This window comes from Cryptomeria japonica, chromosome 7 (assembly GCF_030272615.1).
Source record: "Cryptomeria japonica chromosome 7, Sugi_1.0, whole genome shotgun sequence".
Classification (NCBI taxonomy): domain Eukaryota; kingdom Viridiplantae; phylum Streptophyta; class Pinopsida; order Cupressales; family Cupressaceae; genus Cryptomeria; species Cryptomeria japonica.
Genome location: NC_081411.1, coordinates 460,892,841 through 460,964,929, shown reverse-complemented (window position 1 = coordinate 460,964,929; position 72,089 = coordinate 460,892,841). Strand labels below are relative to the sequence as shown.

General features: G+C 35.3%; 1 protein-coding gene across 1 annotated transcript; it reads right to left on the bottom strand.

Annotated features, from left to right (window-relative positions):
* Positions 1 to 13,847: 13,847 nt before the first annotated feature.
* On the bottom strand, positions 13,848 to 49,817 carry LOC131065715 (uncharacterized). Its single transcript, XM_058000312.2, has 5 exons — positions 48,949 to 49,817; positions 41,251 to 41,287; positions 40,877 to 41,113; positions 40,716 to 40,763; positions 13,848 to 14,815 (listed from the first exon to the last, which is right to left on the bottom strand). The coding sequence occupies exons 1-5, from the start codon at positions 49,248 to 49,250 to the stop codon at positions 14,285 to 14,287; spliced, it is 1,155 nt and encodes a 384-aa protein (XP_057856295.2). The 5' UTR covers positions 49,251 to 49,817; the 3' UTR covers positions 13,848 to 14,284.
* Between the last annotated feature and the right edge of the window lie 22,272 nt (positions 49,818 to 72,089).

The window sequence follows — 72,089 nt, the reverse complement described above, 5'->3', positions numbered from 1 at the left end:
GTGATTTGAGAGAGTTGACTAAGACTCAATCTAGTTTCAGGAATGATCTGTCCTCTATAAGACGTGATCTAAGTAACTTAGTTTGATTTATTTTGATAAGTAGTTGATTGAACTAGCTAAAAGATGATCAACAAAATCGTGCAACACAACGGCAGGGGTACACTATCAAGATTGTTTATGCACATAATTATGATGACCAGTTTTATGCTCATTGTAGACTAATTAGGTAAGTATGACTGTTCTAGAAAAGTGTGTACACAAACAAGTTTATGGACGAACAAAATTAGGAATTCGTACGACAAAGTTTTTAGAACTAGACGATGATTTATTAGTTCCCAGACGACACAGACAGTTTCTCATACAATTTGTTGCCTCAATTCGCATGATAGTTTAAAGATCTCCAGACGATAATTTGATGAGTATGATGATTATTCATACAATAGTAGACTAAAGGCCAGACGACAATTTTATAGTAACAGAGCGACAATTCTGTATACCCGGACGATAATTATCACAGGGCCAGACGATAAATTGACAGGATCGTACAACAATAGGTATATAGCCATATGATAATTCAGTAGACTCGTACGATACTGGACTAGACAGAGACGAGATTCTGACATGGACAGAGTTTTGGTGACTAATAGAGACCAGATTTTGACTAGGACAAAGTTTTTGATGACTGACAGAGACTAGTTTTTTACACGGACAGAATTTTGATCACTAAGTTGTTTATTGTTTTCTCCAGTTTCAGTTTCAAAGATGAAAACACAGTAAACACGCAAGATGTATAATGACTTCAAGCATAGCACGCTAACCCTATGGAAGTTGGCTTAGAGAAGAAAACCTTTGCTTGCAGACTCAGGTACACACCCAATAGCTAATTAGAATACGGTCGTTGAGTCTCACGCAATGGATTCTCAACATCGTATTAGCTGACTCCAAATGCTAATGGGGGCACCAAATGACAAGTATCTTGGGAGAGTTACTATCTCTCTTGCACAAAGATTATCCCCCTTTCGGAGGTGAATTGGGTAGCCTCTATCTTATAGTTCTTAGTCAAGAATTCCATTCAAAATTACCCCTTGAAGTCACGCAAGCATGATTGAGGCCTCCTGACAAGGTACAGAAACAAGTTGTAGTCACGTAAACATGATTGAGACTGTGAGGCCCTATAAAATGTTCGATATGAGAGATCTCAAAGAGAAAACTCAAATAATCTCGTCCTCTGAGACTTTAATCTCCAGAGGCCTATTTATTATAGTGAGTTGGAATGCTCAGGTCCAGCTGTACTCACTTGGGTCATTCTCACAGGGTGATTACTTTTTCCCACTGTGACAGTCCCGCTAAAGGTACACAAATCTCAAACTTAGAAAAAGCTTCGAGGGTCTGGATTTATGATTGTCTGTGCAGATAAGAGCATACTCTCCTATCTCTTAAATTTTTCTTAAAACACAAAGATAGATTTTTTCATTAACTAGATAGAAATTTAAGTGCCTAAAAATGAATTTAAAGAATACACGATGTTCACTTGAGTCTCCTCAAACAACCTACAAAAACAATGAATTAGTAGTCATATTGTTTTTATGCGATAGGCATGTTCTTCGACAAGCATTCTGCAAAAACTGATTAGGCTGTCAAAATCTCTCAGACAAACAAAAAACAAGCCAGGGTTAGCATTAGTACCATCAAAATTCAATACGAATAACCCCAAAATTATAATTTGTTTTAATACAAAAAACCAAAATACTGTACGAGTATTCTCATCGAGTCGTACGATAATTCGCGACGGACCGTACGATAGCCTTGCAGTTTGTCATTCGGGCCTCTATGAAAATTCGTACGATTTTTTGTAGAAACTCTACGAAAAATATCCAAAAAATAAATCTGAAAAATAGAAATAAGTGAATCTGCGAGGCTGAAAGATGTAGTCTTCCGCCTCACGGTGGGCGCCAAAAATGTGTATGTGAAAAGTGGAATAAGTATCTGTAAGTTGTAAGATACAACACTTCAATTAAGTCATTTCATGCACGGCTAGACATATATAATCATGAATATAAAAGCCATAACAAATCGACCTATTGCCTTCTAAAAAATGCGAGTATAGACTTGCTCTTAGATTTGTCTAAACAATACCAGTGACTAGACTACACCAAGATGAAGGATTTAATCTATATGAGCACAAGAATAAGCTAAATGGATGCAAGATTAACCTAGATGAATGAATAATAAGCTGTATGAATGAATATTAAGCTAGATGAATGCAAGCAATAACAATTAAACTAAGTATGCAAAAAGTTAAACTAAGATGCAATAATCTCAAAGCACAATATCTTCAATGACTCTAGAGCAAAAACTATATAATAACAATAAATCTCTAGGGTGTTTTGAATGAGAGATGAAGGTTGAATTTATAGAGACTCAAAAGAGAGACCAGCGGTCAAGATCCATTAGCAATGAGCGGTTGAGATTCCTCAATAAAAAACACAATTTAGGATTAATTGAAATAATTGAGAGATCAGATTCAGTTAACCTTGAGATAGATTCCAATTATAGCTTGATTGAATGCATTCAGATTATAAGTCTGAGTTTGCATTGGAGATAAATTTAGTTGATTCCATGCACTTGAGATAAAAATAGTTGATTCCATGCACTTTTCTTTAATTTTCTCAAGATTTTTATTTAGAAAAAGCCTTTTCAATATAGCTGAACCTCTTTCCTCAAGAAAAGCTTTTAAGTTTTATTTTTAGAGAAAATGATTAATTCAATTTAATTGCTTTTCTTATTTTTCAAGTTATCTCAATTTTAGTCAAAGAAATATTTTAAGTTTGATTTCTCAAATCACTTGGGTGTTTGTGCCACATTGGGATAGTGTGTGTAGGAGAATTTCCACCTTTTATGGTGTTGATCTTATCTTGTTGTTACATTCCACCTCATGTGGAATATTATATTATTTCTCCTACCTACCCACACCTATTTCCTACCTACCCTTGTTTCTTATTGAGCCACATGTCATGTTTGTGTGCTCACATATCCCTAGCCTTTCCTATATAAGCAGGTTCATCTACATTGTTTGTACGAACAATCATTGAACGATTGATGATCCAGTTGATCACATTTTGCATCTTGATATAATACAGTTTATTCCTATCATCTATTTTGTTCTCTCTTATTTGTGCTTTCCACTACCTCTAGATCTTGTCAAAATCTCATATGGTATCAGAGCAAGTAGAGTGTCATTGGTTTGCTAATTGAGAGAAATTTGATGTTATTTGGGGTTGTGTATTTTGGAGCTTTCTATTGCAGGTTATTATTGAAGCTTGATAGGTCAAATATGAGGTTACCATTGGATTGAGGAGGTCCATGAAAGTCAGTTTTGCCTTTTGTTTCATCCAAATCGAACTTCGGAGGCCAAATCTAGAGGCATTTGAAGTTTGAAGCTGCGACGGAAATTTTCTAGAAATTATAATTTTGCAGGCAATTTTCAAATAGTGATATCTCACTCATCCGGACTCCTTTTTTCGAGCAATTTTTTTTGTTTTCGGGTATAATTTCATGATCTGTACAGTGGTGTGGGATTTTTCTAATTTATGGATACAGGTTTTTCTGAAATCGTGAAATCCCGATTTTTACAACTTTGGAGGCTTCGTTTGGGCTCATATGGACTCCTTTTCAGGTGTTGTTTTTTTTAAAGTGCATACTTTTTTGTCTACTTTCATAATTTGGCATTTGTTTGCAGTGATTTTGAGTATAAATTGTAATTTCATTATTTGATCATTTTTTGGCCTATTTGGTACTTGTATTTTGCTTGGATCTCAGTTTAGATCACTAGCAATATTTGTTGAAGTCTCTTATATGTCATTTTGAGAAGTTATAAAATTTAAATCAGAAGTCCAGCTTGCCTTGTTTTGCAAGTGGTTCATTGTACACGCACTAAATATAAAGTGTCAAATCATAATTTGGGAGAGGGGGGGGGTTCTTGATTGAGTAATTTGGGGGGGTGTCTTGTGTGATTGTGCCTCTCTCTATCTTGTATTTTTTCCTTTTTGTTGCTATGGGTTTTCCTAAGTTTCCTCTCTTAACTCCTCATAATTATGCTACTTGGAAAATTGATGCATGGAGTCAACTTATGGAAAAAGGACTAACTCATTATATTGATGGAACAATTGTTACTCCCACCGATCCTAAGGTTGATCATGTTGGTCACTTGGATTGGCTCACTAAAAATATAATGGCATTGGTACCTTAAGAAAGTATGTATCAAAGGATCTCAATTTTCATATTGAGAAATGTACTTTAATCAAGAATGCTTGGCAAAAGTTTCAAGACTTGTATGGTAAAGTTGATGAGATTAGGGGATATCAAATTGATAGTGATCTCACCATGTTAGATCCCAAGAACTTTGATACTATACAAGATTATGTCACTAAGGCAAAAGAGTTGAGGGCACAACTCAAGGATTGTAGCATTGATAAGAAGGATACTCAATTTATCTTCAACTTGATGGGCAAGCTTCCACAAGAATATGCAGCATTTGTTTCTAGTTTCCAAACCCGTAGGATGACAATGGGTTCAAGCTACACAATGCCTACATTTGATGTTTTTGCTGAAATGTTGATGATGGAAAAAACTAAGTTGATAAGCATGGGCATTCTTAAGACTTCTAAGTCTCAAGCATTAGTGGCAATGAAAGCCTAAGGACAAAGCACCATCTTCTCCACAACAATGAGATTCATCCTCTTCCAAGAGGGACAATTCTCACATGTGACCCCATTCTTGAGCCTTGTGTTTCATCCCCTCCTATTGATATCACATCACCTATTGCACCTGATGATGCGAATAGTGCTATAGTTTTGCCTTCATGTGATTCAGTGCAGCAGGATATTCATTGTCTTCCAGCTTCATATTCATGGGATGAGTACTTGACAGACATTGCAAGTTCGTTTGTGGATTCCTACATTGTAGATTTGGGAGACATCATTGATCCTTCTTCGATTGTTGTGAGGGAACACTCTTACCCTCTTATTCATTCTCTACATGATCATTCTTTTGAGGTTGACATGATTGTGGATTCTTATGTACAACAATTGGAGGAGGTCTCTTTATGTTTAGAGGAGACATGTGAGTCTTTGGGACTTGTTCTACATTCATCTCCACTAGATCTTGGAGTGCCTTTTTCAGCAGTGTGGAGCAGTTTACCACCTTTGGAGGGGGTATCTTTCAGCATCGACATGGGGACACTTGAGCAGTTTTCAGAGACTTCATTTATCATGAGTTTTTTTCATACATCTTCCCTTCATGATTGGAGAGACTTCATGGATCCACCTTTGGTTTTGTTTCTTCCTAAGGGGAGGAATGTTGTTCGACGTTCTCGAAGCAGTTTCTTCATTCATTCTCGAGCTTCTATCATTGGTGCAGATTCTACATTGAGGGGGGGCTTCCTAGCTTCTCTTCTTCTCTCATATTGGGGGGGGACTTTTTCCTCACATGGGGTTTTGTTCCTCACATACTTCTATGAGAGTTCTTTGTATCTATTTTTCATCTCTTTTGGGGGAGGGTTTTTTCCCATTGGGTTTTTCTCTCTTTCCCCGCTTTGTGAGAGATTTCATTGCATTGGTTTGCTTTGCATTTGCATTTGTACATGGGTACCTAACATGGTCTTGTAGTCGGTGTTAATGCATTATTAGCTTCTGCAAGATAAGACTTCTCTAACGCGTCAATCTCCTTTATTTTGTTATGGTTTATTCATCTATGCTATTAGATTATCTGATTTATGCTTTCCGGACTGAATATGTTTATCAGATTGTAACATTGATCATGATTATGATATTGGCATTGGATAAAGATGGATTAGATCGACGACTTGCTTAACATAGTTAAGCGTCGATCTAAATGCTATCGGGCTAATAACCTGATAGCATATTAATGTCAATTCATTTATGAATCGGCATTAATATGCTATCGGGGTATTAACCCGATAGCATATGTAATGCTATTTGTTATCGGGTTTAGTTCATACCGATAAACATTTATAATCGAGCCATTAACAAAGCATCATAACTAACACTGTTTCAACCGAGTGTTTAAGTATTAAATATTAGTTACCAAACATAACCAAAATCGGGATGTGCAATATGGAAAGACATCGATCAATAGGTGCCTTGATCGGTCATGTCTAAAAGACATGACCGGTCAAGACATCTATTGACTGGTCTTCTAAAACATATAAAGCCCAACATGAATCATTTGGAGAATACATATAAAAAAATATTAATGATCTCTCTCCTTTAGCCTGCAACAAAACAATCAGATTATCAGACAATATAATCATATAAAATTCTCACATATATAATTTTTTCTTTTATTACAATTGAATAAAACTTTACATGGTATCAGAGCGAGGCTAATCAAATATGAGGCTATTCAATTTCTGAATAATTCAAGAACAAAATTATATATTACATCACATTTCCAAAATGGCCAACGCTATAAGATTCGAAGATAGACTCGGAGGTAGCGATGATTTCTCAGCTTGGAAGTTTAGAATCAAAATGATTTTGAGAGAAAATAAAGTTGATTCATATGTTCAAACTGAAAGTGTAGCACCCGAGAATGAACCCGACAAAACAGCATGGATTGAGGGAAATGAAAAGGCTATTAAAATAATAGTTGATGGGGTAAGAAACAACATAATGCCCATCATAAAGAAACAAGAGACGGCTTACAAAATGTTCAAAGCACTTGAAAGGACATTTGAGATATCAAATGCAAGTCGTACTCTGGCATTGAAACGAGAGATAAATCATATCACGATGAACAAAGGGGAGACATTCAACTCCTACTTCATGCGAATATCAAACCTAAGAGATGAACTTGCAACCCTTGATTATGAGATCCAGAGTAAAGAATTAACACCCATTGCTCTAGATGGGTTGCCCAGTGGATGGAATACATTTGTCCAAGGCATTAGTGCAAGATCCAAATATCCTAAGTTTGAAAGGTTAAGAGATGATTGTCTCCAAGAAGAGTCGAGATTGAACAAAATTGAAATAAAACAAAAGAACATAGACGAAGACCTTCAAGTCCTAAATACTAACGCAAATAAGAAAAGTAAGAAGAAGCAATTTAGGAAAAGAAAAAGTCATCAAGGCAAGAACACTCCAAAGAAAGACCTATCACATATTCAATGTTATAGGTGTGACAAATTTGGACACTATGTTGCAAAATGTCCAGAGAGAGCCAAACAAGCCACATTTGTCAAAGTAGGAAAATCAAAAAGGGAAGATGACTTTGAGAACTATGTCCTCTACTCAGCACTCACAAGCCATACAACAAATAAGTCTAACTCATGGGTGATCGACAGTGGTTCATCCAAACACATTACCGGTTTTAGAGGAGTGCTAGACTCCATGATAGAGGAGAATAATGAGGAAGTGACCATCGGAGATGATTCCTCGCATCTAGTCAGAGGAATTGGAACCTGCATCATCAAATTAAAGACAGGCATGTCATTGCAACTTGAAGGAGTACTATATGTCCCCGACATCAAAAGAAATCTAGTCTCCATATCAGCACTAGAGGATAATGGATACAGAGTGACCTTCATGGAAAACAAGGTGTTGGCTTGGCCGAGAAATTCTACCATCAAGAAAGCTAAAGTCATTGGACAAAGACAAGGCTATTTGTATGAGCTATGCACAGAGCCCAACTTAGCCTTAATTCATGAAGCCACAAATGCAAATGAGGTGTGGCATAGAAGACTAGGCCACCTGAATTATAGGGCTTTATCATCTATGGGAAATATTATCACATGTCTACCTAAGTTGAAGCAATATCATTCAGAGGCGTGCAAGGGATGTGCCCTAGGTAAAAATACCAAGGGTGCCTTCCAAAATAGTACTAGGAAGACAAGCAAAATATTAGAATTAGTTCATTCTAATGTATGTGGACCTATATTTGAACCCTCTCTAAGGGGATTTTTGTATTATGTAATATTTGTTGATGACTACTCTAGGAAAAATTGGATCTACTTTCAGAAATGTAAAGAATCAGAAGAGATCCTCAATAGGTTTAAATAATTCAAATCACTAACGGAGAACTACTCAGGAAATAAAATTAAGACCCTAAGAACTGACAATGGGGGGAATATACTTCAGAATTATTTAAAAATTTTTGTAAAAATTCAAGGATTAAGAGGGAGTTAACAATACCTTATAATCCTCAACAAAATGGAGTAGCTGAGAGGAAAAATAGAACTATTGTAGAAGCTGCCAAAGCCATGATCCTTGATCAAAATCTAAATATCAAACTTTGGGTAGAAGCAACTAGCACTACGGTATATATATACAAAACAGATGTCCTCACTCCCACCTTGAAGATAAAACTCCTGAGGAAGTCTTCACCAAAATAAAGTCAGATATCAACCACCTTAGGATATTTGGGTGTCTTGTCTATATAGATGTACCTAAAGAGAAAAGACTAAAACTAGAACCTTCTGGAAAAAGGGGAATACTTGTAGGATATAGTGAAACATCCAAGGCCTATAGAATTTATATACAAGGTCAAAGAAATATTGAACTTAGTAGGGATGTAATCTTTGAAGAAGACTTAGCCTTCAAAAGAGCCCAAAGTACAATAGAACCTTAAATCTATATCCCTACTCCTAACATAGAAGAAGATCCTACTCCTGAGCTTCAGAGGGAGAATCCCGAGGAGACTATAGGTGAAACTCAAAACCCACCTAGAGAAAAACTCAAGAAAAGACCACTATGGGCCACCAAGACTATAACAGAAGCTCAGAACTTTGCTGCTCCTTCAGGAACCTTCAAGGAAAGTAAAAGGCCTAATAAATTCACTAGCTATGTTGCCCTTATCAATGATCTCTCTAAAGTTGAACCAAACAATGTATCAGATGCACTTGAAGATCAAGTATGGAAGGATGCCATGTCTGAAGAGTATCAATCCATTATGAAGAATGATGTTTGGGAGATTGTTCCTAGGCCAACTAAGAAATTTGTTGTTTCATCTAAATGGCTTTTCAAGATCAAACATGCTGCAGATGGCAGTATTGAAAAACACAAGGTCAGATTTGTAGCTAGAGGGTTCTCACAAAGGGAAGGAATAGATTATGAAGAAACATTTGCACCTGTTGCCAGATATCGGTAAGAGTTGTACTAGCCATTGTAGCAGCAAAGGGATGGAAGGTACACCAGACGGATGTTAAGACAGCATTTTTAAATGGTGAGATCTCAGAAGAAGTCTACCTAGAGCAACTTGAAGGGTTTGAAATTCATAATGCAGAGTCTCATGTATGTAGACTTAAGAAAGCTCTCTATGGGCTCAAACAGGCTCCCAGGGCCTGGTATGAAAGAATTGACACCTATCTCTCAAAACTAGGTTTCACTAAAAATGATGTAGATCCTAATCTCTACTACAAAAGAAATAAAGGTGATATGCTAATATTGATTTTATATGTTGATGACCTATTAATCACAGGAGATGATCACCTTATAGATCAATGCAAGAAAGATCTATCCACAGAATTTGATATGAAGGACTTGGGACTACTTCATTACTTTCTAGGGTTAGAAGTATGGCAGAATTCCAATAATATTGTACTAAACCAAGGAAAGTACACCTTAGACATTTTGACGAGATTCGGAATGCTAAACTGTAGGCCCATGACCTCTCCTATGGAAACCAACTTACATAAACTTAAAGAAGCAGCAACAGAATCACAGTCCACTGATCCTACTCAATACAAGCAGATGATTGGGTCCCTAATGTATCTATTAAATACAAGGCCAAATATCTGTTATGTTGTTAATGCTCTAAGTCAGTTTATGTGTGAACCTAAGGAGATACACCTGGTGGCAGTAAAACATATTATGAGATACTTACAAGGTACCCTAAACCTTGGTCTTAAATATGAGAAAGTTGATATAGATTTACACGGATTTACAGATTCAGATTGGGCTGGCAGCGTGACTAAAAGAAAAAGCACTTCAGGGTGTTGTTTCAGTTTAGGTTCAGCCATGATATCTTGGATCAACAGAAAGCAGTCTTATGTAGCTCAAAGTTCCACCGAGGCTGAATATATTGCAGCTTCTATGGCTGCCCGAGAGGCAGTATGGCTTAGGAAGTTGCTTGTGGGATTGTTTGGAGAACCTATGAAACCTGCATAAAACTTTCAGTAAATCCAATATTCCATGATAGGTCCAAACATATTGAGATCCCATACCACTATGTACTAGATATGGTTGACAGGAATGTAATTCAATTAGAATATGTTTGTACAGGAGATCAAACTGCAGACATTCTGACCAAACCTCTTTCCAGGGTGAAGATTGATCACTTCAGAAAAGGTTTAGGTATGATAGAAAGGTAATCTGCTTTGTAAATAAGATGTTTAATGTGTAAACTTCTTTTGTCATGTTGGGACATTTTGGGCTTCACCCCCTGTGTTCATATCTAAGAGGTGACGATCTCTCAGATTATGAACACTTGTATGCAGACATCATAAGGTGACGATCTTATGATTCTCTAAACCAGTTATCATGTAGGATCTCTAGTATGTCATGGATGTGCCATGATGGTGTTATGGTAAAACAATTGTATAAAATGTTTGTGCACATATCACAACCTGGATAAGATGAGAATTTAACCATCCTCATGTGTTTATCCGTAGTATTGCGTGTTTAGGCAATACTGATATCACATGTTCAGGTGATATCTTGTCATAATAAAATGATGAATCTTCTATATCACATGGTTAGGTGATACTCTATGTCACATACTTAGAGTGATGTTTTATATTTGTATCTTGTGTCCTGATGGTACCTCATATCATATGTATAGATGATATATATTCTTGGAGACTGACATTATTTTGGTTATGAAAGAGAAATGTGATGCAGGTTACTTTATCTATCTTCCAAAGCTAAGAGGGAGTGTTAATGCATTAGTAGCTTCTGCAAGATAAGACTTCTCTAACCCGTTAATCTCCTTTATTCTATTATGGTTTATTCATCTATGCTATTAGATTATCTGATTTATGCTTTCTGAACTGAATATGTTTATCAGATTGTAACATTGATCATGATTATGATATTGGCATTGGATAAAGATGGATTAGATCGACGACTTGCTTAACATAGTTAAGCATCGATCTAAATGCTATCGGGCTAATAACCCGATAGCATATTAATGTCAATTCATTTTTGAATCGGCATTAATATGCTATCGGGGTATTAACCTGATAGCATATGTAATGCTATTTGTTATCGGGTTTAGTTCATACCGATAAACATTTATAATCGGGCCATTAACAAAGCATCATAACTAACACCATTTCAACCGAGTGTTTAAGTATTAAATGTTAGTTACCAAACATAACCGAAATCAGGATGTGCAATATGGAAAGACACCGATCAATAGGTGCCTTGATCGGTCATGTCTAAAAGACATGACCGGTCAAGACATCTATTGACCAGTCTTCTAAAACATATAAAGCCCGACATGAATCATTTGGAGAAGACATATAAAAAAATATTAATGATCTCTCTCCTTCAGCCTGCAACAAAACAATCAGATTATCAGACAATGTAATCATATAAAATTCTCACATATATAATTTGTTCTTTTATTGCAATTGAATAAAACTTTACAGTCGGGACCCATCTTCCATTGCTTAGTTGCATTGTACACTTAAGTGCATTCCTCTAAGTTGCACTTAAGGGAGGGTGTTGGTGTAAATAATTGTTCATCATGGATATTATTACACCTTACTTAAGTTTACTTAGGTACATGCATATCATAGTAGTTTGGGTATGAGACACTTGGGTGTTTGTGCCACATTGGGATAGCGTGTGTAGGAGAATTTCCACCGTTTATGGTGTTGATCTTATCTTGTTGTTACATTCCACCTCATGTGGAATATTATATTATTTCTCCTACCTGCCCACACCTATTTCCTACCTACCCTTGTTTCTTATTGAGCAACATGTCATGTTTGTGTGCTCACATATCCCTAGCCTTGCCTATATAAGCAGGCTCATCTACATTGTTTGTACAAACAATCATTGAACGATTGATGATCCAGTTGATCACATTTTGCATCTTGAAAGGAATACAGTTTATTCCTATTATCTATTTTGTTCTCTCTTATTTGTGTTTTCCACTGCCTCTAGATCTTGGCAAAATCTCACAATTAGCTATCTAGTCCAACTAGATGGTGATTTACTTGTGTGAAATGATTTGAAAAATAGAAAAACTAAGTGTTGAATCTATACTTCGCACTAAATTTTGTGTCTATTATATAGTATTAGCTATCTAGTCCAACTATAATATTCTCCTTGAATGGATAATAAGAAATGATTGTCTTTTGCACATTGTATTTTCCTAAAAATAATTGTGAAAAGAACAAATTTTTTGTTTCTATAAACTATTACTTGATGATTTTAACTTTTGATGGACTACCAAGAGCATATTGTTAGGAGAGTAATTTACTTGTGTGAAATTATTTGAAAATTAGAAAAAATAATGTACTTTCTATTAAATTTTGTGTCTATCAGTTACCTATCTAGTCCAATTATATTTTATTTTTCCATTGTTTTCTTTATCCCTTTTGTGAAATGATTTGAAATTGTGTTGAATTTATACTTTGCACTAGATTTTGTGTCCATTATATAATATTAGCTATCTAGTCCAACTAGATAGTGATTTCCTTGTGTGAAATGATTTGAAAAATAGAAAAACTAAATGTTGAATATATTCTTTGCACTAAATTTTGTCTATTATGTCTATTAGATAGGTGATTTACTTGTGTGAAATGATTTGAAAAATAGAAAAACAAAATGTTGAATATATTCTTTGCACTAAATTTTATGTCTATTAAATAGTATTACCTTTCTAGTCCAACTAAATTTTATTTTCCATTGTTTTCTCTATCATTTTCATGTTGCTTTTGTAGTTATAAAGTTGTTCCTCAGAACATCTAGAACGTCTAATACTCTTTTTTTGCCCTTTTTTCTTATCATTATTTTCCTTGTACTTATAATAAAAAACCCCCTTTTTTCTTATCACTATTTTCCTTGTACTTTTAATAAAAAACACACGAGTACAAAACCCGCTTTTTTCTTATCACTATTTTCCTTGTTCAAGGTAGCTGCCCTTAACTTATAAAAGAAGCCACATCATCCAGGTGATATTCCCATATCTATTGTGGAACTCAAAAGCGCGTATTGAAAAACAAATGCTATAATTATCCCAAAGAAAAATGTTGAAGCCCACACCCACCTAAAGAATATTGTCTTGTAAACTTCACCATTAGGACATTTCCATGGGAACGGAAGTAATATGAGACAACACCACGGCGACCATTGCATGTTCATTGTTCAGTCATGACAGACCATACATTATACACATCAAACATCAAGATTTTACTATGATAATCATTTCACAAATCAAAGTCAGACAAATATTTCTCTGATAGAAACCAGAACCAATGCCACTCAAATAGGATTTCCCATCTGTTGCACATATAAACGCAAGAATCAAGGGTCCAAAGCACATGATTAACATCCGGAAGTGACAAACACCAATTTCAACATAGTACTACAGAAGAACACAAATGAAAACAAGTTTCTTGATTCAGATTCTCTATAAAAATTATATGCTAAAGCTATATAGAAACTTGATTGAACTTAATTTCCAAAGAATCCCTTGATTTGGCTAAGAAACACTACATTTGATATTCGTGAACACTATTATCCATTCAAATGGCATTCTTTTAGGAGCCAGAGTTATAGCTTGTGCTTTGACACAAAATTCAACAAGATCAAGTCTGCTTAGGAGGAAACATTGAGAAATGCAATTCCCATATTAAATAGTTCTGATGTTTTTAAAATACAGCCAGTGGGACTACATTTCATATCCATAACGGTAAAGCAGTAGAAGAGATCAATATAGCTCCATAAATACAAAGTAGTTAATCACAGGTTGTACATGTCTTAAATCACACTAATAGCACCTTTAACTACTGGCACTGCAAATTGATTGCACAAGCAAAATTCTTCAAATGACCTATGCTAATCTGTCAGACTGGGGATGCACTTCTGATTGTTAACAGGCATTCTATATCTTTGCTGTGATGATCTCCCATCCTGTAACTTCCAGAAACAAACTAAAGAAATGATCTACACACATAAGTGCAATATTACCCATAGGAATCCAAGTCAATATTAGCAAAAAATTCAATCTTTACAAATTCCTGAGTTTTTCCACTCTAGCCTGTCCTAGTTCTTTCCAATTGATCAATACTAGTCCTCGCTTTCTCAAATTGATCTATGCTCTTTCTGGACTTGTCATAGCAGTCAACACTGTTTCGCGACTTTTCATGCCAATCAAGAAAGCTTCTTGACTTCTCTGGACGATCTGTGCTCTTCCTTGACCTTTCTGATCTATCTACACTTGTCCTTGACTTGTCCCGCCGATCAGTACTGCTCCTTGACTTCTCTGATCTGTCTGTGCTGTGTCTGGACTTCTCACGCCGGTCAGTGCTTCTTCTTGAAGGTTCAGACCGATCCGTGCTTCTCCTAGATGGTTCAGAATGATCAGTGCTTCTTCTCGAACCATTTCTCAGAAAAGGTGATTTTTCAACAGTTGAAATAAATTTTCTCAAATGTCTTATATACTCGGGATAGAGCTCCAAATTGCAATGACTGCCACCTTTCAGCCATAGTGGCTCATACTTTTCCTTGCACAGATCCCAGAGCTGCTTACCATGGGAGCAATCAACAACTTCATCTGATGTTCCCTATATTCCATGGGAATTCCAAGTTAGGAAAACCTTAAAATATCAGAACATAGAAGAAAGAACATTCTCCAAAAAGATGAAAAAATATAGTTAAGGGACGATCAAATATACCAAAGATATGAATTCTATCCATTTTTGCAAATATGTGGAGCATATTTTTGAAAAAAAACAATCATTTACACAAGCAAGTTGTTTCCTTTAAAATCATGCTTTGGAGGCTCAGATATTTTATAGTTCCGAAGACAATATTTTTCCAGTCAGTCATCAGTCCCAGTTGTTGCAGACATTTTTAATTTTTAGAGCATTTTGAAGACAAATCTTATAAGCACATATCTGGAAAAGTAAATCCCCTATTGGAGACAAATTTACACAGACTAACATTCACAGCAGCCAGATCTGTAGATTGCCTTAGAAATTTTTCATAAATGCTGATTCAAGCAAACGTTAATTTTATTTTTAGTGTGTAAGTAGACAAGGTTGTTATTCCTTCTTACAGTTGCTCCTCAAGGTATTGTTCCTTTTTCTTTCTTTTCCAGAATGGAAGATCAGATAGATGGAAGGAAAAAGCAAACCCATTGGCAAAATAAATTCGGGAACATAATTGGAATTTTGAAAGATTTTTTAATTATTGCAATAGCAGTCTAGAAACCTAAATTTCTTGCAGAGATGCAAATATATAAACAACAATAAAAAAGGAGATATTGTTATAATAGTGGGGCTTATTTTTAAAGATTTGATCACAAGTAACTATTCAAATATCGTTAAAGAAAAGCTGAAACTCAAAAAGTGTATATGACTATCCTATGACCACTATCTAGGAATTCCAGTGATGCCATTAAAATTGACAAAAAATAAAATCAAGTGAACTTATGCTGCAGAGCGAATTGAGAAATTTAAAATAAAAACTTGCAATCCTTGTTATACAATATACACCCGTGGATGTAGCACTCGAGCTGTTTTTGGAAATAGAATAATAGATCTTTGACAAGAAACATTGCAAGCTCGTTGGGGATTTCAATTCTTCTTTAAGCTATCAGACCCACAAAGGTATTGTTGAAGTCACATCATCAAGATTTCTGAACTCAGCAAAGATGATCATTGGCGTGCAGCCAAACAAATCTTCAAGTATACTGTATATCCAAACCTTAAGTTTCGCTAGCCTATGAGAAATTTTTGTTGAGTTGCTATACAATGCAAAATGGGCAGGCAGGTACATGGTTGACAAGATTTCTGGACTGATTTATTGGATCAACAAGAAATCAGTCTACACTAGCTTTATCATCCACCGAAGCAGAATATAAAGCAACCATGGATACCATAAATGCACTTTGGCTTCAGCAATTATTGGAGGTTATGAATTTTAAACATACTTTACCAACACCACAAGAAGTTGTATACATACTGTGTACCCAAAACTACAAACAATACATTCTTTCATGTGCATAAACAAACAGACAGAAGTGCGTCATCATTCTATCATGGTACAAATTCACAACAAAGATATCAAGTTGATTAATAAGAGAGAATGGAGTCATATAAAAAACATCCACAAAAAGAAAGAAGGTAGCAATAAGTTATATCAACAGTCCTGTATGACCAAAGAAAGTCCATGGAACTTGGAAGTAAAACAAATATCAATAGCATATTAAACCCCAAAAAACAGAGATCCAGACATATAAGTAACAGCTTTGCTATAGCATTTGCTGGGCCCCTGGCTGCATACTCTTTCGAAAATGCATTTTTCCAAACTATAGCTGAAAAAGGGAAGAAATCCCTTCTAAAGCAAATCATCTCAGATGCAGTAGCGAACCAGAAACCTGTGAAAGAGAGAAGACCTACAAATTGTCAACCAATGGGAAGAGGTTCCTACCATGGATATTCTTCAAAAACAGACCACAGAAATGCTCGTCAATCTTACGAATTTAGAAATTGCATTGTGTGAAAAAGGGCTTTTGAAGAGGAGAAGATGTGAGCTGTATTTGAATCAAGGAAGCATTAATCGTTTGGGGAATTAATGGGCAAACCAAAAGTATAAGATTTTTTGAAAAAATCGGGAAAAAATTGGATTTACAAAAAAAGTAAAAAATTGAAGAAAAACAATCAAAAATTACCTTTTTTGATATTTAAGGGCATTTCAATAGCATAGAGATATTGAGAGCAAAGAAAATATAGAGTTCAACCCATAAATTGTAGAAAATAGAGTTTCGTTATTTATATTCATATTGCCGATTATATTGCACAAAACATACCACAACATAAATAATAATAACTAGATTGTGACAATTGTCAAAATGCCAATTCCAATATAGCGTGTGACTAGCTCGTTCAACAAATTGGAGCTTGTGTTGCATAGACAATTTTTTTCGGTTGTACTAATGTTTGCCGAAGTCCTAATTTTAGATTATTATTCAATTTGTTTTTTATAAATTGATATGCCGAAGTGCTAATTTTAGATTATTATTCAATTTGTTTTTTATAAATTGATATTTGAGAGGTGGCTTTATGTATTTACTTTATTCATTTATACTACAAAATATTAAATATTGGGCGTGGTTTCAATATATAATTTTTCATATTTAGTTACTTTAAAAATAAATTTAATTACATATTTATAAGAAATAAGATTTAAATATTTAAAACGTTTATATATTTTAACTTTTATTCAAAAAAATTAAATTTAAATCGGTTTATATTCTAATATCTTTCAAAATTGTATAGCATTAAATTAGATTGTAGGGTTTAATAACGTAATTTAAAATTAAATAGAATTTTTATTTTTCTGCATTCAAAAATATATTTTAAATAATTTTCCTAAATAAATATTAATTTATAAATAAGTTATTAAATGAATAAATAAATTATCATCCGATAAAAATTTTCCATTCAAATAATTAATTTTTTTGAGACATTCTGCACCAGTCATGGAATACGTGAATGACAGAGAAACATCGATGCATAAAAAGTTCAGATTTGAGTTTTGTATAAAAATTTAGATTGTTGCGAATGATGGAAGCTCTCAAAAATCGTAACTGATCTCCTGGTTTTTGCGCCGCTGCTATGCCCTCAGAAATCATGAATAATGAAGAATACCTATTCTTCTACCACCAAAATGAGTTCTAACCCTCACGCGACCTGATCTACAACGTATTCGCAGCTTTTTTTTTCCGGATTTCGCAGGTTTTAGGGTTTTCGCGATAATTTTTTGAGTGTTGATTTTTGGCGTTTTTATGGACGATTAACCGCGCGATTTAACCGCTAAAAATCGTGGAAAATCGTTGACCGATTTTTCCACGATTTTTTTGGGGAAAAAAACGGCACCACTCACGATTGCCGATTAATCGCGATCAGTTCCGATTTTTTCACGACTATTGCTTCTTTGATTTGAATAACTAGTAACACTATCGAGGGTTCCAGTCTGGGTGGGATTCTCCTTTCTTCTGCTGCATTTGTGGCATGAAGATGCCCTAAAGCCAATAGGTAATGCTATTTGGACATAGATACATGGGCCAAACCCACATAAAAGAACTACTCAATAGCCCAAATCTATGAGCAAGTGGAACTTCTAAAAGAGCTTCACGAGGCCATTAACCTGAAAATAAATGAGATGCTATTCACCCCAAAGCTTGACTTTGAGCAAATACCTTTAAATGCTATCTTTGTAATGAACATAAGGATTTTTTTTTAAATTGCCACAAAGAGCCAAGAGAAAAGAAAAAGCAAGAGGGCAAAAATGAAGGGTTTCAACAGATCAGTGGGAGTAACAGGCACAATGTCAAGTCTGGTCCTTTTGTCAAACAACCTTGTTCTTCTAACCCCTTCAATGTCTGACCCAGGAGGAAGTTCCTGAGGGAAAAGAAGCTGCTAAGGAGACCAAAGAGTCTTTTACTTACCTAAAGAGGAAGCTGGAAATGACCAGGGTAAGCAAATCCTGCCTAGCCATTCTGAAGAAAGACAAATACCTGTCCCAGTTGATCAAAAAGAGGTGAAAGAGTAAGATATCCCAATTTCACTTGTCACTACTCAAAAAGCTTAAGGAAGGAAAAAGAATAAAAAGGTTAAATATAAAGAGGAATTCCAGAAGATTGAAGCAGGCAAACAAGGCATTGGAGTCAAACCTCAAAGCCAAAAGAATACCAGGTATGCAGTCAACGGTCTCTTGTGGAATACAAGAGATCTAGGTAACAAGGATAAGAAAATCTGCCTTAAAGATATCTTGATTAGTAAGAGACCTACTAATGTGTTCTAGTCTTCTCTGCTCTTGTTTACTGTTAGATTCTAGAACATAGCCTCTTAATGGCTGTAGATCCTTGAATCCTCAATTTACTTTAGCTTTTCTTTCTCTATGTTCAATGTGTTGGGTTTATACCAGTGTCAATTTCCTCCTGTTGTTCAATCACTGTTAAGGTTCAAATATAAACATAAGAACCAACACAGTTGAGTTCTCCAGATATTCTGTAGCCTTCAGAAAAACACTAACAACAAATCTCTTGGCGGCTGTGCTCACAAATGTATTTGCAGGCAGCAGAACAGCTATTAAAGTTTATGTTAGTCCAGTATAATGTGATAATACAGACAGAATGACTGTAAGTCATATGGTTTCCACTTTGGAAGTGTAAGTTTTCTCTGACATATTTCATCCAGTTTGTGTGCTGAATACGTATCTGCCCAATTTATCACAACATACTGGCAGGAAAAAGACAGATTCCAACTCAGTGCCTTCTATCACACAAGCAGGTCAGGTATGAGCACAGGGTGACAATAGGTTATGAAGAAGAGCCAGAGCATCTTGACTTGGATGCTACAACTGGCATACTCTCATTTCTCGGCATGGAGCAGCAAGAGAGTTCTTTGCAAGTACAATATAGTGCAGCTAATGGGAGTGCCACTGCTACTGCTTGTAGTTCTAAACAACTACATGATGGTGTTGATGCTCCCAGTGAAGTGATATGACAATTTATGTTGAGTTTATCTTTTCCATGTTGCTATGTAAATCCCACTAACTATTAATCTATTTAGATTCATAATGATATTTGACATTGAATCATCAACTATCAGTAACACTTTCAACTAGTATGTCAATACTTAACTTAATTTGTTTATTCTGTGCATGTCATATGGTTAATTTTTCTAATTTTGCCGTAAAAAGATATTAAAAAAAATTTGTACTGCTCACCTAGTTGAGCCAAATTAGAGGCAAAATTAACACTTTCAACTAGTATGTCAATACTTAACTTAATTTGTTTATTCTGTGCATGTCATATGGTTAATTTTTCTAATTTTGCCGTAAAAAGATATTAAAAAAAATTTGTACTGCTCACCTAGTTGAGCCAAATTAGAGGCAAAATTGTAATGTACAACAGTGGAATTTGTTTCCCTCACCAAGTACAAAAGGGGAGAACAATTAATCTAAATAGTGCAAGTTCATAGCTCCTTGATAAAAAAAGCATTCACCACAGCGAAAAAAAAAAAGTTCAAAGAACAAGAAACATTAGATTCCCATATAATTGATGAAATTTATCTTTCAGTGATATTATTTGCATGGGTATAAAAATGTTTTTCTTCTAGAATAATAAAATTCAAAGTTTAGTTCTCATGATATAGTTGAAAAGTTAGCATAGAAATACCAACTTCTTACATTAGATTCCCATATAATTGATGAAATTTATCTCAAAGTGATATTATTTGCATGGGTATAAAAATGTTTTTCTTCTAGATTAATAAAATTTAAAGTTTAGGTCTCATGATATAGTTGAAAAGTTAGCATAGAAATACCAACTTCTTCCACAAGTTCACTCTACCCGATAGATATGAAACAAATAGATTCCATCCAAGATGGAAAACATATTGTTAGGCATCAAGGAATCTGCTCTAATCTTAACAAATAGATGGTCTCATAAACAAAAATGTAGTCCAAAGGACACAACTTGATTACAATACCTATAGATATAACTACAGAGTAGAATACCATTTTCCATGTAATTATCTCAATTGAAATTAGAAATTGTATTTTGTATTTGTTTAAAGACAAATTCATCAATGCAGATGCCTTTCATGATAATTCCTTTGGGTGGCCTCAAGTTTCTATTGACAGAGGAAATTGTTAGTGGCATTCAACGTAATAAAACAGTTAACCATTCTTGTCTTGCACCTAAGGACAACAAAGTATCATTCGAGGTAATCAAACAGTTGAGCAAATCAGCCAGGAATTTAACCTTGCTTTACTTGCACCCAAGGACAACAGTGCTAAAATACCTGATATGAATATGCCAATTTATTTATGCTACTTTACTTTATTAAAATATTTCCAATTGAGACTCAAGTTCAATTCTCCATAATGACATTTAAAGTGGAAATCTAAGGTGTGACTCTTGGTCTTCCATAGTTGGCTTCTAATATGGAGGTGGTTTCTAAATAACAAGTGGATTTCTAAGTAGTGACTATTGCTCTTCCATAGGTGATTTCTCATACATTTGCTCATAAGGAGCTTGTATTGTTCTTATGTTGATGCTCATATGAGCAAGATATTTGTAATTGATATGCAATTCAAAAAATAAACTATTTCCAAGCTATGTTGTCGGGTACCTCTTAAGTTCTAAACCCCTACGTACTTAATTTCACCCTTAAATGATAAAATTGTGAAGATGGTGTATATCATGAAGGTTCACACACACATTGATAAAGAACGATATTGAACATCTAATGGCATTGATTAAAAATGATAAGGCAATATTTTTATGCATAAAAAATTTGTAAATAAACATGTAATGGAAAATGATGTCCTCATTGCCATATTCAGTTCTCACTTCACAGCGTTAGACCAAATTGTGTAACTCTTTAAATAGGGTGACTAATATTTTATAAAATGGAAAATGTTCAAATCTGCTCAAGACAGAACTAACAAGGAGCTAGGCATGAGGATATTACATAGATACTTGGTGTGACAAGGAAAAGATTTGAAATACAACATATTAATTTGTCTTAGACTCTTAATTGTTTTCGTATAGAGAGAGAGTATTAAGCATAGTTTCAGAAGACGACAGTGCCCAAAGTGAAACAAAAATAACAGTTAAAAACCATGACACAATATGACTAGAGAACATCAATATTCTACATTTAATGATCAAATAAAGACAAGGGATCACTGGAGCTACTACAGGAGGCAATAGTAGTTTCTTTCCTGAATATATATGCCTCCAATCAAAGGCAGGAAATTATAGCTAAGGAAGATGGATCCAATGCAAGGCATGGATACAATTTTAACATTGCCATTCATATTTTTTCAATACTGCCTTAGTGTCCCAAATGTAAATATTTTTGTGATAACATTGTATCATAATTTTTATCATCCACTCATAAGCTGTAAAATTTGATAATACTCTCATGCTTAAATGTCCTCAGAATAGAGGCATTCCAAATCACTTGAACTTTGTAAAACACCACATACTTTACTTTGGTATCAGTGTTATCATGTAGAATATTTGATAAGGCAATGCAGGCATCATGATTCATTTTCTATTTCCTGCTGACTTGTTTTTCCAACTTGGCTGCTATTATTTTTCGCATGTAGAAATGAACAGATATTAGATATGGAATCTTCAGTGTTCCTTTTGTTGTGCTAGAGCTAAGAGGGGTGTGGGGGCCCACAAACAACAAATAAAAATCTGTTTTTGTAACCTTTGGCTTTTTAAAAACAAACATGCTCCAGCCATAAGAAACAATTGGTCATCCCCTACCAGTCCCCTTCACATCTACCCATCCTCATGACCTTTTGGCCTTTTCTTTTCAATGATGGACAGCTATGAAATGTCCCTAAGTCGTCCCTACATTCTTCTCAGTTCAGGTATGCCTAGAAAAATCCAAGGGATGTGTCCCCAAGGAACATAGAAAATAAGTTGCCATGTACGCTCAGGTAGCCTCCTGCACCCACGCCAAATGGGTCCAAGACTAGGTCCAGAATGCATTTGTATATAAAACTTTGTCAACCAATTCAAAAGAAACTACATTACCAAGTATGCTAAGGTAGCCTCTTGTACCCACACCAAACAAATCCAAGCCAAAAAGTCCAGCACTAGGTACCCAAAGAGTTAGCTCAAGGCTCATCCCAAGTACCCCCAAGTGTCCCTAAAATCTTTAAAATAACTAAATATTCAAAAAAAAAAATAAACATCTCAAAATATAACACATTAAAACACATATATTACATAACTTAAATACAGATATATGTGTGTTACATATGTTAAAAAATAGAAAAATGCATACATCTATACTACTTACATGCATACATGTTGTGACATTTTCACATATCGCCCCATTGCAAATGGGGACCCACCCTTTTTGCTGAATAAACCAAGTCTTTTGTGGTCAGTGTCATCTCCCGACCCTAAGGAATGAGTTGTAAGGTCTTTAAGGTCTGGATTTTGATCTTTGAAAGTAATGAAATGACTAAGTAGGGAATGGATTCTTAAGGAATATACAGCCTAAACAAGATACGATCTTAATATTGTCATCAAGTCGAGAATTAGGGTTTTGATGTATTGAGAAATGCATTGTGCTTATTGCTTTATCCTACTAACTTTGCATTTTGCTAACTATGAACTTGATTGATACTTGTACTTCACGATGTTTCCTTGTCTTTTTTTTAGGTACAATGCGGGGAACAAGACTTTGGATGCTGAGAAGAGGACATCGTTGAGTGGATGATATCATCGTCCAAGGAAGAGATTGCAATGATAAAACAATGAATGCATAGGCACAGGAATGGAATGATGGATATGAAGAAATGAAAGAGAAACAGCCAAAATTTGGCTAAGTTTGTCATGACCCAAAATTTAGAATTAGTAATTTTAACCTTTTGATGATATTTGAAATGTTGACGACATTATGATGCTATTTTGATGTTATTGAAAAACAATATTTTAATGTGATGATGCGATTCATTACATTATTTTAATTATGTTGCGAATTTCTAAATATCATTTGACGATTTTTGTTGAGTGTGAAGTGGATGCAGGGTCGACCGTCGAAGGCGGACAAATAACCTTGGAGTCTCCTAGCTCGTCGGTAGTAACCTAGGGAATATGGCATGTGCATTCACACACACATGTAAAAATTGAATAAATTAATTAAATAATAAAGTCGATTTGGGGAGTTGATAATAGATAACATTATGATATAATTGAAGCATAAAATATTAAAATTTAATATTAAATAAAAGATTATAAATAAATGAATTTAAAATTTAAAATTAAACATGTAAGTTTTAATAGGAACAGAGTTGAACTAACTGTTTCTTCTTGTCAACTGCATGTATCTTCCTGTCAACTCCCAAATTTTCTCTTCCTGACAAGCTAATCAAGCCAGTCCAACTCTTGATCAATCTTTTTAACTGGTTAATCTAAATCCTCTTCTCCACTTCTAACTCTCCTACCACTCTTGTTCTGATTCAGATCCATGAATCATGGATCAAACCTCTGCCTGAGCAAGTTATATAACCCAGAGAGATATCGAACTGGGATCATGGATATTTTTCTTTTTACCTCTGCTTCCACATCGATTTGACTTTTCAGTTGTATCGCTTCCCCCTTTCTAGTTTTTCTTTTCCGTTGTCTTTGGTCTGCAATCAACTGTCTAGCAAGGTGTGGAAGGTGATTTTTGAAGGATAGAGCAGTCAGCAATAGCCACACCTACCCATTCTGTAGTGTGATCGGCAAGTGTAGGAGATCGAATTCTGCCTGTGGAGAGCTGCCTCTATCTCTTTTCCCTCCACGTAGCAGCAAGGTGACTTGGTTAAATTGTTTTATTGCCCTCTTATTTCTTTTTTGCAGATTGAATCTTATCTATTTGCTTGGACTGGTTTATGTTTGGTCTTGCAGGGTATACTCTTACTGGTATCACCCTCCCGCATCTTCCTTTGTTTCTACTGCATTTTGTTTGAATCAATTTAATCATGCCTTCTCCCTTCTCAATTTGCAAAGTACTATGAATCGATTTGGTTGTTCTGCTGATTCCATAGCTTAGTGGATTGACCTGCACTATTCATTACTGATAGTTTTTTTTAGTATTTCTTACTGTTATATTTTCTTTTGCAGAATAGTATCTATATTTTCTGATATTCACCCTCCTCTCTTCTTCATTTGAGGTTAAGAATTTGTTCCAGTGACTTGTGCAGGGTATATAGTTCTACCCACGTACCCTGTCTGTCCTCCTTCCCACGTGAAGTTACAGGCAATTTGAACTTATTCGCCCCTCATCCTCATACTCTGAAATAATCGACAGGGGTTGGTTTGTTTTTATGGTTACTTGCTGACTTGGACTATTCTTTTGCTAATCCTCCAGTCACTATTTGGGTATTTTATTTGTTTAGCCTTTGATTATTTTTAGTCAATACGACTAGTTTTCTAACAATAATCAATTGATCTAGAATATAAATTTATATAAATAAGTAGGTTGTGATTATTAAATTTCATTATTACCTTATTATTTTTCTAAGGAGTAGTATTAATCGGATCTATATATAGGATGTGTTTCCAATCTAAATTCCATAAATGGGTGTAATTAAGAGAGAAGTAAAAAACATGATACAATAAACCATTAATTGTAAATATAAAGAAAAATATATATATAGCCAAGAGGGGTAATTTTTATCTTTGTCTATGAGGGATGTATTATGGAAAGGGTGCTTGATTATGGGTCAAACAGGGAAGAGTGTTTTCACCTACCCCAATAGGGTTAATTGGAAAAAAAAATAATTCTCCCTGCCATAACACATGTAGCTAAGTTCAACAGTTTCGTTGTTAGATACTACATGCACGCACAGGTTCCATTCCCTAAAGTTGATGCCGGTTGCTAGGACACTCCGTCGTGAGGGATGGGAGTTTGTCATGAGCACCGGGAAGTGTAAGCCTGGGTTATTTGTCCGTCTTCCAGATCGCAGATGGAGGTGAGTCCGATGGCGAGGAAGACACTACATCCGAAGATAGAGAATTATGTATATCATTGTAAAATCTTATGTAATATTGTATGATATATTAATGATTTCTTGTAATAGACCAATGTGGTCTCATAATCAAGCTAAGTAAAGTATGTATGATCAAGTTGTGTAAAGGGGTCTAACCACTAACCCACTAACACATGTCCTACTTGTGCATGATTTGTCCTTCATGCTCGGTTTTCCTTCATTTCGTGAATGCTTGTTTAAGTTAATGCATACTTTAAGTTCACATTAATCGTATGCATGAACCATTACGTAAGCGTTCTCTTTGAATGCGAGATGCTCGGGTTAGATGTTAGTTTGTAAAAGTCGTATTCCATAGTTTTTCATATACTTGTGGTTATCTTTAATTTAACTCATTTGTATATTCACTAACTAATTGGCTAGATCATCTAAATTGTCCATTCTTCATAACATATGGGTCTTACTTTCTTTTTATTGAATGCACTCATATTAATGGCGATAGTTATTCATTTGTTTAAACACATTGCATTAATGTAAGTGGAAATTTACTTAGATTTAATTAGGAATTATGTTAGTTTTTCTAAGGTTAGGACTAGCAGGTCCTTACAATGTCTAGAAAAATTCCTCCCCAGGGGTGAAAATGTGCTCCAGATCAAGCAATTCAATTTTGATGAATTTTGGGTAAGTTTGGAAGCAAGTATTGTCTATTTTAGGATTTTTATCTTTCACACTTACAAAAGAAGTTAGTAATCTGGGGCATAGTGAAATTTGAGCTAAGTTGTAATGTCCCTACTTTGAAATATAATTCAATAATAATAATAAAATTATAATACAAAAGAATAAAAATAAAAAATAAAATTAAAATATAAAAGAATATAATTAAATATAATTAATTAAATTTGATTAAGTTGATGAATGGTCAAAAGACATGGAAGGAAAAGTTGTGACTCCTTCAATAATAAGATATAAAAGGGAGAAATAAGAAGTGATTGAAATAAGAAGTGCATATCTGATTATGAAAGGTTGTGTCCCTTTCAAATGGCAGAAATAATGAAGAGTTGCACTCTTTCAAAGGGTGCTAATGGTGAAAGGGTGTGTCTCTTGCCAAAGGGCATACATAATGAAGAGGTGTGACCTCTCCCTCACATTGAGAGATATAAAGGAAAGGAATCAAAAGGATCCAGGAGATCACCATGGATTAGATCAGATCAAATCAGATTAGAACTGTTTATAAGTTATAGGCAGTAACATCCTTGCTCTTGGTGGTATGCATGAGGATGTGCTTAATACGTTGCCTCATAATGTTCTTATGCAGAATTTAATAGTACTATTAATATAGACTGCAATATGTATGACAGTCATACTTGATTTTACATATATTCATAATACACGAGAAGTTAGCATACTTACAGTCTAAATCATGTTATTACTGTCAGTATTTAAGAAGATGGGAATGAAATGTTTCCAAGAGGAGCAGGGCAGTCTAAATCCATACAATAGGGTGATTCCCAAGAGAGGGTGGGGATCAGCATCCCAAGAAACTTGAGGGACAGGGTCCCAAGATAGGGTAAGGGCTTGGATCTGTAAACTTTGAGGGAACCTATTGTATTTGGTATCTAAGCGCTTGGGTAACATTCACATCCTCTTCTTCCTTAAAACTGAAGTAGAAACAAAGTTTGACACTTGCATTAAGAATTACGGATGTATGATAGATGAGAAAGATATTCCATTAATAAATTAATGGAATATCACTGATTTGATTCATATTAAGATAGAATTGTCTCCTAATCAATTTAGTTTAAGTCATAAGTACACTAGAATAGGTTAATTATGGTAAAAATAGGCCTAAACCTAGTAAGGGACATTACATAAGTATTGAAAAGGAAATATTTCAAGGAAGCTACCAATGAAATTTAAGCATTTTCTGAGAACTTACTATTTTTAGTAAATTTCACTACAGGCCCCAATTGGACTAATTTTTAGTTTGGACAAACTTACTATTTTAAGTTATGTTACCCCAAGTTTCCGGGACGAGTTTCCGAGACCGCAAATTTTTTTGCCAATTTTGGGGACGCCAGGGGGACGGCTATATAAAATATAGGAAAAAATTTAAATATATAGGGAAATTTTAAATGTTCATATGAAAAATAGATAAAGCATGTATATATACATTATATTCATATGAAAACATGGATAAAGCAAGCATATGTACATTATAGAACCTTAACATACCACATTTGTGTTGAAAATTCATTGTCAATACTCAATATGCATTCATAATTGAAAATACATTGTCAATATGCCAACACTTTTTTGCATGGAGTTCATTGTTTATTTCTGGTTGAGGGATATTTTGATTGTCTTCCATTTCTATTATGACCTACAACCGCTTCTTTACTATGTAACCCCGAGTTTCCGGGACGGGGATGGTAGGGGACGGCAGGACGAATTTCTGGTACGACAAATTTTTTTGCCAATTTTGGGGACGGCGGGGTGACGGCAAAGAGTACAGCTATATAAAATATAGGAAAAATTTTAAATATATAGGGAAATTTTAAATATTCATATGAAAAATAGATAAAGCATGTATATATACATTATATTCATATGAAAACATGGATAAACCAGGTATATGTACATTATAGAACCTTAACATGCCACATTTGTGTTGAAAATTCATTGTCAATACTCAATATGCATTCATAATTGAAAATACATTGTCAATATGCCAACACTTGTTTGCATGGAGTTCATTGTTTCTCTCTGGTTGGAAGATATTTTGATAGTCTTCCATTTCTATTATGACCTACAACCGCTTCTTTTTGCACTACAAAGTTTTGGGTGTTTGCAAAATTTTGTACCAAGCTGCTATTCATATTTCTGAGTGCTTTTGGCTATGATTCAGACCTGTTTACCTTTCAGTATTGTGAAAAGTCCAATATTGCAGACCTGCAACCACTTTTTGGCGCACTATCAAGTTCTAAGTGTTTGTGAAATTCATTACCAGGCTGCTGCTCATTATTTAAGTGCTTTTGAAAGTGATTCAGGCATGTTTACCCATCATATTAGTGAAAATCCAGTTTTACAGACCTATAATAAAATTAAAAAATCTTCTTTTTTTGAGCATTTGAGTCTTTTTTCTTAAATGTGCTGGGAAAAGGGGGACAGCTGATTGTCCTCAAGATGGTTAGGGGACGGGGGGAGGGGATGTCCCCTTTGAGAATCACTATCATCCCCAAGTTTCCAAGACGTTTCCCACAAATTTTGCAATTTTGGGGACGGCGGGGGTACGTCCCCGCTGCAAGGATGGGGGATTTAAGCTTAGGGAAACATCCCCAAGTTATGTAGATTTTAATCAATGTCTATTTTTAGTAAGTTTCATTGTGTCCACATTTGTCCTAATTTTGTGTTTGGAAGAACTTACTATTTTTAGTAAGTTTATTTTTGGAAGGTTTTTAGTAAGTTTATGTTTGGAAGGTCTATCCTTGGCAACAGGCGAAGCACTGACTGCAAAATGATCCAAAGCATCTAGTTCTAAATTCAAAAAAGCAAATGAGCAAGCAGGTGATCAAATTCTGATTAAGTTTGGAAATCCTCCTCAAAAAGACTGACCATGAAGAAATCTATTCTTGGGCACAAATTCCTAGGCAAGGAGGAATTTTCCAAAAATCCTTCTCTGCCACTCCAATGCACCAGGAAGACCTCCTTGGGCACAAATTCCAAGGAGAGGAGGAATTTTCCAAAAATCCAAAAATCCTTCTTTGCCACTCCAATGCGCCAGGTTGACCTCCTTGGGCGCAAATTCCTAGGCAGGGGGGAATTTTCCAAAATTCCAAAAATCCTTCTCTATTTCCAAAATGCACCCAAGCATACCAAGAGTCTTGGAAATCGTAAAAAATGGCCAAGTATGAAAGAAATCCTCCTTCCAACTCTATATACGCCCAATCATTCTCAAGGCGTGTTGGAGAAATTTCTTCTCCAAGCTTCAAGTGCACCTAGCTTCATGAGAAATGTGGCAAGTGTTGGAGAAATTTCTTCTCCAAGCTTCAAGTGCGCCTAGCTTCATGAAGTCATGGAATGAACAAAAATTGGCTAAGTATAAAAAATTTCCTCATATCCTTCTAGGATGCACTCAAGTACTCAAGACATGCATATCCTTCCCCCTGTCTCATATGTGCCCAAGGTGGAGAAATGACATGAGGCACGAAATTTAATTCTTAAGATAATATCTTTGATATGGCATTTGGCAAGTCAAAGGACAAAAAGAGGGCATCAAAGATTCATCTCTCCAGTTCTAGGGCATCATTCCAAAGAAGTTCAAAAAGCATAAAGGAATTCCAATTCCAAAGAATGCTAGTTCAAAGTACAAATGAGAAGAATTTACAAAAAAGAACGAGGAAAAATTCCAATTCCAGATGTTCAAGGAAGACATTCAAAGTTCCTAAGATCTAGTTCGAGTATGAAAGACTTTGAGAATGACAGGATTGTCGACAAGGGAGTCGAATTCATTTTGAGAAAGTGAATTCCCAAGAAAGTATGTGGAGAGAAGAAAATGATCATGGAAGGATCATTTCAGAAGAGTTGATCAAAGTTAACCTTGGTCTAAATGATGCAATTTGGGAATATAATCCATCGCAATCGATCAAAATGGAATATTCCTTGTGATGAGTCATCGAGCCGACATGGCGGCCAGCATGTTGAGGTGGTTCCCTGTCACCTTCTCCAACCAATCAAAAGTCTCCAAACCATCATGACCCAATTCATTGCATTTGCCGCTAGCGAGAGGGATAGTGGGCGTACTATTCTAAGTGATGGGTTATTAAATGCTTAGTGGGTGTGCTATTTAGGTGATGGGCTATTAAATGTTTAGTGGGCGTGATGCCTCAAGGGTTATTCTTGGTCAAACCCTAATTAGGGTTTGCACGGTGTAATCTTGGCCCTTGATTTCAAATCAATCTTGGGTGTTCCTTTAAGGGAGGATCTCTATAAAAGGCCCTACCTTCTCATTCGTAATTCATTAGATAGATAGCTCATTAGTTCAAGTAGAGAGCTCTCGCTCTTAGAGTAGAAGTAGAGTAGGAAGGAGAAGACATTGTTGTAAGACTTGGAGAAATAAAATTTGATTTCATTGAAGATATGGTGGATTCATGTTTATTTCAACTTGTTGCATGGTGTTCCTTCGATTTCTCAAATTGTTAGAAGTGCATTGATGTTAATGTAGAATGTGACAATGTTTGATGAATTTCAATGGTTCATACTTTTTGCACTTAGATGATTTCTATTTGCAGTGTAAAGTTACCCTGAGTCCCTTTTTATATGGATCCTTAACTTCGATCATTGAATGTGCATTGTTCGCTACGATGTTCATTATGAAATAATAATTCTTTGCATAACCCTTGGAAGATTGCACCAGTCATGTGGAGTTGTTGTTGAGCTTGGCAAAGCAGAACTTGGTTAATGTGGAATTCGTCCATTGGAGCACTATCCATTGATATCATTGTCCTTATGAGTAGAATAGATTCTCTAACCCTTTCCCCTTTAATTTTAGTTCAATTCAATCGTGTCCATTCGAAGAAGCGTCTCGAGATTGCAATATCGGATGAAGAAGTTACAGCTAGCATTTCAGAAGAAGTGAAGAACGATTCAATCGTAAGTCCCTTTGTGTTACCAACATATCACAACGACCATTGAGCTTATCCACACATCAGGACCTGACAGAGAAGAACCTTGGAGTCACCTGTATGATCTTTCGCAATCTTAGCATACATGGGATTTTGCCCAAGAGAGGATAAGATACCTTGGTATTTTATTCTGTGTTGGTGTGGTCATAAAACACACATCAACAATACATACATACATACTTTGTCAACCAATTCAAAAGAAACTAAGTTAATAGATATGCCCAAGTCACCTCTTGTGCCCAAACCAAACGAATACATGGCCAGATCTATGTTGGGTATCATAGGGGTTCAGCTCAGACACATCCCAAGCACCCCAAGTATCCCTCAAATCTTTAAAATAACTAAATATTCAAAAATATTTAAACACCTCAAGCTATAACACATTAAAATGCCTAACGTTTAAGAACTTGGTTAGCTTAGTTAGCCTACTGTACCCAAACTGAATCGGATGTGGTTGGGTATCCAAGGGTTTGACCAATACACATCGCAGGCACCCCAAGTAAGCAAGGATATACCTAGGGCACCCAAGCAGTGTCATCCACAAACCCACAAGGCAAACAAGGTAGGTTGCCCATTTCAACTTTTAAAAAAAACATATCTTAAAATGAAAAAAGATTCCTAAAAATTGGAAAGCAACAAGTTTATTAGTCAAGGCAACATACAAGCACATTTTTTAAACACCATGCTTCATCCACTCACTCAACTAGATGGACATACAAATCAAGTGGATCAAAGAAATTTATGTCAAGGCTAAGAGATTTGAATTTTTTTCAAAAGCCATTTTCAAGTCATTCTTGAAGTCAGAGCGCTATTGAAGGTATAAGTTTATGAAATTTCAATATTCAAAATTAAAATGAATTTTTTATTTGTTTAAACTTTTAATTTTGCTGTAAAAGTTTAATTATGGATTTTTTCTGATTATTTATTTGTTTTGATTTTTTTTACACCATATAAGGTTGTTGAGACTTGATTTGCATCACACAATCTATCTTCAGACAACCTGTGAAGGTGCAAGAGGCATTGCGTGTCATAGTCGTCAACAAACTTTGGAGAGCCTGGAAGGCAATCAAATTTAGAAAGGGCTAAAACGGTCAATCCATTAGTCCTCACTAATGATTGGCATGCTCAAGTGAATAATCTTTTTAAATAAACTCAGCAATTTCTTAGCAAGCCCTATAAACTTGGGAATCAGCAAAAACTAGGGGAAAAACTCAGCAAAATTATCAAACATTTAAAAATACATATATTTTTTAAAATATTTTTCATCGTATATGACACTAACCAAAAAACAAGCTCGACCTTTGAATACATATGAACTTCAAGTTTCAATATCAATAAATATTTTAAATCATAAATTTTGTCTACGATTCAATCTAATATCTATGATTTTGTAACACTAGTTTCAGTCATTCTTTGACATCCACATTGAATGTAACATCATAATTTTAAACTATGAAATTTATGAATTTTCCAATCACACATAGGGCCGAGCAAATAAATGGCAGGGAAAACCTTTGAATTTTTGTGCCCTAAGTCACTGCGGTCATCCCCAATGCATCTCAAAAAATACTAAATCACAACAAGTTTTTAACTTTGGACGAAAAAAGTGATTTAATATTTTGATTTGGCGAGTTTATCTATAAATTCCCAAAGTTGTAATAGGTTTACAACTTTACGTGAAAACATTGCTACAAGTTTATGAAAAAATCAGCAGCAAAGTTTTTGGCGAGTTACTCACCGCTGCTTTTGACTCACGAGTTTTGAAAGTACTCGATGAGTTTCAGATCTAGGCTTTTGAGTTTCACTAAGCCCATCATGAGTATAATGGAGTTTACTGACACAAATCGGATGTAATTGAAGAAACCATATGATGGCAGTTTATTGGCACACATTGGATGTAATTAAGAAAAGCATATGATGGCATGGACTCCACGAGAAAAATAAAAAATAAAGATCATAATAGTTGCTAGGAGAATGCCATCACAAAAGCATTTTTCAAACAAGTACAAAGAATCATTGTTTAGTGTTGAAATAAGATGACTGCAACTTTGCATCTCCTAGCATTTGCTTTGTTGCTCAAAATTTACAAAACTAAGGTGCTTTCCTTGCCTAGGAGGGTGGCAACCATAAAGAGATATTGAAGTTAGTGAGGGATACAAAGTTGCAACCACTAGGCTCTCCCCAAATCCATATTTAGGACATTCTCAAACTTCCACCAATCACAATCTTAGCACCCCTCGAGACAAATAAAAACACAACACCCAAATGGTGGTACCTTAGTGGCCAAGGCATTTTCTACCCACAATCTTTTGCAATCAATTTTCTATCATAATTTTTATATCAAAGTTTTTATTTTAAACTTTTTCTATTTTTTCTTGGCAGTTATATATTATAATTTAACTTTATAATTGCAGATGTTGTATTGAGTTTGTCTCCAATCTCAACAAGTTGGAGTTCTTTAAAACAGAAGTATTGGAGTGCATACCTCCTTTATCGACTCAATTGAGAGAAACTAGTTTACTCATTTATCCAATCAATTGAGGGAAACCAGTTGGCTTCAATAAAAAGAAAAGGAGTTGACCTATGTGCATTTCAACTTGTGTTTGCTCTCACATAAGCAAATGAAGTACACAAAGGGAGTGATTATGAATTAAATGCTTCAGCTGCACTATTTGTCATAGTTCCTTTAGAGGATGAGGAGGCTCCTACACATGATTCAGCTAGTGGGAAGAGTGCTGCAATTGCTTGTGGTTCAAACAAACCAAATGATAAGACTGAGACTCTCAATAGAGAGCAAGATGAAAAATATTGGTTGTAATTGTGTATTGATTAGACATTTGACATTGAATTAACAATTATCTTCATTGCTATCACCTATGTTTCCAATTCTATAATTTTTTTTTGGCAAATTGAGAGTATACACAGCATTACCAAACTTGGGGGAAAATAATTTTTGTGCGAGTGAATGCAAACCCCAACCCGCACCTAAACTGGCAACACAAAAAATGAACATTAAAAAAAGTAATATAAATATAGATATTCCCAACTCATGTTGCCAAAAAGTCAGCTTTTCCGAGACATTTTTCTTTGAGGTGCATCAATGCCTCATGAAAGCTCCAATAGATGGGCTTTTGGACACAAAGGCAATAATACTCCATCATCTCCTTAATGAATTCATAGCTTCTTCAAATAACCTAAGGGCAAGTGTTCAGAAAACATTAGTATATAGGAGCAAACAAATAGTCATATACATCAATGTAGTGAGGCAAGTATCTGTATTTCCATAATACACCAATATGAACATGAATAAACTCATACACGGAGCTACATGAGGGTAAAAGTGTTCCACCCTATTGGCATTGGGCACAAAGGTGGTTGGCCACATACCATATACATCCCATTTTATTTAATATTTAATCCATTTTCATATGCCTTAGTACCCACCTTCATATGTCATTTTCATACCATATTATATATTTTTACCGTCCTCTGCTGCATATGGTTGATTATAAACAAGTGATATTTAATATAGTTTTTAGATAAAATATGTGAAAATAAATATTAGATTGTATTTACTAATATTTGCTTCCACTATGTTGAGAAAATATAGTTTGCAGCATGCTATTGGAGGAGAAGAGAACAAAATTCCTACAGCCCATGAATACATTTGGCAACAAATAATTTCATCTATTAATCTATTTTTATGTAATAGTTTAGAATTTGTTGCACGCCTATTCATTATATAAAAACAATGTAATAGCAAAGAAGAGAATAAGAAGGCTTTGGGAGCTATGAGAAGAATGTATTTTTTTCAGAAATAAATAATAGACAGGAGCCGGTTTGAGTAAAAAAACGTTTGCAGTAAGACATTCTCTCACCCCGTGGAAGGAGAGGAGGGCCCACTCTTGAAATGGTGGTGATGTTATTTTTATGTATTTTATTATAGTATTGTGGTTTTGTTGATTTATTAAAATGTGAGTAATTTAATAATTGTTGATGAATGAGTTATTTTCATTTATACGGTTTTAGTTTTGTTTTAAATTATTTATTTCATAGTGCAAAGTTTCGGTTTAAATTATTTATTTCACAAGTGCATATTTTCGTAGAAAATTAAATTATTGTTTTTATTTTGTAGATGCATTTCATCTACACTCACCTCACTACCTGCAGCCCTTGTGCATATAGCCACAACATCTTTTGCAAGCTTGCACCCCCAGATTGACACATATAAACCAAACTGAATTTTATTATTAAACATCAAATCTTTCATTCTTTACCCCAGTTTTGGCCTATCAATTGTCATAAGTCCTAGGACTCATAGCATGCAGCCTTCTTTCCATGTACCTTATGGGGGCTTGCTTTTTAAATTTTAAATTTTAGTCTTAAAATTATAAAGAAATACTTGGAAAGGCCCTCTTCTTATCATCGCCCCTTGTACATAGATGTAGACGTTGACATCATTAATTTCATGGAAAGATTGCTGTCCTCTGGCACAGCAATTCATAGCGACTAGCAGCTTCCATCTATGATGAGCTTCAAGAGATGTGAAGCGATTAAAATTCACTTCAATTTTCTATCCTCGTCAGTATAAATTATTTCACAAGCTAACATCACTTTCAGTCACAGCTCCAACAATAGCTTTCAATTGGCAATCTGGAAGAATCTCTCCCCTCTCAGACGGTTTCTTCCTCCCTTTCATGAACAAAGATGGTAAAATTGAGCTGGAGCAAAAATATTTTTCTACTTTTTGGTTTTTCCTTTTCATTGGTTCACTGCTAAATCCATTTGGCCTAAAGGCCGACATGGACCCCTTCCCATTACTGCTAGCAGAGACCACCCTCAGTCAGTTTTGTGGTTTCCAAAGTAACAGGCTGCAAATCCTTTTCCTACCCCAGAACTCCAGGGGTTTGTTTCAAGCTATTCATTCCAGAGTTGTGACTTTGTCTTCTAAGATGACCCCACTTTCATGAAGGTTGATGACTTTTTTTATTTTTTCTTATAGTCCCCATTCCTCCTGTTTGGTCACAGTAAATATTTCTGCTATTTAGCTGCTGGAAGAATGGTTTTTTTCTATGTTTTATGCTGGAATTTGAACGCGATAAAAATCATGATGAACTATTCCAAACTATTTAACTATCCATCCCCTGTAAAAAAGCAGATGCTTGGTGCTAAGAAGGAACAATTAATATGGTCTGAAGTCTGAGTATTTCAAGAGAACTTTAGCTCAGGGAAAGATATTTTAAAATAAGCTAGAAATCCAGATAGAGCTTCACCTCTGATTGTTTTTCTGCAGCTCCCATTCCTCTTGGAGAATCACCCCTGCCTCCCAACCCTCTACAAACTTGTCCTGGGCGTAAAACTTACAACATTGATTAATAATGTCTCCAAGGTTTGATTAATGGTTGGTGTTAATCCTTAAAAGTTTCAAACTGTTATATTGCTGAAAATGTAGCACCCATTGCTAGATATATGTCAGAAACCAAATACCAGATAGGATTCCTTTTTCATGCTGCTGGGTCGGTAAGATGTGCCCATTTCTTCAAGGAGCCCCATACATCATAGAGATATTGATTTCTGTTCATAACGCCACGTCTCTTAACTGCAGAGTAATGTTGTGGAATTAGAGAAGATGATTAAGGCCCAGCAAAGTCAAATCAATAGCCTTGACTGGTTCAGCAGAATTATAAATTGGTGTGGGAGTGGGGCAAAACATGGATACTTTCAACAACTTATTTAATGATTTGAATACCCTTGGTATAAGGAATGATCATTGATCTCTGTCCATCAACAGATACTTGTCCAAAAAAATTGACCAAGGTTCAACTCCAGGGAGGCAATTTTCAATGTTAAACACATGTTTATTACAAACCCACTGATAGAAGATGAAAATAACAAAGAGTGTCCATGAATAAACAGTGATGTGAACATCCATCCCATACTGAAACTACATCAAGGATGTGTTGATGGTATTACTCCTGCTGCTTCACCAAGCAATGCCTGTGCTTGCTATTTATTATTAAGGATTCCATGGACAGTGCACCTTGCAGTTATTACCATGCCCATAGCCTGTGTTAGGGCAACACATTATACTAACAGCTATTACTTTGATCTTACAGTGGACTTTAGACCCTGGGCTCTCAGATTACTTATTCCGTTACACATAATTTTACATAGCATCAATATAGTATTTGCACTATTATTTACTTAGAGAGCAGGTTTGGATGCATTAATATGTGTATATAACACATAAAAGGTGTTTGTGACTCACTTCGGATGCCTAAAAGCTGATCCCATGCAGACACTTGAACTATGTATTAACTATACTTATGATTTGGGCTTTAACCATAGTAATTATAAATGTAAGAATAAAGAAAAAAGCAGACTAAAACCAAAAGATAAGTCAACAGCTGACCTTGCTTGAGCAAAACGGTAGTAAAGGAAGAATAAAGAAAGCATTGAAAAAGAAGGGAGAATTTATAGGGCTTTTCTACAGAGAAGAGATGGAAAGGTTTCTACCTGGAAGGAAATATAGGAAACAATGAGACAAAATAAGAGTAAATTGTCAGTAGAATAAACACACAACATAATGATGAATTTGTGAAAGGTAAAAGAAGAGAACCTTCTAAAGTCAAAGACCAAATTCAAGTGCAATGTACAAGGTCTGATCTAAAACTTTGAGATGCCATGTCCTCCACAATGGAATTATGTAAAACCCAGAAAGTAACTACTGATTTACGATAGATTTCCTTTTGTAATTTTTTTGTAACATGTAACTTACCAGGGCAACTACGTTAGTGAGGTAGATTTGCTTAGAGTCCTCTAAGAAGAAATATGCATCTGCAGAAAGTAACTACTGATTTATGGTAGATTTGCTTAGAGTCCTCTAATAGAGGAAGGCTTTCTACTTAAATGGTTGCGAATACAATGGCACCATTCAGATACATTTGAAATCTTGGTTAGAAATACTAATTGTCAGAAATGATTGATTATTGAAATACCAAACTGATCCTTTATAAAATAATAAAAGAAAAGAAACTCCAAATAACAAAAGAAACTTTTCAATCACAATATTCTCCATTGTATGGTCTTACATATTCTGAGTTCTAACACAATATATTTATGTGTATGGTTTTTTATAATCGATAATAAACTGTTGATATCATGTATGGCAAGAAACATAAGTTCTAGTTGAAGATTTCTTGAGATCAAAATTTAATTTCATTCAGTATATCATTGACAAGGATAGGATCAATCGAAATTGAACTTCCATAATGTAATGTCTCCATTTTACGCCATCTTGTTCTCCTAGTGTTGGGTAGTTTTTAGGGTTTCTTGAAGGTTTCCAGTTTCGCAAAGAGCGTTTCTATATTCTTGGTGAACTCAGTTCTCAGCTTCAGCAAATTTCTTTGAAGGTTGCTAATAATAGTAAGCACTTACAGGGCACCAATCTTTCAGGTTTTTTTGTGTTTGTTCTCTCTAGTCCACAAAGAATACAATTATTTATAGTAAGTGCTTACATGGCACCAATCTTTAAGGTTTTTCTAGGTTTGTTCTCTTTGGTCTCCAAAGAACACTACTATTTATATTAAGTGCTTGCATGGCACCAATCTTCCTGGGTTTTTATAGGTTTGTTCTCTTTGTCCCTCAAAGAACACTGCTATTTGTAGTAAATGTTTGTGTGGCATCAATCTTTCTAGGTTTGTTCTCTTTGGTCCCTAGAGAACATTGCTATTTATAGTAAGTGCTTGCATGACACCGATCTTTTTGGGTCTTTCTGGGTTTGTTCTCTTTGGTTCTCGGAGAACACTGCTATTAATAGTATGAGCTCATGTTTGCATCAGCTATCTAGTATCTAAAGACAGTTTCAATTGGTTCTGGCAGTGTTACTATTTTGGAAGAGTCGGCAATTACATTGATAATGATATCTTGGCATCTTATGGTGTTTTGAGGTATTATTTTAAATAATGTTAAAGCATTATAGTTTAATTGAATATTTAACTTTAACATTATTTAAATTGATAAAGTGACTTTATTCGACACCTAAGGAGACATAAGGTGAGATTAAAATTAAATTAAAATGTGCAAAAAAGGTGTTTTGGAGCTCATTTGCATATTTGAGTTTATTGTTTCTGATATTCTCTCTGAGAGAGAAGAAGAAACCCTGCATGGTTCTAGAGCGTGGTTCATCTCAAACCTTTGGAAGACGAAAACCCTCTAGGTATTTTACACTGCTTTCAGTTTGAGATATTTGTGTGTTTTAATTTAATGACAGTTTTGCAAAAGATATTTATCATTTGAAAGAATCAGAGGCAACATTGACTCATCTATCCTTGGCGTAGGATTATTCTTATTTCTTGGTGTGTGGAATTTCTCTAAGTTTTGGTGTAGAGTTATGATCCTTGCTTGGCGTAGGGTTTTAACATCTATTTCTTCGTGTGCAAATATCTTTAGGCTTTGGCATGGGTTTTAATATTTGCTTTAGCAAAATCGCCTCTGCTATGGTGTGCATGAGCAGATCCATCAAGTATTTATTGCAGATTTCTTTGACAGAGATTTCAAGGGTTTTAGTTCATATTTCCATTGTGGGTTGTGGAGTGCAAATTTGTTGTTTCCTGAGTAATAAGATCAGCCATTGAAGGATTTTTCCAATGCAGACCTGTACATGTGGGTGAAGTTTATAGACAATCAAGCTGGGCGAATATCTTGGTACTAACATGCTACTATATGTACTTTCAAAACTGTGCAAGTGTAAAGGTCAGAGATATATTATGTCCACCTCTTTGAAAACTGATCTTATCTCAGAATTGTATTATTCATTGATATATTTCAGACATTAAACAATTAAGAGCTTAATCTGTACTCATTACCTCTTAAATTGGTGTTATAGTGAACAGTATTTGCTGCGTTCAAATGTATGTTTTAACTTAAATAGGAAAAATCTTGCAAAACATAAAACAATCTTCAAACAGATTGTTAAAATGACATGGTTAAGAATGCAATCAGTAAGAGTGCCAACTGTTTGACAAAATACCAGCATAGCTGTGTGGGTGAAAGAAGCGAAAAAAAATTGGTTGCAATTTGGGGTAGCTTACTACACATAATAATATTTATGGAGGTAGCCTGTAAATAAAGAATTAAAAGCAAAAGAAAGACTTAGAGGAGATCATCAGCGACTAGAAAAAATCAGCGATATCTTGGGAATGTCCTAATCATCTAGAATTTTCAAATGTAAATAAACAATAGAAGACGGTATAAGATAACTCACGTGCATGATGAGTACGGGACAATTCACAAGAGATATTTTATCAATATTCTGCACATCAGCATCGAACAAGTATCCAGTCAGCAACATGCCTAGCATCAGGTAAATATCTACACTGACTTAGAATAATAATTTGTGAGGAGAGAATATAAAATAATTAATACCTTGTAGATATCAAACCAGTATGTTCGCTTTACTGGGTACATAACACGTAAACCAGAGAGTATTGGGCTGTGGAGGACAACTGCTCTCAGACGAGGCAACCGTGCTGCCAAATCCAAAGTTGGACCACTTCCAACGGACTGGCCATACAAAATAATATCCTCCTCTTTGGCTCCATATTGCTCTTCAAGACATTTATAGGCAGCTTCAATATCAGCATAAGTATTGTGCTCACTTGGCTATTACAGAACACAGAGAAAAGTCAAATTATATCATAATGTGAACAACGACATATTACTTTTAAAAATTACTTATAAACCTGTCATATATCATCCTGACAGCCAATACAAGTGTGTATTTATTACAAGAGTCTCACCTTGCCAGTAGACTGACCATACCCAGAATAGTCATACCTGCAAAAACAAGCACCTGACACCTGAATTATCACGAAGTTTGGCTGCAAAACACTTTTCCTACTGCTGCAAGTAACATAGCATTCAACTGAACAGAGAACATATCAATTTCTAAACAAGGAAACTCTTTCATCGTTCTGCAATAATTACCATGATATGGATGGACTGATACAATATCACATTATCATAAGCCAAATGATACAGGTAAATTATGAAAGTTGCCAATGCTGAAATTCAGTATCCCTAACTTGGACACATGTTTATATGGCCTTACAATTTTGCTGACAAACTCAAAGGACCACTACAACACTATCCATGGTAGCACAATTGCATTACTTTGGAAAGAAAACTGCCATATAATTGCACTGGCTAGAAAAGAGAGTTGATTATTCAAGACCATAACACGAAAAAAAAGAGGTTAACTGAACAAATGCAAATCATCTAGATGACCTGTTCCTGCCTGATCTGTGAACATTTGTTACATTCCAAATCTAAGCTTAATAGAACTTGCTAAAATGTGTAATTTTCTTACAATGTGTTTCTCTTTTGGTAGATAAATCATGTTGAACGCACTCCCTAAGTACCATGCAGTACACTTTTTTAAATGCTTATTCAGACTAGCTGCATGCAAATCCTTCCAATTGTCTTTTAAAGAAAAGTGTTACACACTGTCTTGGTTTGATGATAATTCTATTTGCACAATAGATATAATTGTGTATCACTGTACATCATAGCATCTTGTAGATGTATCAAGCTCCTTGAAATCACTGTTGTTATTTGCTTTGATATCTCAGAGCCTCGAATCTTCTTGACCCATCCATTCATTATTTAATTTTATGTATCCAATTCCCCATTATATACGATAACTTGCTCACAGGTTAAGTAAGGTTAATCTATCACCATTTCAGCCAGCTCATTGGTTAAGCAAGGATAAGCATAAGCAACCACACTTGGATGATACTCAACTAAAGTGAAGAGTAAAATGGTTGAAAACTTGAATAATGAAGCAGAAGCTTTGGCAGTGTTAGAAGGCCTTAAAATAGCAGTTTCTTTGGGCTGCAGAAAGCTAGAAATGAAAGGGTACAAGGCTGGAAATGAAAGGGTACTACTTGACTGTGATTAAAGGACAGAGAAAAAAATCTTTGATAGATTGGAGACTGACTGAAATACAAGGGGAAGTTCATGAATCAAGTCTAGGCATCAAATCAGTCACCTTTAGACAATGTTATAGGTAATGCAACAGTGTTGCACATAGTCTTGCTAATGTTGGCACTGATCAACTTCCTTTTGTAGCAAATTTCAGCAACTCCAAGATGACTGGAACTTATTGCATTTGCTTAAATAGGAATCCCTGTATTTCAAGATAATATCATGATAGTCCTCCTTTTACAACACTCCCCTTTCTTTAATGATGGTGGGACTAATCATTAGTTTAAGTGAAGCTCAAAGGACAACGATAAATTTGAATCGAGACCACCTGCATGGTGTTTTCATTGTTTTCACACACCGCCCATTGTGATACATGTTATTTGCCATTTTATGTAATGTACCCCTCTTTGAATAGGACTTAATTATAAATAATAATAATAAAATTAAAATACAAAAGACTAAAAATATGATTAAAATTAAAAGATAAAAGAATAAAATTAAAATATAGTTAAAATTTAATTAAGTTTAATGAATGGTCAAAAGGCATGAAATGAAAAGTTGTGACTCCTTCAAACATGATTTATAAAAGGGAGAAGAGAACCTCATTTGAGAGGAGGATGGGGGGTGGAAGAAGAAAGAAAGGAGCATGTGAAACAAGGAGGGATATCCATGGAAGTAGAAAGGAATGGGCAGAAATGATGAAGGGTTGTAAATCTTTCAAAGGGTGATAATTATTAAAGGTTGTGACCCTTGCAAAGGGTAGATATGATGAAGAGGTGTGACTCTCCCTCACATTGGAAGATATAAAGAGGAGAAATTTCATTTGAGGAACACATCCAAGGCAGATCAACTTGGGGAATAGAAAATAAGCATTATATGAATAATCAAAAGTGCAGATCTGATTTGAATAATAAGACAGAAATGAGGAGACATGATCTGTTTGAATAAATATCTCTTTCCAAAGAGATGTGTCTCCTCAATGCGATATGAAGGTATAAAAAGACACATAGTCACACCCAACAAGACATTCAACAGATCAAATAAGAACTAATTCTGATAAAAGCAGGAAATCCAGATCGAACCTTTAGTCATCCAACAGCAAATACATCAAAGGAATTAACTTTCAGATCAGACTTAAAACAACAGTCTGATATTATTTTCAGATCTGCCCTTCTCAGCACTCTATATTCTCACATCCATGTGTGGTGTGTATGTATATGTTGCTTATGCATAAATAGATAAATACTTAAGTGCATACTCATATATAAGATATGCCTGACTGTCTGAAATCCATCTTGTAGGAAGGGCCTCAGATGTATGGGGAGGGTTATAAGAGAGTTATCTAAGTAGGCCACCCTAGGGTTGACCATATAACTAGCTCCTAGGGTCAAGAGGGCTCGGATATCGATCCGCTCTTGGGCTTACTTAAATAGAACAACCAAGAAACCCCCTTACGACCTCCGCCCAACTCCACAATGATGGCACTTGTTGTTAGGAGGATGAGACATTGATAGGGAAAGCAGGTACAAACAACTCGCTAAGTAGGCCACCTCAGTAGATGTCCTTATTGACTGCCCACCGAGGCCAAGAGAGCTCTGGTATTCACTCTGCTCTTGGGCTTAGTGTAGAAATGGCTTTGGGCTGACCTATCATGTTTTTTCCTCTAAGAAATATTTTACTTGGTAAGATACTAAGATGTAACCCTAAGCCTAATTTGTTGCAATTGTGATTCTACAACAAATTAGGAAGGTGACATTACATTTTAGTAAGCATCCTGGATCTCTGTACTCCTACATATGAAGATCACTTTTGGAATTTTATCTGTATGCTTTGTTGCAGGTTTGTGCAAGGCTGCATCTGCTTACAGTGCTGTGGAGAAGAAACTCAGATATTCAATTCAGGTTTTTCCATATAGCGGTTTGGTTTGAGACTGTTGCAGGTTTGAGACTCTTGCAAATCAACAAATATTGAAGAAGCAGCATAATTGATTTCAAGGTATATCCTTGAAATCCACTGCTGATTTGGTGACCCACACCAATCCTTTGAGGATCCACAGCATTCTCCACATTTCACTAGGAAGATTGTAGCAAATCTACAATCTAACGAATGAAGACTGTTATAATCTAGGAGCACACTGTTACAATAAACTTTGAGGCTGATTCTGCAGCCTCACCAGTACCAATCGCCACCTTGTAGTCCGTTGCATATCATTGGGGAGAATTACCGTGAAAATAGGCAGTCACTGCTGAACGGGCCACATTTTGGAGGGGTGGTTAGCACATAACAGCCACTGCCAGCCTATTTATGACTGCAGTTGACTGTGGAAGGCACCATCAAACATTAGATCTCATGCATGCCTGCCAATTCATCTACTGCAGGGGCCTAAGTGCATCAGTTATCATTCTGTATATGAGCTGTACCCCGTAACAGCTGTCATCACAGCCTACAAGCTGATCTTTGGTCAATTGTGGTTTCACACTTACTATCCAGGTACTAAGGCATGTCATTGTATTCTCAGAATTGCTGGATAAGAATAAAAATCTTAATATTGCTCAGTACATATCAGAGTATTATTATATCAGTATCGTTTGTCTTTCATTAATTAATTCCAGTCTGAATCTGTTATTTAATTGGAAGTCCAAATTGACAAATCTGAATATTACGATATGAAAAAGAGAACCAAATTGTTATTTTTACTGTAGCTATTTGCATCTCTTGTTATTTCAGTTTGTAAACATTCAACAAGTAATACTAAAAATTCATATATTTCAAAAAAACAGAAAAGGGACATTACAGATGTTTGGAAATTTCAAGTTTCTATACCTTGCTGGCCATTTCAAAAGATGGTGTTTATTGGGCTTCTCACAGATCCTTCATTGAATCAGGTGTTCAGGTGGCAGCTAGGAGGATTCTTCTGAGTCCATCATGCTGATTGAGTCAGCTTGTACAGATTTAGTTCTATTTTTTGTAGTCTTCAATTGTTTGCTTGGGCCTAGTTTGATGAGTAAGATTATTATTTAATGGTGCTAGTATGTGTCCTTTTAGTTTTGGTCTATTCTGGTTTGAATGGCTCCTTACTGTAATAAAAAAAAAAATTATCTGGGTAAGGACTCTTATATAACGTTCAACTAACCAATAAAAATTAAAAAACAATATCCATTATCAGATATTCCCGCTGGAATATTATTGGATAGTTCAGTTTGAGGGTAGCAACCCTTCTTCAATCACGTGGCCCTAAGTAAAAACTGTTCTTAAACCTACATTACTCTGTACATGTGCTCAATCATTATTACCTTTCTATATCATCTTGTGCATGATGTTTCACATATAACGTATAGTTGTTGATTATTGGTAGATTAATCTCCATTATGCATTCAGATCCGTAACCTGACATCAGAGCACCAATTTGACCCTAGGAAGGGGGGAAGTAACTGCAGATACACATAACATATATTGACTGACCACAGTCGGATGAAGGCCTGTTAGATTTACAAGAACGAAAGGAAATAGTGAAGAATTGTCTAAGGAGGTAGAAGAAACAAAAGGTTACTTGCACTACAAAAAGCTGAATCTTAAGGACATGAATTCAGATATCCAAGACAAATGCAGCAATACGAGTAAAATAACTACAGTCTAGATGGATTCATTGTAGAATATAATTTAGGATTGTGAATTATAGCAAGAACATTAGACAAGACAGTTTTTTAAATCCCTTCAAGCAGCATTCTGAGAAGTAGATACAATAACTATTCTGAACTGCATCACACTGTTTGTTGTCAATTCTAGGTCCTTTTCATCAGCGGTATACTGATAGGGCAGAAAATTTAGGAAACAAATACCCACACAGATCTACAGAACTAGCTGCACCGATTGTGTTACAAATACCCACACAGATCTACAGAACTGATTGTAGCAGTGACATCTTTATATGAGTTGGGTCAAAAAAGCTATGATAAGCTTTAAAATTGATTAAGAGATCCTTTCCATCAGGTCAGTAAACTGATAGGGCAGATAATTTAGGAAACAGATATAAAGAAAACAATTTACAGATTTTGCAGAGACCAGCTACACCAATTGTGTTACAAATACCCACACAGATTTATAGAACTGATTGTCGCAGTGACATGTTTATAAGAATCGGGTCAAAGAAGCTATGATAAGCTTTAACTGATTAAGAGATCCTTTCCATCAGATTTGGTGGATTGAACGAGTTAGACAGCCCTATGACTAAACAGATTCAGAATGCATGGTGACCATCCCTGAACTTTGTTCAAACTCAGACCAAAACACAACCACAACACGAATAACAAATACTGCATGGTGTATACAATACTGACAAAAATATGTATCAAAACCAACCTAAGAAATGATAAGCATACTTTTCTAAGCACGTGTCTTGTAAATGTCATCAATTGTGTCACATCATAAGAGATTGCTGGTATTAGCAGAGCAACCACAAAATAACAATGAAAACATAAGAGAAAATAATCTGGAAGCATTAACAAAGCCACTATTAAGCATCAGAAGACTTCATATTCTTGTGCAGTCTAACAATGAACTGTGAAAAAGGCATCATTAAACGACCTGAGTGTAGATACCTAAAAAAAATCAAATCAGCACATACAGAATGTTACCCAGATTCATTCATTCATCCCATTTGGACTTACCAATAGAGACATAAAATGCTCCTACATCCATATTTGATTCAAGGCTGACACTAACAATCCTTTCTCAAACCGAGTAGATTTTCAAGTATTTAATGAAACAATGATGATCTATAAAAGAAAATCTTTGTAAAAAAAAATGGTATGACACACAATGTATATTAAGACAGCCGGAGCCTTACATTTGATAGCAATTACCAAAAAATGTCATGTAAAATTTTAAGTAATTCCAGAATATATTAGAATATGTATAAAATACTAAAAGTAAAAAGTATTAGTTAAACTCTTCGTTCAAGAATGCTAATTGATCTTTCACTGTCTTAGTTTATATCTTAATAAGGATTTAGTTCATAGCTGTGAAAAGTGTTGCTAACCATTCATTGTTTAGATATGCAAGCTTCTGATTGATGGATCACTGTGATCTAAAACGTCGTGCACCAACTTGGCAAAAAGTAAGACCAAGGTAAGGCAGGTTGGGCGCTGGGCTGGGTTGCAGGGATACCTCTTGTGGGTAACAAAAAAAAATACACAGTTTGAACTAGAAGCTTGCACGTCTACTAATGGACTGTGGAAAACTCATACCAAATATAACCTATCATTGTCTCCCTTATTAAAACACTTGTCATTAAAATTTCTACTTTACTTTGTTTTAAGCATTTTAACATCTGAAAAGCATGCCGGATCCATCCCTATGATAACATATGGGAGCATCACAGACACATTCACACATGCACACACCCTGGTTAGGAAGTGTTTGCAGCATGTCTAATCATTAAGTTTCATCACCAACTGATTCTTGGTTTTTCCAAAAGATACACTAAGCTCCATTGACTATAATTTTCTTGCAAGAAAGCAAGTAGAAGTGTTCTCCAAATGCTGAAGTCCTCTGAAACATACTTGTGGAATAAACGCGCTTCTACAAAAATATCCTAAACGCATCAAAACCACCCTGGTGAAAATTCTTTATCTTCCCTGATAAAAAAATTCAAAGTTGATAACTAATTGTTGGCACCGGTTTAGCGGTAAAAAAAAATTATGCATTTTGCAATTAGCATACTTAAGAAAGCTAGACCGAGATTACAGAATATACAAGGAGATAATCACAGAATTTTGATATTTCTCCGCAACTTCTACTAACATTTTTTTAGAGATTTTCCAGTACAGCTTACTAAAGAAAGTTCGCCGGCGATCACAAAAAATACAAGTACAGAAAAGCACATGTTCAAAGGTTATCGCGGTAGTTGACATTTCTGCACAACTTGTGAAAAATTGTAATCATTGTAATAAAAGTAAGATTTGTCATAAAATGATGTGAATTGAATCAACAATTCTGAGACTCTACATCTGGTATATCAATGCCTCAAGTGCCATAAAAGTTTATTCTACAAAGCAGCACTAGAATTTTAGTCAGCTAAATCCAAAATTTGGTAGAATAAATAACCCTCGAGCCTTAACGCTAAACTAAAGGAGGTCGATGATTTGTGCACCAGATGAGTATCAGGATGTTTATCCTCCTGACAACTGAAAAAATAAAAGTTTACACTAACATGAACAGTAATGAAGATCGTATTAAGTAAACGTGGCACCGTGTTGGCTCAAGAAAACTTTCAATAGTAAAATTTCTCTAAATAATAAATCTCACACTATTTAATCCGGGAGACGAATCGGGCTTCGGAGACAGATACGAAAGAAAAACAGAAATAATAGAGCGGTTTCAGGAATGTAAGCTTATTACTCGTCGCAAATCAAGAAAATAATGAAATGGATGCTACAAAATACAGCGAAGCAAACAAGGCATGGAAAAATCATATAAATCGTTTAAGAGAAAGAGATCCATGCGCTACGAACCCCATGAGATTAACGCGAAGATGAAGGCTGAGCTCGACAAAAAGTTCGTACATCTGGCCCAAATCTGCAGCATTGCCATGGGAATACAAAAGAGTTAAGGAGGCCGTAGGATTCCTCACATACATTGCCACAATCTCCTGGCCTCTCCTCGTCGGCAGCTTCAGCACCTCCACATTCTCCCGTTTAGGAACGTCCGTCATCATAAATCGCCCCCTCTCCTCATCCACCGTTATCTTATACGATGCCGGGTTTGGCGGAAAGAATGCGAATTTCGCCGCCATGGAAGAAGTTACTCCCCCCATTCTTTACCCCCGCAAACACAACCCCTATTTCTGCTCTATACCCGCCTTAAAAACCCCGCCCGCTCTAGTTGACAGCTTGTCTTCCTGCCACTAAAAGGGAAAAGCTCAGTTCCTCCATCGTCTGGTTTCTCTAACCCTAGCCCCAGATCTCTAACAAAAGTATTCCATTATCCGATCGTGTCAGCAGCGGAAAACAAATTTATGAGCGAATGGGACGAAATGTAGCAGAGCTCGAAGCGTTCCAAGTGTGGCCCGATCGTGCACAAGCTTCTGCTTTCTAGATTTCTTCTGTGATGTATACCTAGAACCACATAATCAGGAAAGGTCGCCAGGCCTCAGATTCTGTGCCTCTTAATCCCCCCCTCCCCCAAGGTCATATGATCGTTTTCTTATTTGATTGAAATTTGAAGCCGGTGGTCACGTTGGGACACTGCTCCCGCCTCCTGCCACTTTTTTGCCAGGTGACGTCGTATCGAAAGCTTACAGTATTTTATTTGGCTCGAGTGACTTTCAGACGCGTAAGTCTCAGGACAGGAGTTCGACTCACCCAGCGTCAAAAGTGATAATGTTTGAACGACAGTCAAAGGCATTTTGGTTTCATATTATTTTAATGGATTTATGTCCCTTCAACGGTTTCGTCATTCTACCTTTTTGTAGTTGAAATGGACTGGTTAACCGCGACGGGAGACAATGAGTGCTGTAATTTTCCCCACAATTGAAAAAGGGGAATTTTCATCGAATTAAATATGCTACGAATCTCCCACTATGGCGAAAGTGATAGAACCTAGCAAAGATGCCTTTCATTTACTAATGCTTGTAACCATATGGTGATCACGATACTTTGGACTTCAATTAAAAATACTTTTCACAAAAAAAATGATTGTGGTATATATTTACTTTTATGTTGTAACAACATAAATGATTGTGGTATATATTTACTTTTATTTTGTAACAACATATAACAACTAGTCATAATTAATCAATTTCAAAAGATAATTACACATAATAATGTTTGTGGTAAACAAAATAATGATTGCCGTATATATTTATTTTTATTTTATAACTATTTATAACAACTGGTCATAGTTAATCAATTTCAAAAGATAATTACACATAATAATGTTTGCCACCAACATATAACTACTTATATCAATTAGGTATAAAAAAATCAGCTTTTCTTTTATCTTTTAGATTTTTTTATTTTTATTATTATTTAGATGTATTTGAAATTTTTGCTTTCTATATTTTGTTGTTTAAGTTATTTTTTGAGTAGATTATAAAGTTTGATTTAAATTGTTGACATAAAAATTACTACTTTTCTTTAAAATAATATGAACTCTGAAAACCTATTATACATAATATGAATTCTTGAAAAGTTGAGTTGGTTTCCTTGTTGTGCATTATATGTTATATACCCATGATAAGAACTCTGCAACAATTAGAACGAGTGAATTAAGGAAGAATGAATATATAAATACGTATGTAAGGAAAAAATAGCAATCTTTGATTAATAATATTATTTTTTTGATAAATTTTTACAAGAGAAATTATGCTAACATAATACAAAATATGAAAAGCAACATAAAGTAAACAATGACTCGCATAAAGTTGACACAAGATTTACCATAAATAACCTTTTTTTTTTTAAATCTCAAAAAATAACACCACTTATTATATTAACAAATAATGTTAACAATATGATGAAATTTCTCTTATCTAATCATGTATCACCAATATATTATCCCTGACTATCCATTAATTTTCTTACAATCTTGTGTGCATGGGTGTATAAACATAATGCTTGCACAAACCACCATACAATAATAAAAAACAATAGGTGAATTTGTGCACCAAAGTATAAGGCATGCAAGGAAGTCCATGAATTCTAATGCCCCATTTACATATTTCTTGCCCATAAAAATGTAGAAGACAATAAAGAGTGTAACTCTATTTTGGAGGGAAGTAAGAAACCAACAGTTAATCCATAAGCTCACACAATTTTCTTATAATTACCTAAAAGTAACATCTTATGAGGACTTGCTTTTAATTATTTCTAACTATTAAGAAGTAAAAAATGACTTATAAAGTATCCCCATCATGGATGCTCTTATACTACAATAGATGCTCTTACAAAGAGTTACACTCCTCAAACATCCCTCTTTGTCATTAATGCTTCCATGCCTCACATTAGAGTGTCATGATTATCTAGATGCCACCAAGGATGTTATAAAAAGTGCACAACGTGTTTTGAACATTCTCCCACATTATATACTTTGTATAAAGACCATTAAACACAAATTAGTTGACAAGCTCACATAAGTTTCATTTATTTCCTTGCACTAAGAAAATTTCTAAGTACCTAAAATTGTCTCGCTAAACCAATTTTACTAATTTAATTTTAATTATTTAATTATTTTATATTTATTCTTCAATTTCATAATTCATGATTCCACTTTATTAATTAAATAATCTTATTATTTAATTAATCTTGATGATTTACTTTAATTAAATAATCTTTATCGTTTAATTAAATACAATTTCTATTTTTCCCATAATTAAATATATTTTTTAAGTTGTTTGATTATCCAATATGTACTCTACTTAAATAAATTTTCTAATTTATTTAATGTCATTTATCCCTCATTTCAAATAAATCTAATTTCCCTCCAAATTCAATTCAAATTCAGTTCCCTATAATTCCAATTTCATTTGACATTGTCAAAAATTCAAATTCAATCTAAATGACATTTCATTCTAAATTTCCTACATCACATGTGGAAATTCCTAACTGCCACTGACTCTCAATCAGTCTTCAATCACCTTTTTATGGTTGATTCAATTAAATTAGTTAACAATTTAATCAATTCTCTTAACTAATCAATCAAGTCGGTCTCCCTCCCAATCATGTCTCTTGACTAGTATGTTAAGTGAGTTATTCTCTCAATCATATCCAGTCAGAATGAGTAATTATCTCTCACCAACCTGTCTCATTGAATCTCAGATGTCAATCAATCCTATCTTCAACCCAATCTCAACCGTTCAATCAATCTTTTTGAAATCTATAAATTGAACATCAATTCTCCTTTTCAACATCCATGATCTTTGTAATTCTTGTGCTAATAACAATATTGCACGTATTTTCCAAAGTGTGGCTTTGAGAGCCACATTCCACGAAAAGAAGAAGAACAATGGAGGCTAGATACATCGGAGTCAACATGGATTTGATTATCTTCTAATTATGTGTTGTTTTGTTAATTTCCATTTTGTATTCCTTTATTGAGTTATGATCGGATGATTGCTAATAGATCTAGGTTTTGTGGTTACCTTTAAGTCTATTAACACTGATGAATTTTCCTCATACACATTTGGTGAACTTGGCGTGAATCGATCAATTTAAAGCTTGTTCATGTGAAATTTTGTGACTTTGATCTTGCAAGTTGAGGGCTACTTCGAGGGTGCCATTAGAGATCAATAAAAAATTATCAAGAGTCTCCAATTGCAAAAGTAACCAGTTCTTCTATTATGCAAGTGAATTCTTTGTCCACACATTTGTCAAGTATAACTGTGCTTTTGCTTTCTGTTTTTTATTTTATTTTATTTTTTATTTTTTGTTTCTTGAAAATTAAAAAAATGGTCATTTTTAGCAAGTTTATATTTTTACTAGGTTTTTTATTTTTGGCAAGTTTCTATTTTTAGCGTGTTTCTATTTTTGGCAAGTTTCTAGTTTTGGTAGGTTTTCAATTTTAGTAGATTTCTATTTTTGATAGGTTTCCATTTTTACCAGGTTTCTATTTTTGGCAAGCTTATGTTTTGCAGGATTCTATTTTTAGCAAGTTTCTATTTTTAGCAAGCTTTCACTTTTAGCAGGTTTCTATTTTGGCAGGTTCCTATTTTTGGTAAGTTTTCATTTTTAGGAGGTTTCTATTTTTGGCATTTTTCCATTTTTGATAAATTTCTATTTTTAGAAAGTTCCTATTTTTAGAATTTTTAAATTCAAAAAACAAAAAAAGAAAATTTAGCTTAATTTTCAAATTAGGATTTTGCTTTCTATTTTTTGTTTCATAATGTAGAGCTTTTGTGTTACTAATATCTTATTTTCAATGCATGGCAATTATGGGTCCAAGACAACAATCTAAAACTGCTAATATGTGTGTTGCAGGGTTTCATGTCTTTATTTTTTTATTCTTGAGTGTCTAATGGTTATAAAACACTTCATTTTCTTAAAAGGAATTAATTGTTCTTGTGATTGTCTTGTGCGCTTACACATTTGTTGGGGTTGACCTAAACGATCATGCGTGTATCCTCTCGCCTTGCCTTCGTGAATCTGGGGTGCACGAGACATGCATAACGACACCTATTTTTTCTCTTAGTAGGAGGCATGCCTGAGGACCTCATCACCCTAGGGTTCGACCTCAAGCACACATATCTAGTGGGCTATATAAAGGATCGAAAGCAAAATTTGTAGGTTTTGTGTTGGTGAAGACCCATAGGTCATTTCTTATGTGTTCCCTGTTGATGCAGGACACATGTGCATGAGGATCTAGTTTTGATGACGAAAGTAACAAATAAGGTCTCAACAACTATTGTCTCGAGTACTAGAAATCTTGGACCTTACTAAACACCTTTGTAATTAGAGACCACCCCTTTTCGATCGAACATTACATTGATTTTGAGTGCAAGGGTATAGCATCACACCATGAAGTTACTCATTGTATACCTCCCTTGCAATAGAGACAAAAATCTTTGGCTTGGCATAGGCTATTGGTAGCTTTTCGAGGAGAGGTTCATTGGGTCATCCTTCTAGTCCGAGAGGCCCTTACCTATCCTACTCAAGAAAAAACTTACAAGTGTAGAACAACCCTTTGGGCGTGAAGTATTTGGGTTGGAGTGTCTAAGATGCATGCCTGACTTTAGCAAATGAACCTTGTCCTTAGGAAGTGAATATTGTTTGATTTGTTCTCGATTGTATTAAGACCAGTGAAAAATTGTGTTGAATTTGGCCTATGAACATACATTACGCTAGACAGGGATAGAGAGTCAATAGCCATACTGTATTTTCTGTATTTTGTCTATTTGATCACTTAATCTATTTGAGTTTTTACCTCAAAATAATCTGCAAACTTTAAATTTTCAAATTAGGATAGAGTTTTACAATTGCAAATCTATTGTAACATTCAAACTCACTTTGTTTTGCAATTACCAAATAAGTTTTTGCATTTGTCCTCAATCAAGCTTGCAATTGCTAATCAATTTTCACAACTGATCATAATTTGTGTCACGATTGTTAGAATCCAGTGCCACGATCAACTATCAAACTAGTAATCCAAAGGGTCAATTAAATCACTCGATTGGGATCTAAATCAATTGTATCTTTGTGATTGATTGAGCTTTTAGAATCTATAAGTGCATCCAATTCCCTCTTCTTAGAATCATCTTAGTTCCAAAAAATCAATTTTGTAACATAAGTCCCCTTAGTGTCAAATCAAGCTTCCAATCATTATCATATTTGATCTAATTGCATTGTAGGAGCTACTCATTCCCAAAGAGATCCAACAAGTCTAGACTTAGGGATTGAACCTGTTGGTGTTTCCAACTAATTATCTGAATTCACCTAAGAATGAACCAAATTCTATCAACATGAACTCAGATCGGTGACCAACAAATGATATCTCAATCCAAGATTGAATGATCTCCTATACTTTAGGCTCTATGGGACCAAGGGAGGTGACCCTTTGCAATATTTAAAGAATTCGCAACAAGATGAACTAATATTGCAACAATGCAAATTTACTCCCAACACATTTTAACCAAAATGTATATATTTAACTTCATATTGTCTCATTTCATAGTTATTTAATATTTTCACGCACAATTGGGAGTGAATTCTAACCTATACCTACTCCTATGAATATCTAAAAGGGAAACAAATCAACAATATTTAGAATGGTATCTAAAATTCACTCAAGTTTTGAAGGATCGGTGCTTGATTCATTGCAGCAGAATCAATATTACAAAACTTCAAGTATTTCAAGCTTATTTAGCGATCCAACCAATTTAACATTTTTTAGCCATGCTTGACATGAACATAAGTTTGCAAGTTACTCCAAATTCTACTTGTAGATCACGACTGCATTCCCCAAATGGTTGAAATACACCTACAGACCTTAATCCCTTCCTTGAAGAGAACCTGCAAATATATCTCACATTCACAAAATAAATTTACAAAGACAAATAATCCATCCTTAATGGACATAATTCATACACATGAAGAGGACACAACATAGGAGATAACTTGGAATATTTTTTATTGATTCATGCAAAATGGTTGATACATTCATAAGAAATACTCAGTTCTACCATTATCAACAATTGTATTGCTCAAACTAAAAATTACTCTCTTCTACTCGTCCAAATTACAAGACTTGAAGATTTTAGAATCCCTTGCAATTGGCCTTGAATTCCCTTTTATAGAAAAGAAGGGATCATAACAAGCTTCGACCAAATTGCTAACATATTAAGATCTAATCTGCCTATTTGAGAATATTCTAGGTACCTTTGATTATATCAGATAAGACAAAAATTATTTGCACTCCAAAAGAAGGGAAATACAAATAAAACTACCCCTTACAAAATTGTCGCTACAAAATTTGGTGATGTGGCATGATGTTGATGTGTGCACTATTGTATTATGACTGCTTCGTCTGGAGACAAAAAAATTTGTTGACGTTGTTGCTGATGATGAAGCTAAAAATGCATGAACAAAAAGGATAGAGAAATAAACAGTAACTTGAAATAAGCCTTGAAAGATGACAAAGGCATTGAATGATGTATGACCAAAATATTTGTGCTTCTAACATAATCAATTGCTTTGAATCATCACAGGATACTTGTTATCTGATGACTTGGCAAGGCTCCTATTTTGTAGTTGAGTTATGCTCAAAGCATAGTTTGTCCCTCTTACCATGATGTTTTTTCATTCATTCTTCCTCCATAGTGCAATACTCTTGATGCCATTTTGCAATTGCAAAGTTGGTTGGCCACTTGAAGCTCTGAATTTATTGCACTTTATTTGGGCTCTCCCTGCATTTATTACCAATGACATTTTCGGCCTTTGTAATGAATCTACCAAATCTCAGGACCATTGCAATGATTTTGTCAAGCATTGTGTAATATATTGGTAACTATAGCTTTTAACTATCATCAATGTTTTGTAAGGCAATGGGGACCATATCTTTAAATCCATTCATCCATTGTTGGAGAGTCTTCGTCCTCATATCCCCCAACAATATATCAAGAGTATTCCAGTGTCTGTGTATCCCCGACTACAACCTCTTCTACACTTGGCAATGTATGTCTTGTTAGACAACTCAAATAACTAGAGGACAACTGAGATGGGGGGGGGGGGGGGGGGGGGGGGGGTGAATCAGTTGTCACTGGATTACAAAACTTTAAGCATTCAAATCCTTATTATCGGAACACATAAACTCAATACCTGAATGCATAAACCAAATACCGGAATAACTGTTATAGCAATTAAACATAAACATAAATCAAAAAACAATTATCATCCATCTTGAACACATGACACCAAGATTTGTACGTGGAAAACTCGGTAAAGGGAAAAGCCACGGTGGGAAGCCTACCCACAGTCAGATAATACTTCTGCAGTAAGTATGTGATTACAATATGAGGGGCTTGCACATGCAGGAAGGCCATCAGCCTAGAGCTCATTGCTCATCACAAAAAGGAGCCTCACTAACTACAAAAACATCAAACTACAATCCGGAAAGAAGAGTGAACTGCAAAGATAGCATCTCCTATGCCTGAGTACAATTCTGGTTAAGCTCAATACCGAAGGCCTTAAACCTCTCTTACAAACCCAATTCGATCACCTATGATCGACCAAACCTTCTGCATATCATTACAACATTATTCGCACCCAGATAACCATAATCCCATATTCCCATGATCTACAAAGAGATCTTACATTATATTTATACCAACCTGGGACCTAAACAATTAGGTCGGCTACATAAAAGATAATACAATAAGTTCATAACATAAACTCGCAATCCAATGATCAACCAAGTCGGCTTAGGCCGAAAATAATGTAAACCAATCATTAAATCCCGTTGGTAACACATCAAGAACATCCTCCAACACGTTATATAAATCGGTCCAAAACCTATATAACACTGGACCCAAAATAGGTCGCCATAAACCAAATCCAATACCACCAATGAACTGGAACATGAAAATGATAACCATCAACATCCTGAGAGCCATCTAGAAGCCGCACCAACACCACTTATCATGTGCATCAAAAGATCTTCAACAAAGCTCTGTCGATAAAACCCTTATCGGTGACCAAAAGGATTACTAGAACAAATGATAGCTCCTGATTCATCAAATCCCGAACCAACTGATCGTGATACACATCTGAACAGCATGAATGACAAATCCAAACCAATTCCACAAACCAAATCATACCGAATCAATATCATAATCAACCACTCTACCAGAACCAACTGAAAACTAGTAAACAACCAAAACAGTCGGTGTTGCCATCAATGACAAAACATCAATGCAACACATAATCAATTCCTCCAAATGCCAACATGTCTATATTATAAACAAACCCTTCACTTTGGGTCAAAAGTGTGTCATCCTTCATCAAGAATTCCTTTCACTTAGCAATAGGGGAAGGTATGCATTCTTGTTGTCTTTCCTCTCTTTTGGATAATGATGTTATTTTTGTTCAAGAAACTCCTCTTGGAGGTAGATGTCTTTTGAGAAAATATCTCTTCTCCTCCAAGGATTCCCTTTACACTTGTTGCAAGATATCTCTTTTTCAACTATCTTTTCCTTTCTTATAAGAGCAATGCCTCTTTAGCTTGGATTTATGAATATTGTTGCCTAAAAGGATATCTCCTTGGTGTTGAAAGTGGGTATCCTTGTTTCTAGATTCCTTGAGACATCAATATAGGGTTATCTTGACCTATTGAGGTGGGGGGGAGTATTTCATATTGCCCTCTTTGTACTATATTTTTGCATGTATTATATGGGGTGTTCATTCTTGAAACTATACAAAACAAAGTCTTATATGAGATGCTTCATGATTGAAACCAAACACAACATTTATATATTTCTATTACAAGGTACACATTCTCGAAACCAAACAAAATAAAGTCCTACACAAGATGCTCTCAAAACCAAACATATATTTGTCTTATACGGGGTGTTCAAACTCAAAACTAGATAAAACAAAGTCTTATACGAGATGCTTTATACCTGAACTAGACACATTTGCATTTTCATTTCATGTCTTATACAAGTTGTCGCATGCTCAAAACTAGACAAAACAAAGTCTTATGCGAGACACTTAACTCCTAAAACTAGACAACAACATATGCAACATGATGAGTGGAACTAGCAAAGCACAACTAGACTATTCCTACTCTCCTCCCTAATATGGATCATCTAGCAAAACACAGCTAGCTCGTGGCATCCATGTCCTCTCTCTTTTCTCTTCCACGTGATCTCATAGCTTTGCTATTGGTGGATCATGGTTCATCATTCGATGCATGCTCTTGCTCATTTCATGTGATTGCTTATGTTCTTGTGATAGCATTCCAAGAAGGATATTAACGTTTGAGACATTTTGATCATCGAGGTCCCTTCAACTAGTTGACTTAGAGCCTTTTTTGTGTTGTGTGTCTTTTGTATTTGTGTGTCTTTTGTCTTTGTTTGTCTTTTATCTTTATTTTCCTTTTTTGTCTTTGTCTTAATTTTGTGTGTGTCCTTGCAGAAGATTGTGTGAGTTAAGATCCTAAGATTGGGGGAGATTAGTTCCTTGAAATAAGTGATATCTTATCTCCTTGTGATCTCACTTCTAACTGCCTCTCTCTCTCTCTCTCTCTCTCTCTCTCTCTCTCTCTCTCTCTCTCTCTCTCTCTCTCTCTCTCTCTCTCTCTCTCTCTCTCTCTCTCTCTCTTCTCTCTCTCTCTCTCTCTCTCTCTCTCTCTCTCTCTCTCATATTTCTAATTTATTATGAGTATTTTCATAGGCTCGTACTCTTGTTAAAGTGAGGGCTAAATGTAGCATCGTAAATTATCACCAATCCAATTTACACCACATGTTTGCACTCCTACTTTAGCATACCCTATCCTCATTCCCTCTCTAGGTTTGGTTTGACCCTATTATCCAACTTTGATGTCATGTACACCCTTTGGTGGGTCCTACTATGGGATACCCTCCCCCCTGGCCCTTATTTTGGTATTGTTTGTAGAAGGGTCAGGGCACCCCAAAACTCCTTTCTCCCTCTCAAAGGGGCCTCAATTTGAAATGGGGTAGGATCTATATCTCCCTGATAGCATTTGATTCTTGTGGCTACACATGATCATTAGAGGTTAGCCTAATCGGTAATTTACCTAGGGAACCCTATATAAAGACATCTTATCAATCATTTCAAACCTAGAAGCAATAGAAGACTCCATTTGTATTATTCGTGCATCCAGGAAGCATCCATTGTCAAGCATTTTTAGAGAATCAAGGCTATATATTCATCATTCAAGCTTTGTGGATCAAAATTACATCAATCTTCATACAAGCATGTGTGTATGATTAGGGTTTTTCATGTCCATGTGTTTGTCATGCCATTGTTGGCAATTGACACTCTATTGGTTAGGTTTCATTATGTTTTCATTGATGGGAACATGTTTTTGGGTTCAGGCTTCATATGGTGTACCGACAAGCACTTCACAGACTCGGCACCGACACCCGGCACAGTGGAAGATTTCTTTGGTCACCGACAATGCAGGCCGACATGGTATGGTAAAGGATATCGGTATTGGAGGCCGACACATCTTGGATCTGGCATTGGAAACTTGTTTTAATGCTTATTCATTTATGTTATAAGGCTGACACGTAATATGCAATTGTATATATCCTTGTAAGCCGGCTTAAGGCATAAATTTGCATAGGGTATATAGGGGAGATTGATTAGATCACTTTTGATATGGATGGATAAGGTTATGGATGTAATGTAATGCGAAATATATCAGAGAGACTATGTATGTGAGGAATTCATTGTAAGGGTTATTCCGGGTACTGAGGTTTAGGGTTTTAACCGGAACAAACAGAGCTTAAAATGAAACTGTATTCTGGCATAGGAGATTCTATACTAAGCAGATCACTATTCTCTGGATTGTTATGTAGTCAGTGAGACTCCTTTTGTGATGAGCAGTGTGCTCTAGGCTGTAAGCCTTCCTGCAAGTGCAAGACCATCATATATTGTAATATCTCTTCATATGGCCGGTGAATTGATATTATGGGTCACAAATCCCACCGTGGTTTTTCCTCATTGAGGTTTTCCATGTATAAATCTATGTATTATGGTTCTCATTTATGTGTTTGGCTTATTGGTTGCATTACTTCTTTCAATTATGTTTATACCGGTATACTGGTTGGTGTATGTATGTTATGTTAAGGCTAAAATCTTTTGTTCTGGTATAACACTGATTCACCCCCCCCCCCCCCCCCCCTCTCAGTGTCATTGGTTTCCAACAATTGGTATCAGAGCCTTGTGCCTCGAAGAAAGTTTAACAACTTGAGGAAGATCCTGAAACCAGAATCATTGAATATGGCTTTGGAGAAGCAACTTGAGATGGCACTTGAAGATTGTGATGTTAAAAGATTGAAGAACTTAAAGCTACAAGATGAGTTGAATTCTGCTAAAGGATTTATTCTTGTCCTAAAAGAAAGACTATCATCGGTTCAAGCTAGGAGGAAGGAACTCTTGCAAAATCAGGATGATGAAGATGCACTTAAGGAATAATGTCAGAAATTGAGTCAGGAGAACATGGTTATAAAGAATGAAATGCAAACTATGACTATGAGGTTGTCTAAGGATATTGAGGATAGAAAGAAAAAGGAAGAAAATCTTGATGTATCCCTGAAGAATAAATTTGAAGAATGTGGTAGGTTGACTCATGAAATTTAGATATTACGGTCTAATTTGGTACAATCCAAGAACAATGAGAAAGAGCTTGAGAGACAAATGATAGTACCAAGAGATGATTTAACTGTTGCAAGTGAGTACAAAGAAAAATTCAAGATTAGCTCAGCACAACTTGATGAGTTACTGAAGAGACAGAGGCAGATTGGAGATTCCAGTGGACTTGGATTTGAGCAAGGACAGAGTTCTGGTACTGCTAATGAAGATCAAAACCATAAGGCATCGGTAAGGCAATTAAATGCTTATAAATTCAATGGTAGATGTTTTTTTTTGCAATAGATTTGGTCACATGGCTAGGCAGTGTAGAAACAAAGCAAAGCAAAACCCTGATTTTGCTCCCGGTAAATGTTCTAAATGCAATAAAATTGGTCATAAGACAAAAGATTGCAGAATGAATGTAAAATGCTATGCTTGCGAAAAATTTGGACATATGACTAATCAATGCAGGTCAAGCAATTTCACCGGTTTTAGCAAGGCAATTCAAAAGAACAATGTTACATGTTATGCATGCAATGAAGTTGGACATATTGCTAGGTTCTATAGAAGCAAAAATCCACTAGTTGGCAATGGAGGATTAAATGATAAAGGCAAAGAGAAGGTAAATGAAATCCGGCAAGATCATACTCAGAGATGGGTTAGAAAGATTAAAGAGCAATCATCAAATGGGAATGTTGGTTACCAATCTAATAGAAGAGGTTGCTCCTGCACTGACAGTGAGCTCATCCGGTAACTAAGGCAGATGCCTTAGGGGTAGGCAAATTTCATGAAAGATGATGCATATGCCCTTGGAGGAGATTCTGGAAGATGTTCCAGATATTGGAGAGGATTATCCAGCATTGATATATTCAAAGTGAGATCCGGTATCTTTCACTGGCAGTCATTTATGTTAAGAGAAAATTATAAAAGGTCAATTACACTTCACTATTATTCACCCAACATTCGGAGTGATTCAGAGCGACTTAGTGCAATCATAAGGTATTCAGAGGTGATCAGATTTCATCTTGAACGATCACACTGGCGTCTGGAAGGATTTGATAAGAGGTTTTCACCTGCAGTGTTCTAAAGGTATTTTTCATGAATCATGGAATTAGGATCATATTCTACTCCTATTTTCGTTGCAAATTCAACTATAGTAGAAGTTAAGGACTGCCCCAAGCCAATTTCCAAACTGTATCCACATGTGGCTACCAAGGAAGATTCGGTTGGAGCATTTTCTTGCGTCCCGAAGGGAGTGGTATATGTAGAAGATGTTAGGGCATGTATTCATTGTCATATAGAGGACTTAGGCACTTCAGAGATCAAAGAGATGTATATGAATGAACTTATGGGAGAATATGGTAAAATCAAACCGACATATTAACACATCAATGATTTAGGGTTCACTAATATTCTAGATATTTCATAATTCAAGGATGAGATTATCAAATATGTATTGAGCAGGGTACATGGGGAATTCATATGGCTGGACTGACCCTATAAAATCACTAAGGAAGCTATTCGAGCAATTACTGGTTTACCGTCAACAGGGCATCATCCAAATAAGAAAGTATCAAATGAATTCGTAAGGAAGATCACTGGCGCTACATTAGATAGGAGATCAATGAAGGTGAGCACTATCACCAACACCGACATCAAATTTGAAAGCATGATCATAGGCTACAAGGTAACTCAGTCTAACCGATTGAATTCAGTTTCTAGTTCATGTATTTTGGCCACTTATAGAATGATAAGAGAAAATATCAAGTTAGATCTTTGTGACTGGATGCTTGAGGAGTTATTGATCAATTTAGGGAAGATTAAAGGTGAGAAGAAGGGCACCTTTCGATATGGAAATCTATTAGTATGCTTAATGTTATACTTTTTGAATGATACCCATGATTTTGGAAGGAAGCAATGGGCTTTTGACATCCTAGTAGGAAGACAACTTAAGCAATCAATTGTTGCATTGGGGAGTCTTAGAGATGATAAGGTATGGGGTTACTTCAAGGCTTTTCTGAAATCTATGAGGTCTAGAATAAGGATACCTGAGCAAATAGTAGAGAAATACTCTACCGACATTTATTTCATGGTTAAGAAAGATGTGACTCTCATGGAGGCAGTCAAGCCTCAGAAGATTTGGATAGAGGAAATGGGATATGAGGTGGATGCATATGCAAAAATTCTACTTGATGCAGACATAGATGAAACAGAAAAACCTTGTGGAATAGCACAACAAAAGGCTTTTGAGGTTGAAACTAAGTTCAACTTGAAGAAGAGGGAAAAAAAAGAAGGTAAGGCAAGCAAGTTTGTACATGAGGTTTCTAAAGATATTAAGGCACTCATTGATGTTGTCCCAGAGAAAGGGAGAAAGAGGAAGGATCTAGTAGTTCACATTGAACCTGTGGCTACAGATTTTGAGACTGATGATGAGACACCATTAGCTTTCAAAAGGGTTGTGAGGAAGAAACCGAAAGAATCTAAAGTGGAACCAAAGAAACAACTGGTTAGGAAGGTTACCATCAAATTACCGACACAAAAGAAGGCACCCAAGGCTACACCATCAGTTGCATCTGGTACTACCAGAAGGAGGAAGAAGAGTGACACTAATTTGGCACTAGAGACTGGTAATGTAACAATTATTCCGCCTAAGACTTGTGCTGAAATTGTAGATGAAATAACTAAGGATGGGATGTTGAATAATGTTAAGTCTTATTATGATACATTTAAAGTTGATGAACAGAGAGAGATAGAGGAAGCGATTCTTCTATATTTAGTTATCTATAAGAAAGCATTAATTAAAATAGAAAATCAAATATCGACAGAGCTATACAACATGTTAGATGCTAGAAGGTTATCTGCAATGCAAGAAGATAAACACATTGAGATGCAAGAACTTTTAGCTATATGTGTTGCTATAACTCCAAATAAAATGGAGAAGACAATGGAGGCTACAGATAGGAAGATTTTTAACAACAAACATAGAATAACTAGCCTGATGTTAGGAAGGACGAATGAGATAATAAAGGAAACACAGAAGGACTGGATAAAAATTTGGGGAGAGCATAAAGGATTTTTCACTTCACCGGAGACAAAGACTGATACTGTAGATACACCGGTTGAAGGGAAAGGTAAAGGAATTATGGGTACTCCACCCTCAGTTTTGAAGAATATCAAAATAATGGAAATTGAGCCATCAGTTAACACAAATGCACAAACAAATACAGGGACACCGGTTAATGCAGATAACATTGTACAGGATACTAACATTGAGGACACTTGTCCTCCAGATACTAATGTACAGGTTGAGGATATTGTTCCTAGAGAGAAATCGGTAGTTGCACATACTACACCAAGTGGTGAAGCCATCGGTGCAAGTGAGGAGGAAATAAAAGATAAATCACCTAAGAAAACATGGGAATCTAGTAAAGAACCAGTTGTTGGCACATCATTATTGACAATTGAAAATTCTCTAGTGGAAAAGAAAAACATCACAAAGATGAGTCCCACAGAACTGATGATGATGGTTGCTCAGAAACAAATGAAGGAGGGAACAACAGACAAAGGGATTATAGATCAATCCATAACTGTTTTGCACAGATTGGTCCCAGAATGTAAGATTGAGAATGAAGCGAGCCCTTCCAACAAGCTTAAGATAATAAAAGAACACATCTCTAAAGATTTTAAATCATTACATCATATCTCTAACCATATAGCACTTGAAAAATTCACTTTGGCTAAGAGAGCCACTTTTGATCAGATCATTGACAGAGAGAAGAAAAAGATTGAGGAGAAGTTAATTTTGATAGAAAATTCTTTGAAACAAGGTACTAATATATATAGGGTATGTTGCAATACAGATATTCTTACAACAAAAGTGGATGAAAAGATAAAAGAGGTACATGACAAAATTGCTAGTATTGCTAACTCTTTTGGTGGACTAGTTTCACTGACAGCATCTATTGATGGACAAATTTTGACTTTGGAGAATCAAATTTCTGCTCTTGAAAAATAAAGAGATAAGATCATTCAGAGAGCCAGAAGTCTTAGAGGTTTGGTGAGTCCAAGATTGGATTCACTTGGTGTACATAAGAGGGAATGCATGGATATGCCTGGTAAGCCCACATCGAGAGAGGTTAATAAGAAAGAATCACTTGCATATTCACTAATTGGACTTGTATCTATCTCTGACACATTCAAAACCAACTGGGATACTTATGTGGAGTTATTAGAGAAAGCTTACCTAGAAATATTGAGATTGGTCAAGCTCTAGTAAGACATTTTTTTTAGGTATTCAGTGTACAGTTATCATTCTTTGACATTCTTTTTACAATTTTTGGGCATTGATGTCAAAGGGGGAGAGGTATACATGTGAAAAATAATGAAGGGTTGCATACATTAGAGGGAGTTACAGATTTTTTGGAATTTTGGAGTATTGGAGCATTTTGCATATTCAGCTCAAGGGGAGCAGGGCAGGTTGAAACCATGACCATTTTTCACATGAGTGTTTCCATCAATGCCAAATGGGGAGATTGTTGGCAATTGAGACTCTACTGGTTAGGTTTCATTATGTTGTCATTGATGGCAACATGTTTTTGGGTTCAAGCTTCATATGGTGCACTGACAGGCACTTCACAAACTCGACACTGACACCAACAGGATAGAAGATTTCTTTGGTCACTGACAATGGAGACCGACATGGTATGGTAAAGGATATCAGTATTGGAGGCTGACACATCTTGGATCCGACATCGACAACTTGTTTTAATGCTCATTCATTTATGTTATAAGACTGACACGTAATATGTAATTGTATATATCCTTGTAAGACGACTTAAGGCATAAATTTGCATAGGGTATATAGGGGAGATTGATTAGATCACTTTTGATATGGATGGATAAGGTTATGGATGTAATGTAATGTGAAATATATCAGAGAGACTATGTATGTGAGGAATTCATTGTAAGGGTTATTTCAGTACTGAGGTTTAGGGTTTTAACCAGAACAGATAGAGCTTAAAATGAAATTGTATCCTGGCATAGGAGATGCTATACTAAGCAGTTCACTATTCTCTGAATTGTTGTCTGGATTGTTATGTAGTCAGTGAGGCTCCTTCTGTGATGAGTAGTGTGCTCTAGGCTGCAAGCCTTCCTGCAAGTGCAGGCCCATCATATATTGTAATATCTCTTCATATGGCCAGTGAATTGATATTGTGGATCACAAATCCCACCGTGGTTTTTCCTCATTGAGGTTTTACACATATAAATCTATGTGTTATGGTTCTCATTTATGTGTTTGGCTTATTGGTTGAATTAATTCTTTCAATTCTGTTTATACCGATATACCGGTTCGTGTATGTATGTTATGTTAAGGCTATAATCTTTTATTTTGATATAACACTGATTCACCCCCCCTCTCTTAGTGTTATTGGTTTCCAACAACCATTACATTCAACATTTATGATTACATTCAAAGAGCATTGCATTGTCATCAACAATTACAAATCTTTGATATATCTCCTTAATATTTATTTTAGTATTTGCATTATTTCATTCATGGTTAGTTCCAAAAGTGGGGTTTGACCTAAGGAAAACTCCTATTCTCAACATCTTTCCCTTTCTTTCTATGTGTAGGAAATAGGTGCATAGTTGTATTCGGGAAATCCGATAAAGTCAATAGTGACAAACAGGTCATCTTTCGACAGTGGAAAATTCAAAGGACTAGGGCGGATCTGTGCTACCTGGTCTCGAAAAATAAGGTCGAACTTCTGAGAACAGGTTCTAAACATCTTATTTTGCCCAGGTCTCATTTAGTAGCTTTGTGGGACATTTGTAGCTTATTGTTTTTGTCAGATCACTTCAATAATCCTTATTTTACCCTAATTTTATAATTACATTATAAATTCAACTTAGAAAGAAGGAGACTCACAACCCACCACCCAAAATTGCTAAATCCAATTAGTATTCTCCGCCCTTTTTCTAATCAAATTATGGCATCTATTGGATTCACCCCCTTATTTCAATGTTTTGGTTAGTTAGCAATTTTAATTGTTGAAACCCTAATTCTAAATTTACACCATTACACACCCAATTTCCAAATTGCTTTTATTCTAATAAATCATCCTCTAGCCTCCACATCCTAGTCCATAAGACAAATCATAATATCAAGTCTTTATTCCAATCATAATAGATCCCCTTATCCAAGTTTCATTCTCATCCTTATCCAACTTATCTTAATCCACATTCCATTGTCTATGAGGGAAAATTATCATGCCAATTAGATCAAGAGGCAACCACAAAACCTGAATCTAATTAACAAATTCAATCATGACTCAGTAGAGAATTAATAATCAAAATCAACAATAAAACAATATGGGATCACAAAATGATTAAATCCATGTTGACTCCAATACACTTACTCTCCATTGTCCGTCTTCTTCTAGGAACATGACTCTCAAAGTTGCACTTTAGAAATGCATGCAAGATGTAAGCATGAGATTTATGAAGAGCATGGTTATCAAAAAGAGAGGATTGATGCTCAATTTATAGATTTCAAGAACTTTGATTCGATGGTTGAGATTGATTTGAAGACAAAATTGATCGACAATTGAGATTAAATGAGACAAGTTGGTGAGAGATAATTACTCATTGTGACTGAATCTGATGTTTGATATTGGTGCTGCTAAGATATGTTGTTGTCATTGATGTCAACATATTCCTCTGTTTTGGTGCTCCGGTGATTGGAGAGAGTTGATCTGGCTGGTTTATCTGTTTGATACATTGAATCAAGTATGTGTTGGTTTCATGTGGTAAGTGGTGATTTGATCGAGTTATGGATTCTAGTTTGAGGATTGGTTTTTCAGTGTTTAGTGTTGCAGTGCTTTGGTGTTTGATCCGTTGTGCTCTGGAATGATTATATCTTGAGTTGTGGATTTGGGAGAGTGTTTGGGATGTTCATGTGTATCTTCAATTCAGATGGTTCATGATTTGGTGCTCCGCAAGTTATCTTTCTAGTCCCAGTTAGTGATGTTTGAGTGTTCTTGAGTATCAGTGTGTTGATCGATGAAGATTTGATTAAGTGGTGTTGGTGTAGCTATTGCGGATGGTTCTAACGTGCTTGTTGGTGTTTCCTAATTGTGTCCTATTTGATTTGTTGGTCTGCATTGATCATTGTGTGTGTTATTGAGGATCTTATGGGTCTGGTGATGTTCTTTGTGTTATGCAACAATTTCAGTGGTGTACCGTGTTGTGGATGATCTTGGCAAGATTTTTGGTGGCGTTGCATGTTCAAGGATTTGATTTGGGTCCATGCTATGTTTGCAATGACATTGTATTGGTCTAGTGGTTGATCTCTTTATCATGTGATGTAATTTTGTAATTAGGTCTTGAGGGTTGAGCTGACCTTGTAGTCAAGGTTGATGATTTGTATAAATACGTGTTATATTCATGTAATTTATGTATGTATGGTTGTGTCTTCATTATTAGAGAGTGGTGTATGTGTGAATAAGCAAATTCATCTTTTGGTATGAAGTATTGAGTAGAGAGTGTTGCAGAGCAGACAAATGTGCTTAACCAGAACTGTCATCAAGCATTGGGAGATGTTATTCTTTTAGTTCATGTAAACCGGATTGTTGTCTGAATGTTCTTGTAAGGTAGTGAACCTTCCCTTAGGGTTGTAGTCTTTCAGGTTATCATATTTTGAGCAATGAGCTCTAGGCATTGTACCTCAATGCATGTGCATTCCCCATTGTAATATTTACATTTACTATTGTAGAGTATCATCTTATTGTGGGTAGGTTCCCACCATGGTTTTTCCCTTAACCGGGCTTTCCACTTCAAAAATTTGGTGTTATGTGTGTTGTTGTTATTGTGTTTATCCTAACTCTTGTTGCAGTTGATCAGATTTAAAGTTGTGCTTGAATTATTTAATTCGGTGAAAAGTGATTCACCCCCCTCTCAGTTTTCCTCCATTGTTGTTGCCAACAATTGGTATCAGAGCTAGATCCTCCAGAAGAAGCTTGACCACTTGAGGAGATTCGAGATGACAACCTATGTTTTCAAAAAGGAGATAAACATGTCAAAGTTGCTAAATTGCAGAATTTGAAAGGAAAGTATGAGATGTTGAAGATGGGAGAAGATGAGAACATATCATCCTTTATGGCTAAAGTGAATGAACTTGTCATGAACATCAAATGTGTCAGTGGAACTCTTGAAGAAGATGAGATTGTTGATAAAGTACTGAAATCTAAAGTTGTTGCTATTGATGAGATCCAGACCGTGACCACTATGACAAGAGGCATGTTAGTTGGTAAACTTGTTGCATTTGAGTTGAGTAAATTTGGAGAATCACATGGTAAATCCGAGACTGCATTTAAGGCCTCTGCATCCGGGAAGTAGAAGTATGATCCGAGATAAAGTTCATCTAGAGTTTCTATATATGAAAGGGAAATGAGAGAGATGGAAGAAAAAGAAAGAGAGTTGGATGAGCTTGAAGCACTTATTGCTCGGTGATTGCCTAAGGGAGCCGATAAGTATGATGGAAAGTTACCTTTGAAATGTTTCTCTGGTAATAAGATAGGACATTTTGCTTCTAGATGTCCTGAAAGGATGTCAAAGTATGATAAGCATGATAAATTTGATAAGCATGATAGATATGAGAAATATGACATATATGATAAGCCTAATTAGAAGTACATATATCAGATAAAATGTTATTATGTTGTTGATGAAGGTGTAACAGATGAAGAGTCAGAAAAAAGGAATTCTAAAGATGAATTTGTATTTATTTCTATCAAGGAAGATAATCTGATACCAGTGGATTCTAAAAGTTGCATTGTTGAGGAGAAAGCTTTGGTTGCTAAGATTGAAGAGAAAGAAGAATGGATAATTGACAACAGTTGTTCACATCATATGACAGGTGATAAAAACAAATTTGTGAATATGGAGATATATGATGGTGGCATAGTAAGATTTGGAGATAATAAAGCTTGCGTAATTCGTGGTAGAGGTACTATTTCTCTTGATGGTAAGCATAATACTGATGATGTCTTATATGTTGAAGGTTCAAAGCATAATCTTTTGAGTGTTGGACAGATGGTTGATAAGGGATATGATTTGCAATTCAAGAATGGTAAATGAAATATTTTGAATGCCTCTGGTATAGAGTTTGCATTAAAAACTAAGACTAAAGGTAATATCTTTCATTTGAATGTTGGTGAGAAAAGTTGTTTGATTGCTCATATAGATGAAATTTAGTTGTGGCATAGAAGGATGTGTCATGTTAATTTTGACTACATGATAAGGATAAGTTCTACTCAAGCTTTTAGAGATTTGCCTAAGATTGTGAAACCTTTTAATCTGGTATGTAAAGGGTTTAAGTTGGGGAAGCAAACAAGAATTTAATTCAAAAGTAAGTTGTATACATCTAATGGATTATTAGATCTTGTGCATACTTATTTGTGTGGTCCTAAATGAGTAAGAAGCATGCAGGGTGACAGGTATTTCATTGATGACTATTCTAGAATGATGTGGGTTACCTTTCTAAGGGAGAAATAAAAAGCATAGGAGAAATTCAAGATATTCAAAGCTAAGGTGGAGACTGAGACAGGATTGAAGCTGAAATGTCCTAGGTCTAACAAAGGAGGAGGATTCACATCCGGTGAGTTTAAAAATTTTGTGATAAGCATGGAATTAGAAGATAATTATCTGCTCCTAGAACCCCTCATCAGATTGGAGTTGTTGAAAAGAAGAACAAAACTATTTTGGATGTTGCTAGGACTATGTTGATTGAAGGGAATGTTTTGTAGACCTTTTGGAGAGAAGTTGTTAGCATTGTTGTATACACATTAAACCAGGTGCATATGAAAGGTGATTCTGATAAGACTCCTTATGAGCTATGGTTTGGTCATGTTCCTACAGTTAGATTTTTTAGATTTTTTGGAAGCAAATGTTATATCAAAAGAGATGAGGATATAGGAAAGTGTGATGCAAGATGTGATGAAGGAATCTTCTTGGGTTTGATAAAATTATAAGGCACTGAGAGGGGGGGTGAATCGGTGCAAGAAAAAATAATATAAATCTGATCACCACTTTAACCAACTTGAAAATCAATTTGCATGAAAGAAATATAACCACATAAACAAACACCCAATAAAGCATGCAACTCATAACACAATGATTTTCACGTGGAAACCCAAATGGGAAAAACCATAGTGGGAATTAGTACCCACAAAGATCAACTATATGCAGTATAGAGATATGATCGATTAAGGTCTTACAATACCCTATTAGGGGCGACACCCGGTTAAGAGTGCTTTAGCCCGGTTAAGAGCTACTACAATAAGGCCTGTTAGGACCAACCCTGTTAGGAGCTACCCAGCTATGGGATTTTAAAACACAAGCTAATGTGTCACCTAGTTAGAGGATTTAAACCTTCAGACTTGTTAGGATCCCACCGTACCCTATTAGGAGTGACCTTGTGAGAGGATTTTCTTACTGCAACTGTTAGGGAACAACAAGTTTAACTGATCTGCATATAGCACCTCTATGCTTGATTAGATCCGCTTCAGTTCTACTTCTAATACCAACTAAACATCAATACAAAACATCAACTTCCACCGCACAATCAAATTCTCATTCTAGATCCTTCATCTCATACCTCATCACACAATATTCATCTTTTTATAGACAACTCTGCTAAGTCGGTTAAAACCCTTGGAATGATTTCCTAGGTTCAATGTATCTGGTCAATCTTTCTCATTACACTTTACTCATGTCTGCCACACACATTATAACTCAAAAATAAAATATCAAGTCTACCGGTTTACAGATCTAAGTAACTCTACTCT

Bases quoted from the DNA above. Each gene is read 5' to 3' on its own strand.
- LOC131065715 (XM_058000312.2), bottom strand. From the start codon at position 49,250: ATGGGGGGAGTAACTTCTTCCATGGCGGCGAAATTCGCATTCTTTCCG. The intron at 41,114-41,250 runs GTGAGACTCTTG...GTTCTGTAATAG, and splicing joins ATGGTCAGTCTACTGGCAAG to CCAAGTGAGCACAATACTTA. The intron at 14,816-40,715 runs GTGAGTTATCTT...CATGGAATATAG, and splicing joins GTCCCGTACTCATCATGCAC to GGAACATCAGATGAAGTTGT.